The sequence below is a fragment of the Equus caballus genome, chromosome 18, assembly GCF_041296265.1.
Source record: "Equus caballus isolate H_3958 breed thoroughbred chromosome 18, TB-T2T, whole genome shotgun sequence".
Taxonomy (NCBI): domain Eukaryota; kingdom Metazoa; phylum Chordata; class Mammalia; order Perissodactyla; family Equidae; genus Equus; species Equus caballus.
In genome coordinates this window covers 3970259-4039489 of record NC_091701.1, presented here as the reverse complement: position 1 = coordinate 4039489, position 69231 = coordinate 3970259, and the positions used below count along the sequence as shown (strand labels likewise).

At 58.8% G+C, this 69231-nt stretch overlaps 2 long non-coding RNA genes across 4 annotated transcripts; both read right to left on the bottom strand.

Moving 5' to 3' along the window:
• Positions 1-18249: 18249 nt before the first annotated feature.
• On the bottom strand, positions 18250-22318 carry LOC138918842 (uncharacterized). The gene is made up of 3 exons (XR_011428673.1): positions 22170-22318; positions 20994-21281; positions 18250-19692 (listed from the first exon to the last, which is right to left on the bottom strand). It is a non-coding gene; the product is annotated as an uncharacterized lncRNA (long non-coding RNA).
• A 36685-nt stretch (positions 22319-59003) lies between these two features.
• LOC138918740 (uncharacterized) lies at positions 59004-63032 on the bottom strand. Of its 3 annotated transcripts, none has more exons than XR_011428449.1 (5): positions 62885-63032; positions 62704-62777; positions 61720-61997; positions 59716-60418; positions 59004-59595 (listed from the first exon to the last, which is right to left on the bottom strand). It is a non-coding gene; the product is annotated as an uncharacterized lncRNA (long non-coding RNA). The 3 variants fall into 3 exon arrangements; XR_011428451.1 differs by having other exon boundaries at positions 62696-62777; positions 62885-63021; XR_011428450.1 differs by lacking the exon at positions 62704-62777 and having other exon boundaries at positions 62885-63006.
• Positions 63033-69231: the final 6199 nt, after the last annotated feature.

Genomic DNA, 69231 nt, shown 5'->3' with positions numbered 1-69231 from the left:
TCGTTCTTTCCTCATGGATTTGGTTCCTGCCGGGTGCCAGGCCCTGGCTGGATGATGCCTTGTCCTTGGAGACCCTGCTCAGATTTCACCGCCTCCATGAAGCCCTTCTCAAACCACATCCCCTCCTGCAGCCCCCTCTGGCCTCACCTGGGCCCCCAGAGCTGTGCTCACTGTCTGATGGCCTCTCCAGCCTGGGAGCGCTGGGAGGGCTCTGGGACAGATACAGAAAGGGGCTCAGAAACGTGTGACGATGGCTACACCCTGACTAGACGGAAGGATTGCCCACAGGCGCACGGGGGTCCAGGTCACCCCCTCCCGTCTTCCTCCGGGAACAGGGCCCCTTCCTCACCAGGAACAGAGGGACCTTCTCTCATCCTGTGCTCATTTAGACCGTTAGCAGTCTGGATTCTTTTCTCAATTTTAATTCTTTTTAAACTTTGAGGACATGTCATGAGGGTATCCCTCGGTAATGAGAAACCTAATTATCACTTCAAGGGAGGGAACCCACCTGTTGTGTCTGAGCCAAGACCGGACAATGTGGAAAGAGCAGGATGCTGAGGAGGAGCCGGCTCAGGGGCTGGGCCTCGGGGCAGCCGGAGGAGGGCAGACAGAGAGATGGATGGAGGCACAGCTGCCGGGGCGGGGGTCAAGCCGGGAGGAGGGGGAGTCCAGGGGCCTCCACAGGTGAGGGCGGTGGCTTCCAGAGGCCCCTCTGTCACGTACAAGCCGTGTTTCTCAGGCCGCCGCACCTCCAGGCCTTAGCATGAGCTGGTCCTCCAGCAGGAGCGCCTTTCCTCTGCTCTCCAGACAGCAGTGCCCTCACCCTGCGAGACTCTGCCCTTCTGGCATCTGTTCCCCAGCCTGCCCGGCCAGTACCCCGCCCCCACCATGACACACGCAGCCCGCTCTGTGCTTAGGTCACCTGGTTGTCATCGCCTGAGGCTGGAATGTCTGCTTGTGTGAGAGACCGGCAGACCTGGCTTCTAGCTTTCTAAGTCTGTGTGACCTTGGACGGGTCCCTGGTCCCTTTGGAGGCTCAGTTTCTCTCTATAAGTGGGTCTGGCAGTGGTACCTCATGGGGGCGCTGTGCTCTCTGAGCTGCTGGAGATGGAGTGTTGGATGGGTGCCTGTTGCTGGTGCCCTTGGTGCTGACCCCGGGGCCGTGGCCCCCGCGTGCCCAGGGTTTGCGGGATCCCTGGCTGCAGTGATGCACGAGGGAGTGGGAGACGGGCAGGAGGTCAGGGTGCAGCTTTGGAGTCAGAAGACACAGCATTCCTCGGGGACACTTCCTTGAGCCCCTGGTCCCGGGCCTCGCCCACCCACCTCGTCTCAGCTGCCTTCGGGGCACTCAGTGAACCCCTGCTCTGAGGCTGCATTCCCAGTGCGTCTAACCCAGGCCGGACACTGCTGTCCTCACGTCTCGGGTGAAGAAGTGAAGCTCCATGGGGCTAACGGGAGGACCGCAAACTCAGATGCCTCCAGGGGTCAGGTCCAGAGAGGTGGGTGAGGCCCTGGGCCAGAGGCAAGCTGAGGGAGTGGCGGGGACTGTGGTGAGCTGGGAACACATGCTCCATCCAGAGAGCGGCTCCAGCTCAGCTCCAGAAGAGCGTCTCCGAGAGGGACTGTCGCAGGTGGCCAGCCGTTCCCATTTCATACCAACAAAAAGCTTGACACCTGGCGTTCGCTCTGTAGTCTTCCAGGTTTTCAGTATTAGAATGAGCTTTGAAAATCTACCTTTGCCCTGGCGCCCTGAGTTGAGATGCCCCCTTGCTTCCGGCTTGAACCCTGACTGTGCAGATATGATGGCTGGAATGGAGGCAGCCACACTGCAGTCATGAGGGAGTGACACTAACATTCTGTTAATGGTGGGATAGAGAGGGGGTGGCTTCTGGGTCACCGATGACATTGTCGGGCCACCAGACCACATCTGGACTTCCCGTCTCTCACATCGTTTTTAAACATTACACGTTAGATGTCTTTGTGGTTTAAGCCACTCTTAATAGAGTTTTCCATTATTTGAGCCAAACTCATATCTCACTGGAAGCCTGCAAGTCTCAGCTAAAACTTCTCTGTACTTAAGTAGTTCCCCAGCAGACGTGGGCCTCTGCCCCGACGCCACCCTTCACCCCTGGAAACGGCCCGTGAGCTGCGGTTCTGTCTGCCTGGCTGGCTCGTCCGCGCTTGGGCTGTGAACAGCTCTGGGCCGGCCGCTGTCCTTGCTTCTCTGCACACAGCGGGCCCTCAGACACCGCAGGGTGCTGGACCCCCAGCACGGCCAGAAGCCCCCAGCCAGCACGAAGCCTTTGGGGTCCCTTTGGCCCGAGCCCTGTGTCCGCCCCTCGGGGCCTCAACAGCCTCCTCAGCTGGTGCGAGGTCCCTGGTGGGCAGCTCTCGCCTCAGGGCCCTTGGGGGCTGAGCTTGGTGCACCGTCCGCCCGGGCCCTCCTGTGGCGGCCTCTGGAGGCCACGAGGCAAAGAAAGCAGGACCCGAGCTGCGTTCCAGGGTGACGCGGAAAGGGCAGCGAGGGACCCATCGCATTCCAGAAGGAGCGAGGTGCCCTGCGTATTCTGGAAAGACCTCCTCTGTGCAAGTGGGGAACAGGGTCCCGCAAGGCCCGAAGGAAGGAAGGGGTGTCCGGAGGGCCGGCGGGCGGCACAGGCTGTGGCCTCCCCTGTACAGGCTCCAGACACTGGGCCTGGTGGCCGCCTGAGCGTGACTCCCCCAAGCAAAGCAAGACAAAGCCGGGAGGGGAGCCGGGCGGGGCCGGGCCAAGAGCCGGCCCGCTGTGTGCACAAGCCCCCCGGGCGCCTCTGGGCAGCCCGTGCGGCCACCACGGCTCAGGCGCTCCCAGCACACGTGCCACTGGCGCCAGAGCCCCCGGCACGCGGGCAAGCCACCTCGGCCAGCTCCCCAGAGAGCAGCAGCAGCGTCTGGGCCAGCTGCCTGGTCCACACGTCCTTGCTATGGCCACTTGCCTCCCTTCTCTGAGCCTCAGTCTTGTCCTCCAAAACGAGGATTAACTTGGGTAACAGTCCATAGCAGGCCCCCAACAGATATGGCTTGAGTCCAGTTGGGCCGCAGGTTAGACTGGAGCCTTGCAGTGTTATCTGGAAGTTCTTCCTTGAAGCTAGCCTAAATCCTCCATGTTGTAGCCATGCCAGAGTGCTCCATTTGCCAGCTGAAAGGAACAGTCAGAAGCTTTATTCTTTTCCTTTTGTGTTGTGAGGAAGATTGGCCCTGAGCTAACATCTGTGCCAATTTTCCGCTATTTTCTGGGCGGGACACCTGCCACAGCATGGGCTGATGAGCGATGTGAGTGTCTGCACCTGGGGCCCAAACCTGCAAACCTGGGGCCGCTGAAGAGGAGTGCAGGAGCTTAACCAGTATGCCGCCGACCCGGCCCCAGGATTCTTTTGATAGCCTGTGACAGAAACCCAAGGGGCTTGAACTAGCAAACGAACAAAGCAGGAGACAATGATTTCTGTAACTAGGCCGTCTAAAGGCAGAGAGCTTCAGGTGAGGCTGTACCTGGGTGCTCGACGCCATCAGCAGGGATCGGCCCTCCCAGCCTCTTGGCTTGGCTGCCTGCCCTGTGTGCTGCTGTCCTGCTCAGGGGAGCTCTCCACCGTCACTCCCTGGCTGGCCTCATCACCCCTCAGCAGCCCAACAGAGAAAGAACTTCTCTTCCCCAGGATTCCAGCCCTAACTGCTTCCCGCTTCCCAGGTGGGAGATGGGGTGCCTGGCCGGGCCAAGGTGGGACCGGCTCTGAGTTCACATCAGCCCCGCCGTCGGTTCCCCTTCAGAGAACCCAGCAGAGATGGGCTAAAACTCAAGGCCCACATCCCCAGGGCCCTGGGTCCTTAGTGACACTCATAGGTAAAGGCTTGTTTCTGTGACCTGTGACCCCTTGAGCTCTAGAGCCAAATGGAATTAGCAAATTGTTCAAGTCCAGATGGGCTCCCGCTGGGCTCCCACTAAAGTCATGCTGATCCCAGGACCTTGAAGTCCTTTTACAGAGAAACTAGCGTCCAGACAATATCCAGAAACCGAGGCTGCCCAGGCCCAGCTCCTCGGCTCCCTGACGTCAGAGTGCACCTTCCCCCGTGGAGACAAACAGCCGAGGACGCTCATCTGAGAAACCCTCTGTCTCCTCGGCTGGAAGCAGCCCCAGACGCAGGCCCATGGGAAAACGCTGACCAGGAAGGCCACGGCACCCTCCCCTACCTAAAGCCCCAAATCAAAAGCTCCACCCGTTTCTTAACGGGGAGCTAGCAATTTGGGGGCCCCTGGCCCTTGCTTTGCTGCCCCTGACTGGTGAAGGAAAGCTTTCCTTTTCCCCCAAGACTCTGTTCTTGTTATTTGAACGGGCATCGGGATCAGAGACCAAACATTCAGTAAGCAAGGGTGCAGCCGCCACGCTCCTCTGCACCCGTTCTCCTGGGGAGCCTGCTCCGTGGGCTGCCCACACCCGGTGGTGTGCTCCTCACCAGGGACTCAGGGCCGCGCTGCTCCCCTCCCGCCTCCTTTCCGAGCCCCACTTCGCTCGTCTGAAAGAGGAGCAGGAGTTCCTGTGGAAAGGCAGGATTTGGGGTCCGCTCCCAGCTTCACGGCCTGCTTGTGCTGTCCCATTAGAAACATTTATTCAGTCACAAATGGCCCTGAGCACCTACTGTGTGCTCCTCTGAGTTTTCAGCGCTGGGAGTTGTCCCGGGCAGGGGGCATCGCCCAGGAGCCTTCCAAAGGAAATGGGTTCTGTCCAAAAGCTCACTTCCAGGCCCTCTCTGCCCCTCGCTGTGTGTCCTGAGGGAATTCCTCCCCGTCTCTGGGCTTCTGCTTTCTCATCTGCAAAGCCAGGCTCTGGGGAAAAGGAGGTCCTGGACCCCCTCAGCTCTGACACAGTGGGGCTTGGTCTCAGAGCGTGTCTCCAGCTGCGAGTCAGCCCGTGAGCATCTCGGACAGTGACCATGATGCTCCAGAGGCGGGCTGGGCTGAGAGGAGGCCACAGTCACACAGTTGCACATTTGAGTCCTTCCCCTTCGGGCCGTTAAGGGCACCCAGGGCAGAGGAGGACCCTGGGCTCTGAGCTCCTGTGAGCTGCCCAATGCTGCTGCTGCGACAGAAAATCTCTCCTGGCGTGTTGGTGACTCCCAAACCCGCCCACCACGGATGGTGAAATTGTGGACTCCGAAAGGGAAGCACAGAGAGGCCACACGGCGGGAGGAGAGGATGAGGCAGAGGTCCCTCGGAACCGTCCATGTCGCCTGCCTCTCCTTCCCTCCTCCTTCCCGCCCACCCCTCCCTTCTCTGTCTCAGCTGAAATTGGTCCGCACCCTGGAGGAGTGGAGACCCTGAGGCGCTGGTGGGGGAGGAGGGGTCCCTCGGAGTATGCCCAGTGGGGACCACTTCCTTTTTCTTCTGGTTGAGCCTACCTTCTCTTCATTCTTTGAACAGCTGGGGACATGAGTGAATCCCCCTGGTGGCTCTGTCACTCATTCGTCAGTTCACTCAGCACTCCTCGCCTTATTAAGCCGTGGGTTCCCTCCTTTATTCAGCTCATGCTCTTCTTTTGAACAAGATGGGAGATTTATTGGGAGAACACAGGGAGCCCCAGAACAAACAGAGAATAGGCTCACCGGTCTTCCCCAAAGAGCAGAGCCCGCGGCTGGTGAGACAGGAGAAGCCAAGCCTGCTCCCTTCCTTCCCCACCCTGGGGCCACATAGCCACCCAGGCCCCTCAGTCAATCCTCCTATCTTTTAAACCTGTTGGTGTCTCCCCACTTCCACTGCCATCACCCTCGTCTAAAGGACTGTCCTGTTTTGCGCTTGGAAAATTGAAAGGCCCTCCCAATTTTTCTCCCAATTTATTATCACTCTTGCCCGTTTCCAGTCTGTTGTCCTCCTCGCTGTGGCCAGCGTGACTTGCTGCAAATGGAGAATTTATTCAGTGGTTGTCCTTGCTTCTGGGATAGTCTGCAGAATCGTAGCGTGGTGTGGAACTGGATGATGGCTCTCCCACGCTCAGGGCCCTTGTGGTGGCTCCTCCCTCCCTGGAGGATTTGGCGGCCCTGCCCCTTGTTGCTCTCGGGCAGGGCACAGGGGCTGAGCAGCTGCAAGAACCGGCGTGGGCTTGACAACTTCTCCTCCTTCTGAGGCCACGGTGGCATTCCCGACCCAGCCTGCCCTGGCGGCCTGAGTCCAGAGGGAAGGTGCCATGCAGCAGAGCCACGTGGTGCACACATCGTGTGAGAGATGCACAGACTGATAGTAGGCCCCTGAGATCGAGATCTCATTTGTTATTAACCATAACCCAGCTGCTCCTCACTGGTGCGCGTGGTCCACGTGACCTCGCTCATTGCCCCATCTCTGCTGGAGCCATCAGTGCTCACACAAGCCTGTCCTCACTGATGCGCGTGGCCCACGAGCCCTCGCTCACTGCCCCTTCTCTCTGCTGGAGCCTTCAGTAGTTACACAACGTGCTCCTTCCCACCTGAGGACGTGGTCTGTTATTCTCTTTTGAAAGAATGAGAGGCACGTGTTTTCCAAGCACCCCAGGGGCTCAGGCCACCGCCGGGACAATCCCCGTGTTTTGCAGCTGTAGGAAATAGCTTTTACAGAAAGGGACTCACCCAAGGCCACGTGGAGAGTAGCGGCAGAGGTGGATCACAGCCCAGGTCTTCGGACCACTGGCCAGGAAGCCTTGGTCCACAGCACATCATAACGATTCGAATAATGGCTAACGGACGTCTCTGCATTCCAGACAGTTTGTACGTATTAACTCATTAGCTTCCACAACGACCTAGAGTGAAGGTACATTTTACATAGGAGGAAATGGAGGCACAGAGAGGTTAAGCACCTTGTCCCAAGTCACACAGCTGGTAAGTGGCAGAGCTAGGATTCAAACCCTGGCATTCTGGCCTGCTCCTGGGGGCTCACAGGTGGTGGGGGGAACGTGTCACATGCAGACAGACTGAGCCTGCCCAGGGCTCAGGTGGTGAGAAGGGGAGGTCAGGGAAAGCCTCACTGAGGAGATGACGTTTGATCAAAGATCTGGAGGAGGCGAGGGAGCCGTGTGGACATCAAGAGTGTTCTAAGAGGAAGGACCAGCAAGAGCAAGGGCAGGAATGGTCTTGGTGTGTGAGAGAAGATGGGGAGGCCGGTCGGCTGGAGTGGGATGGGCAGGAGGGAGCGGGGTGGCAGGAAATGAGGTCGGCTCGTCATCAGGGCCTGGCAGGGCCGGGCTTTGCCTGGAGGGTGGCCACGGAGGGTGTGGAGCAGAGGAGGATGTGAGCTGACGTGGTCAGGCTGTGGTGTGTGGAGAGCAGACTGGAGGTGCAGGCGCAGCAAGGGTCCACAGCCATTAGAGGGAGGGCTGGTGTGGTTTGGCCCAGGTTGGGGCGGGGGGCATGCGGAAGGAGCAGATTCTGGGCGGTTCTGCAGGTGGAGCCACCAGGATGGGCTGAGGGATGAGATGTGGGTGGAGAGACGGGGGGACAGGCACCTAGACACCTTGGGCCAGGCGAGTTTGTGACATCTACAGGCAGCTGGGCAGATGAGCCAGAAGGCAGGTGGACCTGCCAGGCTCGGGTCTGGGAGGGAGCTGGTCTGATTACGTGCGCTTGGTTTCCAGCCCCTGTTGATTCTTGTTGGAGGTGGAAACCCTTCTTTTGAAACAGGAGCAGAACCTTCTGGAGTTGGGCTGAGGCGAGGTGGCCGCTGGTGAGCCCTGCCTGTCCAGGCCTCTGAGATTGTCCTCAGAGCCCTCAGGGATGCTCCGAGGGCCGTGCTGAGCCCAGAGGAGGGCCTGAGCACCACCCTTCCTGGAGTTTGCCTTCCTCTGGGGGCAGGAGGGCCCTGGCATCCCGCTGCAGAGGCTGCTGGGGGCTGGTCCCCAGGAGTGACCTGGGAGTGGAGCAGCCCCTGCCTCATGCGGTGCTGGCCCAAGGGAGGAAGGGCTACCGGCACCAGAGGCTGGAGGGCCCTGGGAGCCCCGAGGCTGGCCTCTGTCCAGGGTGGGGACCCTGTGGGCCGGGAGGACCAGCGGCTCAGCCAGGTCTTGAGAGGGACATGGGACACAGAGCCAGGGGCTCTGCCCTCTTCCTGACCTGCAGCTCTTGGCCAAGGGATATTAAAGGTCCCCAGCTGGTTGCCTGGCCGAAGGGAGTGTCGCATGTCCTTTCAAGGTGACAGGCTGATGCAGGACCGAGAGGGAAAGGGAATCCCAAAGTGCTTGGAAGTTTCCCAAAGTTTGTCAGCACTAGGCAGTTCCTTCCATGTTCATCTCAGGAGGAAAAATCTCAAAATGACAGCAACTTGGCTTAAAGGGGCCTTTCAAGGAAACCCTTTGAGGTTTTTCCTGCCTCCTGAAGATGATGAGACTGTGAGGGTCCCTGGGCGGCCTCGGCCTGCAGTGCAGGGACGGTCCTACATGGTCTTGGGGTCAGAGAGAGCCGCCCTGAGAGCCGGGCAGGAGTCACTCCCGGGGCACAGATGGGGACAGTGAGCCCGGGATGCTGAGGATCTTCCCAGACACACGCCAGGAGGCAGCGAGCACACCGGCCCGCTGGACACGACGGCCCAGAGCCGCTACACAGGGACCCGGGGACACTGCGACCAGCAGGGTGACCTCGGGGGGTCGCTTTGCCTGTCTGCACAAACAGGACAGTGGCGGTCCCCACCACGCAGACTTATCGCGCCAGGACAGAATGAAGTCATCGACACCAAGGGCTCAGAACGGGCCTGGCCCCTCACCCGCTCTCAGTGAGTGCTCATCAGTAGCATGTCTGTTCTTGTCATCCTGCTCTGCTGTGCACTCCCGGCTAGAGGGCTGGGTCACTGCGGGGGAGCCCCGTGTCCATTCCTGTCGCTCCTCTGCTCCGGCTCCCACCGTGGCTCCCTGTGGCCTGGACGTTCTTTGTCAGTGCTCTCTGTTGAAGTCCCACACACGCCATCACGTTCTCCCCTCTGTCCTCACTCCACAGCCCTCTATGGAAACAGACCCACTGTGTGTTGGCCCTGCTCCAGCACCTCCTGGCCGTGGCCGCAGCTGCTCCCCAGGCCCCACCCTCCCCAGTGAACTTCAGCCTGGAGGCTGAGGCGCTGCTGGCCTCTGAGGCTCAGCTGGGAAGGAGGGAAGAAGAAAGTGTCAAACATTTCCCTCCAAAATGTCATTTGGACAGGAAGCATGTGTCCCGTCCCTCGTCCCGGCTTCTATACGCTGTGTCCTGCACACAGCGGCACTTCTCCGTGCCTGCAGTCGTGTGGGTGGGGCCTGCGTAGCCCACCCCAGGTTCTGGAGGAGGGGAGACACGTTTTGTGCTGTCATCCAGGCAGTTGTTGCCCTCAGGCCTCCTCCCAGGAGCCTCTCCGGTTGCCTCCCTGACGCTGCGGCCTGGGTCTCCTGACCCCCGCTTTGTCCCCTCCAGGAGCCTCGCACACACCAAGCCCTGAGCAAGCGGCTCTCTGCTGAACTCTGCTGACATCCGTCCCGGGACCAGGCAGCGGGCTGAGCTGTGTGGGTGCTTCCTGTGGAAGGACAAGCACCGACTAACAGAAGTGCATGCGTCCTGGGGCTGTGTCACCTGCAGGACACTCCTCACTCTGCTGACCGCACTGCCCCCCAGGAGGAGTTTCTGGACTTGCCTTAACAGAGAGGGACAGTCAGATCTCAGGGTCCTGGCGTCTCCTGATGGCTGAAGGGCCTTGGAGACAGGCCAGTCCCTTATTTGCGCTGCACGCCCTCTCCACCAGCCCAGACTCCAGGGACAGGAGCTCTGTCATTTGGGCTCCGCCGTTCCGTCCTGAGAAACCCGCAGTTCTTCAGCGGTTGTGGTGGAGAGCCATACTCCGCCCTCCCCGGGGCCCTGACTGCCCCTGCTCCCTGCCCCTTCCCCTCCTGGCTGGCTGTCTCCCTGCACACACTCTGGTTTCCCTCCCCCTGAGACCTGACCCCTTTCATTTTTTGGGCAGGTGGGAAAATTTGCTCCAGGCTGGGCTCATTGTGGAGGCTGAGAAATGCCTCAGGGGAATGAAGGCTCCAGGATTCCGGATCTCACGGATAGGGGAGTCCCCACGGCCACCCCTGGTGCCCCCGGGAGGGGAGAGGCTGGGCAGTTCCCAGCAGGTGAGCCGCCTGATGCTGGAGCATGGACTCGCCCCGACTCAGCACCACCGAGGACTCACACCGTGCAGGATCCACGGAACCTTTGGGATGCGTGATTATCATCCTAAGCTCATCCTCCCTTTCTGAAAATCCTCTGTCCAAGAGTTCGTAACTGTCACCAAGGGCACAGCAGAAGCATGTAAACAGGGCGGGCGGCTCCGGTGGGACCGTGTCTATGTTTCTGGAGGACGCTCGCTGCCTTCTGCCCGATCCAGGGCGCATTGACTGTTGTGCCACGAACATCTTTGACGAGGGAACATTTACGGAAGGAACCTTCTGGGCCTCTTCGCCCTGGAGCGGGTAGCCGCACTGCCCGTGTCATGACACGCGCTGGCCCCAGTGCCTACTGCCTCCATGGTGGCCGTCCCAGCTGGTGGGGCAGGTGGCTTGGTCGTGTGACATGGAGCGTCCTTCCTCGCTGGGCCTGCTGCAGAGGGCTCCCGGAGCCCCTCCTGTGGGGACACGAAGCTCTCTGGGGAAGCCTTTCAGCAAAGGCAGGTGATGCCGTCTGCACTCAGTGCACGCGAGTCTCATCGTGACGCGAAAGGAGGGAAGAGGGCAGCCACTCACTCGGTCATCTGCCTCTTCATTCAACAACACGCACTCTGAGCAGCCCTGACGCCTTGGGTTCCAGTTCAGTGCTGTCACCGCTTCCGAGGCCCGGGTTCATTTCCCGGTCCCAGAACCACACCAGCCGTCTGTCAGGAGCCACGCTGTGGCTGTGGCTCACACAGAACTGGAAGGACTTATGAGTACAGTGTACTACCATGCACTGGGGCTTTGGCAGGAAAGGAAAAAGGAAGATTGGAGAGACGTTAGCCCAGGGAGAATCTTTGGGGCTGTGGGGGACTTGAAGTGGCCGCCCCAAGATACGTCTCTTTGGCATGAGGGTTATTTTGGGCTGGCTCCTTTCAGACCCTGCAGACGTTGGAGAAGCTCTGAACACGAGAACTCACCCTTCGTAAGAGGCACTGATGTTTGTGAGGGCGATCCCCATCTGCAGAGGGTCTTCCTCTGTACCAGGAAGAGGGGGACGACCTTCTCTCTCTAGAAACTCCTGTCAGTGTGGAGGGCAAGCACTCACATCTGCATGACAGCCTTTCTCTTGTTCACTTGCCTTTCTGCTGACCTCCCATAGCCGCCTCCCCACGCCAAAGCCTCCTTTGTAGCTGACACTGGCATTCAAGGTGAGAGCTTCCGCCATTTTGGCGAGTGGCTCAGTTTTCCTGGGTCTCTGCCATGTGCGCTTGTTACAAAGCTTTGTCTGGTTTCCTCCTGTTATTTTGTCCCATGAGAATTTAGTACGTTGTCCAGTCAGAAGGACCCAGAGTGGGTAGAGGAAACGTCTTCCTCTCCTACACCTGCAAAAAGAAAAAGACGAGTTCCCCACTGTCTCGTGTCAAGCCCAGACACGGAGATGTGCTTATCGTTCACTTACACCTGTCTTATTCCAAAATGCCCTGTTCCTGTTCCTTCTCTGGTGTTTTCTGTTCCCGTTATGCACAGAGGTAGCTCGAGCCCAGAGTGGGTAGGATTTGTCTGACGGCACACAGCAGGGAGGGGAAGTGGGTGCAGAACTCCTTTCCCAAGCCAGGTGTGTGTGTCTGCACCCGGCCCCGGCCCTGGAGTGTGGACCTGCCCAGCCCAGGCCTCCCGGGACACGTGCAGCGACGGGTCAGTTGACTCGGGGAGGCAGGAGGCAGCATCGTCCTTGGAGGCCTTGGGATGTGCTTGGGAGGCGTCTGCTGTCGTCTGGAATCGTGCGGCCCACTCTGAGCTCAGACAACAAACGCCTGTGTCCTTCCTGGTTCCCTACCGCCTTCCACTGGTGCTCATCCTGGGGGCCTCACCTCCTGCCCTGCCACACTCCCCACTCCTCCCTACTGCCTCCCAGGGTCCAGGCCTGTGGGACCCCTGCCCTCCCCCGGCACCCCCCTCCCTGTCCCTTCACACGTCCTGTCGCCTTAGCCTGGTCCAGCCTTCCCACTGGAGGAATGCAGAATTCACTGAACAAGTGTTTATTCTGAGTCTCCTGGGCACCTGATTCCCCACTGGGCTTCGGGAGTACAGTGGCACAGGCTGAAGTTCATGAAGGGTTCATGAAGGAGGAGCACACGCTATGCAGGCCAAGGAAGAGGTGAGAATCAGGGAGGACCCGCCTGTGCAAAGGCCCTGAGGTGGCCAGGTGAAGCAGGGAAGATGTCCGTGTGAGTTCAGGATGGGGATAGTGGTCATCCTGCCCATTAACCTAGGACCAAACCCTGTCCTTTTCCACCCCAACCTACTTCCCGGGCTGACTTCGTAGTCAGAGGGCTGAAGTCTGAATCCGGGTCTGTCACTGCTTGTAGCTGTGTGACCTGGGCCAGTGGCTTCCCCTCGTGAAGCCTCAGTTCTCTCCTCTGTGCAAATAACAGGGCCACCTCGCTAGGCGTTGGAAAAGTCTAGACGAACATGGGTAATGCATGTGACACGCTCCCACGCTCAGTGCTCCATGTGCGCTGCCATTTTCTATTGTTACGACTGTTACGACTCCTTTTGTTGGAAGCTGATAAGACTTGTGGAGGCAGTGTAGGCTGGTGGGCAAAGTCACAGGCTTTGCCGTTAAACTTGGGAGTCAAGGAAGTGCTAGCTCCTCCACTTGCCTGCTGTGTGACCTTGGCCAAGTCACTTAACTTCTCTGGGCTGCATTCTCCTGATGCACAAAATGGGGAGCATAATTCTAAGAGAGCCTTCTTGTACGTGCGTGATGTGTTGGCATGAGGACAGACTGGATACGTGGAACCACCTGCCTTGGTGGCTCCAGGAGAGTGGAAATGGACAGGGGTGGAGAAGGAGAGAGCGGCCTGTGGGGGGAGACGGTGACCTTGCTCTTCGCACCTCGCTATCCCGTTTGATTTGCTCCAACGAGCGTGGATTCCGTTGCAATAAAAGCAAAGAAGCCCCAGAAAGTGGAAAAGACAAATTTTATAGAAGTACCACCGTCCTCCTTGGACGGAGTGAGGATCGAAAGCGTGAATGCTTGGAAAGCCAGTAGACGGGGCCGGGTCTGTGCTAAGCGCGCACGAGAGAGCGTCACACAGCGAGGGCTAAGGCGCGACTATTCGGCTTCATAACTGACTCGGCTTGAACTGAAAGCCTGACTCACTGCCTGTCAACCCGAGACGTGCGTCTACTTGACCAGTGAGTCCGGACTGCGCTCTCTTCACACGAGGATGCAGCCGGCCCCTCCCGCGCCCTCTGGGGGACGCCTGGTCCTCTCAGCAGGGTCCTGGTGGCCTGCTGCTGCGCCTCTGAAGGCCTCTGTGACGTTCTGATGGCAACGTATCCTGGTGTGTTTGACGTGTGCTGCTTGTTCCGAAAGGAGACGAGACCGTTCTGACAGCCATGCTTCTCCGAACGCCTCACCCTCACTCTGGCTCCTGATAAACTCACCCCAGTTTTCACTGATAGGCTGGTTATGGATTATTTGCGCAGACCTTTCTGAGTCAATGCCAGTCGTGATCATGCTATAATAATGGTAATTATCATTATAGCATTATCACCATCACCATCACTTTGAAGCAGCTCTGCAAAACCCTTCACGTCTGTCCCGTCCTCCGAGAGAAACGGGGTCCTCTCAGCCTGAGCGACAGGGCTGCCTGGAGGCCCAGGGAGGCAGGGTCACCTGTCCCAGGGAGGAAGGTGCGAAGCCCCCAGGGGGCTCTGGGCAGGGGCCAGTCCCCACACCCCCACCGCGCCCACGCAGCCCCCGTGCTCTAATTCAGAGCTGCCAGCGCTGGGCTCCTCTGCCCTGGGGCGGTTAGGGCAGGTGCATCCCTTTAGGCTGCTGACTGGGAGGCCCATGAAAGTGTAGGAAGGCCCGAGGGGTAGGGAGAGGACGTCTGGGTGGAAACTGAGTCAGGGCCAAGCAACAGAGCCTGCAGCTGTGACTTCCAGCCCGCCTCAGCCCTGACAGGTTCGAGGGCGGGACAGGGCTCCTCGGGAGGCGCGCAGGTGGGGGTGGGCTCCTGGGCCACCAGGCGGCAGGCTGAGGGTCTCCCGGAGCCGCTCCCTCTCTGCGGGCTGGGCCCCTCACTGGCCCGGGCAGAAGCAGGAGGATTTGGTTTCGTTTGGAAGATGAAGAACCCTTGAAAAACAGCCTGTGAGCGTCGAACAGAATGGGTCTCTGTCGATGTCGTTGGCATAACAAGGCTCTGAATCATCAGTCATAGGAAGAATCTGCCAGTGAGGAGGAGCAGAGGCCCGGGAGCCCCTGTGTGCAGTCCGTGGCCGCGCCCTTGGGGTTAGGCTCGGGAAGGCGAGGGAGAAGCAAGCGGGAAGCGGCCTTGGCCTCTGCCTCGGGTGTCGTTGGGAGTAGGGGCTGATCCACGCCTTGTGGGGCCTAAAGCTTAGGACTTACCCAGGCCTTCGGGCGGAGCTTTCTCAGTAAAGGAACCCGGAACTAGGTGAGGGCCCCAGACGGGGCCGTGCACTGAGGAGCCCTGTGGTTTCAGCTTCCGAACCTGCCTCTGGTGGGGCCTGGGTTTTCCTAAGCAAACCTCATCCATGTGTCTGCCCTTGACCGACAGGCTGTGTGACCTTGACCCGACCCCTCTCCTCCCATGGAGCCCAGGAGACGGTGCCTTGGAAGGCCCTGAACATGCATAAAGATAACAAGGCTGAGCATTTCTTCCTCGGGAGAGATGAAGGCTCGAGGCTGTTTAGAGATCCACGGGGCCGCTGCCCCATATGAAATGCTGCTCTGACTCAGGCGCCCGTCACGCTTCTTAACGGCTGCCTAACGTGCCTCATTTTCACTGTCGTTTCAAAGCTGATTGTGCGTCACGCAGGGATCCCGGCAACGTGGTAACCCCCCTCTTCCACTGGACCGGCGCTCCCCCTGTTGGCTGCAAGCCCCTCATGACCTGCGCTGGTCTGGCCTGAGCCGTGCGTGTGCCCACACGCGTGTGTGCGTGCACACCCTTGGGGCTTCTCTCCCTGGAGTCCTCTCCCCTCCTCAGTCTGTGCTGACACACCATCACACACGAGCATCAGCGCCTGAGCTAGCACTGTGCTTCGACGGCTTTAGTCCCCGCCCCACGGCGCCCCATCCCCATGCAAGTCAGGGCAGCGCCAGGCCTGGCCTGACCCGGGGCTCAGATTGTGTCATCAGGAGCTCCCTTAGCTCTGCTTTCCGTGTTGGCCTCACCCTTCTGTCAGGTGCCTGCGTGAGGTGCCCTGGCAGCGCCTCAGAGGGAGAGGGCTTCTCATTCATAGGAGTCCATTGCAAGTCCCAGCACGGGATGGCTGGGCCCAGGTCGCATGTCCATCCTCAGCCTGGTGACTGGATCAAAGGGTATGAAACGCACTGACTGGCCGGATCTAGGTCCTATGTTTCTCTTTGATGCCTGTGTATAGACGGTTAACTTCCCCCAAACCACACGGACTAGGAAAGGCTGGAGGGGGTCTTCTGAGGAAAAAGAGGCACTGTTGGCATAAGATGGGGAGGTAGAGGGTGGGAGCAGGCAGGACAAATAGCCACAGACGTGGACTTCCCCACGCAGGGCAGTGGAGCACCTTGGCATCTCCACTGGGGATAAGCTCACCCCACAAGTGGTGGGAAACCAGCTCAAAACCCCCGAGAACCGCATATGACATCAGGGGTAGGGAGCCTGGAACTGAGAGCCACGTGGAGACAGGGCCCGAGGCAGGCAGAGTGGAGACAAGCCCAGGGTTTCCTGCTGGCCTGGGAGGCAGAGGGCCGGGTGGAGACACAGGTGCCCAGGGGCCGTGTCAGTAGGGAGCCCGGACAGGGATGGCAAGGAGCAGGCAAGGATGCGTCAGGAGGGAGGCCTCTGGAGGAGTTCTCCCAGCAGCTGGTTAGAAATGAGCTTCTCGAGCTCCTCTCCACACCACCTGCATCAAAATCTGAATATGAATCAGACCCCACACGACCCACGTGTACCACTAGTCTGAAGGACCCATCTCTGAGCCCTCACAGTCAGGAACGATGGGACTTAAGTGACGAGGCACGTCAACATCATACCGAAGAAGGAGCAGAGCGCCGCCACCGCCAAGAGACTTCTCTGCGAAACCGAGGGTCTGGCGAGATTGCATCACCCCCATATCTTGATGGTGCAGGTCATCGAAAGTGAGGAGACACTATTCATAATCAGTGAATATGTGCGCGGAGGCGACCTGCTGGACCACCTGATGGAGCACGGCGCCCTGACGGAGGAGGAGGCGCGAGGCTGGTTCCGGCAGCTCGTCTCTGCTCTCCAGTACCGCCACCGCCGGGGCGTCATACACCGGGACCTGAAGCCAGAGAACGTGCTCCTGGACCCGGCGGGGAGCGCGAAGCTGGCCGACTTCGGCTTCTGCAGCCTGGAGCCCGGCGGGCCGCTGAGCACGTTCTGTGGCACCCCCGGCTACATGGAGCCGGAGCTCATGCGGCGGCAGCCCTACGACGGCCCCCTGGCCGACGTCTGGAGCCTCGGCGTGCTGCTAAACGCCATGCTTGCCGGGTCCCTGCCGTTCTCAGGTGAAGAATTCCACGCCATGCAGCGCAGCATGCTCCTGGGGGCTTACTCGCTGCCCAGGCTGGTGTCGCGCCAGTGCGCCCGGCTGCTCAGAGGCCTGCTGACCCTCGACCCAGAGAAGAGAAAGACCTTGGAGGAGGTGATGGGGGACCCGCGGATCAACTGTGGCCCGCCGAGGCTGAGGCCTTACAGGGAGCCGCCTGCTGACACGAGGGCCGCCTGGGGGACCTACGAGATGCCGAAGGCCCAGCAGCCATGGGGGGGTGGCCACGCCAGCCCCCCGAGCGCCCTCCCCTCCAACAAGGCCCGCAGCTGCTGTGCTTCGCCACACTGCAAGGCGTGGCGGAGGGCCTCGGAGCCCCGCGGCCAGCGCGCTGGCAGTGAGCCCGTTCTGCCTACCTGGGACCAGCAGGCTGGCCGTCAGCGGCCCAACGAGAAGCCACAGTCAGGGCCGAAGGTCGCAGAGCCTGGCGGTGCTCTGCCCAGCCTGGACACGGGCCTCGCCGCCCCCAGCCCGGCCCCCCCATGGGACCCCGGGGCCGTCCCCTCCTCCCACAGTGCCTGAACCACACGTGGAGCTCAGGAGGGAAGCTGCCGAGGAGACTCCCGGCAGGCGGGGCAGCCCCACGGGGTGACCCTGGCCTCGCCCTCTGGCCGCAGCCAGGGCCGAGGGGGCGCTGCTGGGAGGCTGCTCAAGGCACTCCGAGGTCTGTGCCGCTGCCTGACAATCAGGATCAGGTCTCGCAAGAGGAACAGTGTGTGGCCCCAGTGAGGTCCCAGCAGGTCCGGTCCCAGTGCAAAGGTCGAGCTGCCCCCGGCATTGTCCGCTCACAGGGAGCAAGTCGCAGAATCCGGAGCCGGCCCCGGGCGTGGGGCTTCGGCCAGAGGGAGAGGCCTTCTGCTGTGAGTGGGGCCCGTGCAAGAAGGACACGCGTGTGTGCAAAGATGCGGGTCAGAGGACTCGCTCCAGCAACCGGGGAGCTGTGCCAACCGCGGCGGCGCTCTCTGCAGAGATTCAACTCGGAAGGGCTTGGCCCCTCTGGGACCCTCCAAAGCATCGCGGCCAAACACTCGGGGAACCTAGAGGACGGCCTGGAGGCACCTGGGGGACACGAGGAGAGGCCACCCTCGCTGCAGCTCTGCCCCTTGGCCCCACCGGGGTGGAACCTCAGAGCCTGGACTGCTTTTCCCGGAGCACAGCTTCCCTCCCCGTCCTCTCCGTCTCTTCTTCCACGTTGAGGGGCTGACGGTCGGGTCTCGGAAAGTCCTCAGTTTTCCAAGTCTTGTAATAAACTTGCTGCTGCAGAAAGCTGTGTCGCAGATGCTCCGTTTTTGCACCCTCCTTACGCAGAGCGGGGGCTGGGCGGGCTCCAGCTTGAGACGCGTGTAGGGATGTAGCCCGAGGAGGTGATCGGAACAACTAGGTGGAGAAGTGACTCAGAATTCTTGGGGTAACGCTCCTAGCAACTAATGCGGGTCTGAAGGGACAAGGCTGGGAGCCACAGTGGAGGGCAGAAAGGCAGCGACCGTGGCTAACACTACCTGACCTTTCCAGAAGCAGCACGGGAAACTTCGAGCCTGTGGCTTTTATGACTACAAGCGAGAGGTCCAGATAGGGTAACCGAGTCCGTGAGCCACCCTTGGGGGGTCGGGGTGGCAGGGTGTGGGCCCCCGAGCGGACTCAGGTCACTTCCACGTGCAGATGGGTCTTCCGACTGTATCGCAGGACTTGGCCCTTGGCACTGGGACGATTTCTCCTTTTGATGACGGTGATGCGGAGCAGGCCCCTAAGAGCGCTGACGAGGTGTGGGCTGTTCGGACAGCTGCAGGTTCCAGGGGAGGTGACAGGAAGCCAGACATCCTGGGGCTCCAGAGGGAGGGTCAACCATCAGGGAGCTTCCGCAGGGGCTCCTCAGAAGCCTGAGGATGGCCAGGAGGCCGCTGGCTGCTGCTCGCGAGGCCGGTGGCACTGTGTGCAGTCTTTCCACGTGCTCACGAGACGGCTCGGGACGGTCCCAGCACGAGAGTGGGCAGAGATTTCCCTGCGCCCACGGAGTGCAGGGCCAGGGCCAGGAAGAGGAGGGCTGCGGACATGCTGGAAGGCTTGTTGCTCCCCGTTCGGGTCCCCCGCTGTGGTTTTCTTTACGCCAAACAGCCCAGCGTGTGGTCCTCCGGCATTGCTCTCCTGGCATCTGTCCAAGGACCCCTTCCCTTCAGGGCCAGTCCCACTGCCTCGGTGGGCTTTCGGGACCCTCTGTGACCTGTCCCCGGCAGCCCTTTGCACTCCCACCTCCTCCCTGGGCTTTACTCACACTGACTGGTTCGGTTTTCCACAAATCCTCTGCCCGTGAGGCTCCCCCTCGGTGAACCCCACATGCTGGGCGCTTGGCCAGACTCACGGGCTCCCCGAGGGGAATGAGGCGTGGATCCCGCTGGAAGAGCACAGCCCAGCTGGGAAGAGAAGGCGGGGACCCAACAGGAGGACAGTCCCCTGTGCCGGGGACAGAGGCAGGACGTGCCCAGCTCAGCACACGCTCACCCCCTGCTGGCAGTCTAAAGGGAGGTGGCACCTAGTGTGGAGGGCTGCAGGCTCTGACCGCAGCAATCGGAGGAGGCGTCCCAGACAGAAGGAGGCTGCGGTGGTGGGCACGTACAAGACAGAGGCAGGCGCGAGGCTTGGGGGGACGTGGACCAGCACCCCTTGTTTCTGGAACCACTTCCGCCGGTGCATTGTGCTCTGTGTCTCCGAACTTCGATATCCCCAGCTCAGGCCTGGAGAGCAGTCAGCTGCGATGACGGAACGCTCTGCTGATGAGGCTTTCTCCGTCTCTTCTGTGAGCTTGGGCGCTGGCTGGCTGGCCGGCGGCTGCCTCTGAGCTGCCTCGTTAGGCTAAGCTCAGTTCCACAGCAAGGGCCCTGGGTCAGTTTCTAAGGAGCAGGGGAGCAGGAGCAGGGAGCGACGTGCTCGGCCTCCGCTGGAGAAGATGCTTCTGGCTTCAGGTGCACAGTGGGCTCTGCGGGGAGAGACCGTGAGTCGGTGTGGGGCCCCACCAGGGATTTGCCAGCGCAGCTAATGAACGCCCCCGCTGGCCCGGCATCTTCAGCTGACTCCTGAATTATGAATTACTTAATGCAACTGGTCTGATGGGTCATTTTTCACAAAACAGCAACTCAGGGTGGGGAGTGGTGGGGTGGTGGGAGAAAACATTACCAGGGGTGTGGCAGACAGGTCCGGGTGGCTCCCAATGGCATCGTCCACCTCCCAGAGCAACTGAACCCCTGACTCCTGGCTGGGCATGTGGCCACCCAGGACATAGAGTTCCCAGCCGCCTCTGCAGCGGGCTGGGCATGGAACCCAGCGCTCCCTCAGGACGGGAAGGGAAGTGACTTGTGCGGCTTCCAGATATTTCCCAGGAGAGAGAAGCAGGCTCTTCTATCTGCATCTCCCTCTGTCCTGTTGCCGGGAGCACGAGCTCTGAGGCTGGAGCTCTGTCCTGACCACACGGACGAGGGCGGCTCCTCTGGGATGACAGGGCAACGGGGACAAGAGCCTCCCGGGCAGCCCTGCCAGACCAGCGCCAACCGTGTGCCTCCAGACTGAGCGCGGGAGAGGGGCCAGCTCTGAGCGTCACTCTGCCGTGGGCCTTTGTTCCAGCAGCTGGACCCTGTCCTGACCAGGATGGCCATCTTGGAGGCAACTTTCTGGGGGCTCCCTTGGGTCAGGCCGCTCCCCGGGCCACAGCTGCCTGCAGTGCTCAGCCCACCTTTCTGTGGGGTGACAGAGAAGCTCAGCTCCAACCCACTCCACTCTTGGGGCGCTGCCCTGGAAATCGAATGCGTGAAGGTCGATGCCCCCAGGAAACAAATCTGGCGCTGGTGTCCCCCAGGGCGTCCCCTTGTTCTGTCCTCCCACACTGCGCACCCCGACTCTCTCCCAAAGACACCCCTTGTTCTGAAACAGGCCGGGCTGAAACTGTCTCTCCCTGCTGATGTCCGCAGATTCTCGTCACCTGACTCAAGGAGCAGCTCTCTCACTGGATTATTGCTGGAAAGTTGAGTTAGGAACTGAGGGCTGTCTGCTAAAGTGACAAGATTAAAAGCTGAATCCGAAAAACCCACCAAACTCCAGGCTCAGTGGGCGGGCAGAGCCTGGGACTCGGTCAAGCCCTGGCCCCGAGCCCGCCGCCTGGGGAGACAGACGTTCGGGACGTCCCGGGGCTCTGGTCTTGTCCGTGGAATGCCTGATGTGCCCTCCACTCTTCTGGAGCCTCCCGTTTGATGGGGAAAGGAACTCCAGTGTGTATTCCAGGTTCACCTTGTCGAAGATGCTGTGACAGGGCGCACACATCCTTTGCTCTTCCTCTGTTCAGGCTAAGCGTCTGCAAAGGGTCTGGGAGGGCAGGTTTCACAGAGAAAGTGACAAGGGAACATGTGCGGTTCAGTAAGGCCAGCGGACCCGGAGACGATGCCATTGAGAAGATAGTTGATTACTTGCAGTTCTCCGAGGCGGAGCTCGCAGGGCCACGCAGGGCCACCCGGGAAGCCCCGGGGGTCAGGAGGCGAGACAGCAGGGCACCGCGGGCAGGAGTCTGTCCTGTGGGTTCTGCGGGGAGGAACAGCGAGGCAGGGTGAGCAGGCTCAGACGGGCTGGTCTGAATAACTCACAGGCTCCGGGGCAGGGGGCTGTCCCGCCTGTCCGGTGCCTGCCCTGGGGGACAAGGGCAGGGGGCCCGTGGCCCTGAGTGTGAGAGTCCAAGAGAGGAGGTGCTTGGGGTGTGGATGGCCCCTGGATGGGTCGGTTTGTATTTGGAATGTGGGCCCACGAAGGAGGGCTCTTCCTGGGGTGGGGGTGCGACAAGGGAGGCAGGAGGCTGAGCCGAAGGGACTTGGGACAAGGCGTGTCCCCTATGCGCACGCGGGCCAGAGGTTAAAGCCTCAGGTTTCCAGAAGCTACAAACATGGCCCAGACAAGGCTCAGCTCCGACGTCACCTCCTCAGAGGAGCCTTCCCAGCCTCCTGAGTCCACAGTGACGGCCTCCTGCCCCGCTCTCCCTCGCGTTGGCCCTTTCATTCCCCTCACTGTGTTCAGAGCCAGGCCCCCCGCTCAGCACCCACTCAGTGGGAGACGGGCAGGAGGTCAGGGTGCCCCTTCATTCAGAAGCTTTATTCTTTTCCTTTTGTGTTGTGAGGAAGATTGGCCCTGAGCTAACATCCGTGCCAATTTTCCGCTATTTTCTGGGCAGGACACCTGCCACAGCATGGGCTGATGAGCGATGTGAGTGTCTGCACCTGGGGTCCAAACCTGCAAACCTGGGGCCGCTGAAGAGGAGTGCAGGAGCTTAACCAGTATGCCGCTGACCCGGCCCCAGGATTCTTTTGATAGCCTGTGACAGAAACCCAAGGGGCTTGAACTAGCAAACGAACAAAGCAGGAGAGAACGATTTCTGTAACTAGGCCGTCTAAAGGCAGAGAGTTTCAGGTGAGGCTGTACCTGGGTGCTCGACGCCATCAGCAGGGATCGGCCCTCCCAGCCTCTTGGCTTGGCTGCCTGCCCTCTGTGCTGCTGTCCTGCTCAGGGGGAGCTCTCCACCGCCACTCCCGGGCTGGCCTCAGCACCCGTCAGCAGCCCAACAGAAAAAGAACTTCTCTTCCCCAGGATTCCAGCCCTAACTGCTCCCCATTTCCCAGGTGGGAGATGGGGTGCCTGGCCGGGCCAAGGTGGGACCGGCTCTGAGTTCACATCACCCCCGCCGTCGGTTCCCCTTTAGAGGACCCAGCAGAGATGGGCTAAAACTCAAGGCCCACATCCCCAGGGCCCTGGGTCCTTAGTGACACTCATAGGTAAAGGCTTGTTTCTGTGACCTGTGACCGCTTAAAGCTATAGAGCCAAATGGAATTAGCAAATTGTCAAAGTCCAGATGGGCTCCCGCTGGGCTCCCACTAAAGTCTTGCTGATCCCAGGACCTTGAAGTCCTTTTACAGAGGAACTAGCGTCCAGACAATATCCAGAAACCGAGGCTGCCCAGGCCCAGCTCCTCGGCTCCCTGACGTCAGAGTGCACCTTCCCCCGTGGAGACAAACAGCCGAGGACGCTCATCTGAGAAACCCTCTGTCTCCTCGGCTGGAAGCAGCCCCAGACGCAGGCCCATGGGAAAACACTGATCAGGAAGGCCACGGCACCCTCCCCTACCTAAAGCCCCAAATCAAAAGCCCCACCCGTTTCTTAACGAGGAGCTAGCAAGTTGGTGGGCCCTGGCTCTTGCTTTGCTGCCCCTGCCTGGTGAAGGAAAGCTTTCCCAAAGGGGAAGTTTCCCAAAGTTTGTTAGCACTAGGCAGTTCCTTCCATGTTCATCTCAGGAGGAAAAATCTCAAAATGCCAGCAAGTTGGCTTCAAGGGGCCTTTCCAGGAAACCCTTCGAGGTTTTTCCTGCCTCCTGAAGATGATGAGACTTTAGGGTCCCCAGGGCGGCCTTGGCCTGCAGTGCTGGGATGGTCCTACATGGCCTTGGGTTCAGAGAGAGCCTCCCTGAGAGCCGGGCAGGGGTCAGTCCCGGGGCCCAGATGGGGACACTGAGCCCAGGATGTTGAGGCCTCTGGAGGAGTTCTCCCAGCAGCTGGTTAGAAATGAGCTTCTCGAGCTCCGCTCCACACCTCCTGCATCAAAATCTGAATATGAATCAGACCCCACATGACCCACGTGCACCACTAGTCTAAAGGACCCATCTCTGAGCCCTCACAGTCAGGAACGATGGGACTTCCGTTAGATCTTGGGTTCAGACTTTCTGGAACGCAGGATGGCAGTGTGTATGAAGGAGGCTTAACAATATTCATGTTCTTCGATCCAGTATTTCCACTCCTGAGACTGTTGCTTAACGAGATCATCAGAGGCAGGGACAAAGGATGCTGCGCACAGAGACGTTCACTGCAGTGTTACTTCTACTCAGAAACTGCGGCATGTTCACAGACAGTAAAGGGTGAAGTCAAGTACGGCACGGTATACATCGACTGTTACGTGACGATTTAAAATGCCTTTTTAAAAGAACTTGCAGGGAATGGCGGGGAGTATAGTCATAAACAAGACAGACACCCTGCCTGCCCCTGGGAGCTGACATTCTCCTGGGGAAGACAGACAATGAGCGAGTGGACAGATGAGATGGTCTCAGATGGTGACAAGGACGCAGAGGGAAGAGTGGGATAATGTGGTAGAGGATCAAGGGGAGTTGGGGAGGGCTATTCAGGTGGGGGACACGGGGAGAGCCTGTCCTAGGAGCTGGCATTCAAAGTGAGATCCAACGGATGAGGGAGCCAGTGAAACGAGCAGCCCGGAGAAGACCTTCCGGGCAGGAGGAACAGGACTGACAAGATGCTGGAGCTGGGGAGCTTGGCGGTGTGAGGGATGCGATGGAGGATGTGAGACTGGAGCAGGAGAAGCCGGGAGAAGCTGGAAGCTGAGGAAGCTGGAGAAGCGAGCAGGGCCAGACCCCTCGGGTCTCGTAGGCTGTGGGTGGACTTTGGGTTTGTTCTGAGGGCTGGAGATGGGGTACATGCCACCATGAAACAAACACGGTAAAGCTCTAGTAGCTGACCCTGAGGAAATGGAGCTCTGCAGATTGCCCGACAGCAAATTCTACGCAGACATCTTAAAGAAGCTCAGTGAGGCATGAGAGAATACAGACAGACAACTAAACACACACCTTCTGAGCTAAAGAGTACAACGACTGCACTAAAAAATTCAGTGGAGGGCTTCAGCATCAGACTTGAACAAGCAGAAGAAAGAATCAAGGAACTCAAGGACAGGTTATTTGAAGTTATCTAGTCAGAGGAGCAAAAAGAAAAAGGAAGGGAAAGAATGAAGAAAGACCGTAAGACTTGCGGGACATCCTAAAGGAAACCAATATAAGAGAATGGGTGTTTCAGAAGGAGAAGAGAAAGTGAAAGGAGCAGAAAGTGTACTTCAAGACATAATAGCTGAAAACTTTACAAATCTGGGGAGAGAAATGGACATTCAGGTTCATGAAGCCCAAAAGACCCCAAATAAGTTAAACACAAACAGGGTCCACACCGAGACACGTTCCTTAAATTGTCCAAAGTCAAAGACAAACAAAGCCTTTTGAAAACAGCAAGAGAAGAGTGACTCATCACATCCAAGGGACCCCAGGAGATGATCAGCATAGTTTTCGAGAGAAACCTGGAAAGTCAGGAGAGAGTAAGATGATATGTTTAAGGTGCTAAAGGAAAAAATACCCACCAACCGAGGATGCGGTCCTTGGCAACACTGTCCTTTACAAACGAAGGAGAGAGAAAGGCTTTTCCAGAAAAGCAAAAACTGAGGGGCTTTGTTACCCCTAGACCTGCCTAAGAGAAGTACTTCCAGTTGAAAGGAAAGAAGACTACACACAACACAAAAGCTTATGAAAGTATAAATCTTATTGGTAAAGGTAATATATAGACAAGTACGAAACCAAGTAATACTGTAATGGTGGCGCATGAAATGCTTTTAACCCTGGTCTAAAAGTTAAAAGACAAAAATATTAAGAATAACTATAACTACAAAGATCTGGTAATGGAAACACCATAGAAAAGATGTGAATTGTGACATCAATAACATGCAATGTGTGCCCACGACCAGGTGTCTTCACAAGGGAATTCTACCAAACATTTATAGAGGAACTGACACCAATCCTTCTTAAACTCTTCAAAAACGTTGAAGAAGGAAGACTGCAAGCTCCTTTGTGAGGCCAGCCTTGCCGTGACACCAAGGCCACACAAAAAGTTAAAAGTAGAGCTACCAAAGGATCCAGCAATCCCACTGTGGGTACGCACCCAATGGAATTGAAATCAGGATCTCAAAGAGACGTCTACACTCCCATGTTCACGGCAGCGTTATCACGAGAGCCAAGGCATGGAAGCAAGCTGAATGTGTATCAAGTGATGAGTGGATGAAGAGAATGGGGCTTACACACACAATGGAATGTTATTCGGCCTTGAAAAAGAGGGGAAGCCTGACATTCGTCACAACTTGGGTGAATCTGGGGGACGTTATGCTCGATGAAACAAGTCAGACGTGGAAGGGCAGATACCAGAAAACCACTTCCACGAGGAATCAAATAGTCAAACGCACAAAGAAGAGAGCAGACGGTGGGTGCCGGAGGCTGAGGAAAGGGCAAGCGGAGAGGTCTCAGTCGAAGGGCACGGAGCCTCCGCGTCTCAAGGTGAGTGCATTCCAGAGCCCTACCGTGCAGCACTGTGCCTCTGGGTCATAGTGCTGGGCTGTGTACTTACGACTCTGCTCAGAGGGCCCATCTCATGTTAGGTATTCTTATCACACACACACTCACAAAACAATGACTAACAAGTGGAGGGAACTTTTGGAGGTGATGGATGTGTCTATGGCACAGATGGTGGTGCTGGTTTCACCGATGTATGCTCGTCTCCAAAGTCATCACATTGTATGTGTTAAATATATACAGCTTCTGTTTGTCAATTACACCTCAAGAATGTGGTTTAAAAAACAGTAAGAGTGGGTGGAGAGGAAACTGCCTTGGTCTAGAAGCTGCTGCAGGCCTCGTGGACGAGGCGATTGGGCCACTTTGACAATCCGTGTCAAGTGAGCAAAGCTCACACAGAGTGCTAGAAACCGTCATTTTGACTGTATAAAAAAATGGACAGAACCCAAAGTCCGGGAGGAAACATGCAAAAATATCACAGTGATGACCTCCGGGCGGTCGGATTATGTGAGATTTTTACTTGTTTTTCTTAAGCGTTCCTGTATTTTTTTCACACAAGACAAACAATAGAGGTGATTTCAAAATCTGAACGTGGGCCAGTCTCACTGACTAGTTGCAGACGACAGAACACTCTTTCTGGTTTGAGCTGAGGAGAATCTGTCCATGGGTGCTAGGACTGAGAAGCCAGGACCAGCAGGGGACCAAGCTTGGATGCCCCATGGCCAGGGACAACACTAACAATGACCTGGACAATCACTCTCCCCGCCCCAGACTGTTGCCATGGAAAGCCCACCGCCTGTGATGCTCAGGCCCAGACCCTGGAGCGTGCTGCTGTGGGACAACCAGACCCCCTGTTCCCTGCCAGCCAGGAGCCCCATCCTCCACCACCTTGGGTGGCTCACTTCCACCTTTTAAATCTCGGGCAGGCATCTGTCCAGAGGAGCTGAGGCCACTGGCAGATCCCTGGCTGCAAGGGAGTCACGGAGATGTCGATGGCAGTTTTTCCAGAGACTCCCATGGGGCCAAGCACAGAAGGAGGGGCTGGCACACTGGTGGAATGAGTCAGCCTGCAGGGTCCACCAGAGGTGTGAAATAAGAGTGACAGAAATGATCACTTGCACCCTTGACCTTCTCGAGGCCACGGGAAGGCTCAGCTATCCACTGTGTTACAAGGAGGAGAGCGAGTGGCTCTCTCTTGGTCCCGGGAGCACTGGCTCTCAGAGCGCCTCACCCTAGCTTCCACAGTGCATACTGTCCTGGCTTCCAGCTGCCAGCTCTGTCTGGCTGGGACTTTCCTTACCGCTGGAGACTCCTTGGCCCCCTGGGTGACAGGCTCAAATGTGGAAATCTGCTGTCCCCCAGGAGCACCTTCAGCCGGTACCCCAGCTGCCTCACCCCTTGAGTGGGAGAGCCCTGAGCGGCCTGCTCTGCCCCGGCTGCCAGGGCTCCCTGGTGGGCCGAGCTCCTGTTGCCCACGGTGGTGGGTGTCCAGAGTGGGGCCCCACAGTGCTGGGCAGCCCATAGGAGCCATTATTAGCCCCCGCCTCTTCCCTCTCTCACTTCCCAACCCCCCTGCCTCCACCACCCAGATAAACTCCTGCTCCAGAGTCCTCCTCTCCAGGTCTGCTTCTGGCACCGCACAAGCTGAGGCCTCCGTGGCCTAAGCATGCGCACGTGGAAAGCCTCGTCCCGGCTCTGGGTGTCCTGCTGGGACAGTCCCTGGGCCGTGAGTCAACAGGTGTGAGGCTGCTTCTGTGACCTCACACCTGCTCACTCCAGTTTGGAAGGTTGTCCCGTTCCTGGTTCTCATCCTTGTGGGCAGGAACCCAGAGGGCTCCAGGACGCTCTCAGCTGCCCGATGCGCCCCCAAAGCTGAGGCCAGGACCACGTGTGCACACAGGTGTCATCCACCCCAGGGTTCCACCCTGCCGTCTCTGCCTCTTCTCCCCATGTCATTCAGTGCTCCATCGGCCCTGCGACTGGTGATGAATCTCCATGGGATTCAAGGGCATCCTCTGAATGTGCCACCCTTGGCGTAAACGGGACTCTGCCGTGGGTCGCTGTTAGTGTGTGAGGTTGGGGCCAGCTTTGTCCTGGGTTCACAGAGCCAACTGTCCCCTGGAGCCTGCTCTGCTGGGCGCACGAGGATGCTGGCTCTGGCGCATGGGGACGCATCCTCTACTACAGATGTCAGCTGCCCTCCTTCACTGCAGGTCTGCCCCTGAGCAGTGGCTTGCCGCCTAGCGGCAGGGAGCTCACATTCTCATGTGATACCTTCAGACAGGGTGAGAGAGGCAGCTTGATTGATCAGCTGCTCTGTGCCAGGGGTGTGTCTTGTTTCCTTACAGCATCCTGTGGGCTAACTGTTACTATCATCCCCAGTGCACAGATGTGGAAACCGAGGCTCCTCCAGGTTGGGTGACTCTGAGGTCCCTTGGGGCCGGGGCTGGGGCTGGAACCGGGGAGGCCTGACTCAGGGCCTGTGCTTGTTCCCTTTCGTGTTCCCGCCTCTCAGACACGGGACGTCAGAGCAATGGGGCTCCTGGTTTGCTGCATTGCTGCACCTTGGCCATTTGTCAAGCAACCTCTGTGCTGTCGTGGCACTGGGGACCCTACTGTGAACCTACAGATCCCCTGTCCTTGCGGGGGCTTCCCTCTAACGAGGAAGGCAGAGACGGTAAGCAGCCATAAGCAAGACGGCTCCAGGGGCCCTGAATGAGGGCTGCCATGCAGGGGACGGTAGACAGGCTCTGAGGAGGGGTCTGTCTCCTGCTGGGGGATGAACGACAGCAGCCGATGTTTATCATCTGGGCTGTGTGGGCCAGGAGCCCAGGGGCAGCAGGGCTGGGCGGCTCTGACTCACGGCTGTCGAGGGGTCGGTCAGGATGTCGGCAGGGGCCGCGTTATCCCAGGCGGGGAGTCTCCCTCTCAGCTCCCGTATGTGGCTGGGGGCAGGAGGCATCGGGTCCTCCCCACGTGGGCCTCTCCACAGGGCCGCTCACAGGCCGGGAGCTGGCTTCCCCGGGGAGAGATGAAGATGGAGATCGAGGTGCACACACACACACGCACACACGTGCACACACACACGCACACGCACACACGCCCCGCCTGCTTTCCTCCCCCCGCGGCTGGGATGGAATGGAAAACAAAACGACGACAAGCACCCTCTCCCGCTGTTCCCGGCTCGCCCTTCCTCCCTGTCCGGGGCTTGCCTTCCTTCAGGCTCCCTGAGAGTGGCCTTGGAGAGCCGTCCAGGTGACAGAGAGCTGTCTGCACCTTGTCCCTGGCCCCTGGGCTATGGAGACAGCACGAGTTTCTGCCCGCAATTCCGGTCTTCTGTCATCTGCCAGCACAGGGGGTGGTGTGCTGGGCACCGATGCCCACTTGGAATTGCTGGACGGGAGTCCAGTGTCCTTCTAGAACAAGGGGCTTCCATTCAGGCCGCTGGGACACACATCGCTGGGAACTCCCTGCTTTGGGTCTCGTTTGCTGCCGGAGAGAGTGCGGGGGCTTGGGTGCTGCCGGGGTGGCCGGCGGTTCCCCTGCGACAACCGGCCTAGACGTGCAAGGAACAAAGCGGGGGCTCTCTCCCCCTTCTTAAAATAATAATCCATCACTGTGGTGGACCATTGCTCATTTTTCCATTTTCAAATTGTGACATACACACAGAAGACACACACAACATCTACGCATGCATATGCCTACGCGTGTGCATACAGTTTAAAGATTTGGCTGGTATAGACGTCTGTATTCACCTCCCACGTCAGGAAACAGGATCTTTCCAGCCGCCCAGAAGCACTCGTGTTCCTCCTGACAACAGCGACTGGTGCTTGACTTCTGTGACAGCCGTGTCCCTGCTCGGCCTCACAGTCTGGTTCCCCGGGCGGCACCCTCAGCTGAGGCGTGGCGTTTTGCCCGTTTTTCCTCATTCACGTGGACCGTGATGCGCGCCCTGTTTGGGGACTGGCTCCCTGGGCGACTCACTCGGCAGCTCGGGGTGCCCAGGGTGCGTGTGTTCCCGCGACTGTTTAGCGTCCCTTGTGTGGGTGGGCCACATGCACGCAGTGTCCCATAGAGACACGCGGGCCCATTCCAGCTCAGGGCCGAGTCCCACGCTTCACTGGCGTCTATACCTGGGAGCAGAACTTCTGGGTCCAAAGGTGCTCTGCCCTTCCTGGGCAGGCCGCTGTCTCCTCTGAAAGGGAGCGCGTGTGTGCAGGTCCCGTGCTGAGCTCAGGGAGGGGCAGCGTCCTCCAGGAGGATCAGCGGCAGACCGGCCTGTGGGGTGGGGAGGGGCCGGCTGCTCAGACAGGGATGGACGGGGAGGCCTGGCCGAGGGTGTGGAGGCCGGTCAGCGGTGCCCCTGCATGGAGACGCGTCTGCTGAGAGGGACGATGGCCGGCGTTAGCTACGCGGAACAACCTGGCGGGAGGAGGAGTGGGCAGGGGCTTTGAGGCTGGGGGCCTCTCTCAGCTCGGCCGACACAACAGAGGGCCAGAGACGGGGCCACGTGAACCACAGAAGTTCATTTTCCCACAGTGCTGGAGGCTGCAAGCCCCAGAGCAGCGTCTGGCAGGGCGGGGTTCTGGGGGACCCCTCCTCCTGGCGGGTGCCTTCTCCCCACGTCCTCACGTGGTGGAGAGAGAGCTCTCGTGTCCCTTCCTCTTGTCAGAGCACTGGTCCTACCGAGTTAGGGCCCCACCCTCATGGCCTCAGTTAGCCTTCGGCACCTCCTCACAGGCCCCGTCTCCAGACACAGCCACCTGGGGCCTAGGGCGTCAACATAGGAAGCCGGGGGGACACAAACATTCGGTCTGTAACAGGGTGTGAGGGGCATCTGCAGAACTGGAGCGTGCACGGAGCAAGGGGTGGGGGCTGCTGTGGTCCTCTGTCGTTGTGTAACCAACCAGCCCCAATGTTAGCGGTTTAAAACGGGAATCATCATTTATTGACTCAGGATTTCACAGTTTGGGCCCGGGCCTGGGGACAGCTCCTCTCCGCCCTGTGTGACATCAGCTGAGGCCTTGCTCCCAATGCCGGCAAGTTGGTGCTGGCTGACAGCTGGGAGCTGGTGAGGCTGGCGGCCTGGGGCCTTGGTCCTCCTGCGTGTGGCTACATGGGCTTCCTCTCGGCGTCCTGGTTGTTTCTAAGAGTGAGAGTGCTTCTGAGAGAGAGGTTGGGCCTGAACCCGGCAGGAGTGTCCTTCCTGCCATCAGAAAAGTCACAGTGTCGAGGTACAGCTCCTGGCCATTCACACCACAGACCTCGTCTTGGTGTTTTTTGAATAAAAATGCTATCTATGTAAGGTGCACGGCACGCTTTGGTTCACAGATGCATAGTGAAATGGTTGCTACAATACAGCTAATTAACCTGTGCCTCTCCTCACGGCATTGTCTTTTCTGGCGTGGTGGAAGCACCTGCAGTGTGTTCCTAGCGAATTTCCAGCATCTGAGACGCAAAGTTAACCGTAGTCGTCGTGCTCACATTACGTCCCCGGGCTGACTCACCCTCCTAACTGCAGTGTGAGCCCTTGACCCGGCACCCCCACCCCCCCCGCGCCTGCCCCTGTTGACCACACAGGCCTCGTCTGCTCTCGGCCGTGTGCGATGGGAAACGCCCGCCTCTTATGTTGGCCTCACCTCCTGGGCTACATATCTTCTTGTCCTTGAAGCGCACATTGCCCTGCTCTTCCCCCAAGCCAGCACCACCCCAAACAAGATGGGGCTGGAGCACGCCAAAGCTGGGAGAATCGGGGCCAGCCGTCGCAAACGCGGCACATCCCTCTTTGGCCAGGGCACGGGGCTCTCCACAGCTGGAGTTGCAGCCGAGTGTGTGCCTTTCTCTGGGGGGGGGTCCCTGGCCTTGATCAGAGGCTCTATGGGGCTCTCAGCCAGAGAAGGGGTGCCGTGATCGTGACCACGGATCTGATCGCACTCCAGCTCTGCCATGCGGCTGTGAGAGGAGGACGCCGTCTGTCCGTCCTCGCCGAGCCCACCTCCCAGAAGCCACGCTGCTTAACGTGTCTGCTCCCCACAGCCCACTCAGCGGGAGTCCAGGAGGGCAGGCTCCAAATTCACTCACTCTTGTGTTTTCCTTTCTCAACATTTTCTTGGGGAAAACTTCAGATATACACAAAAGTAGGCAAAATGGTATAATGGCCACCCTCCCCACGTGCCCAGCTTCTACATTATCAGCTCTGAGCCACTCGTGTCATCTCTCCTGCCCTCCTCCCTCCCCCTTTCATCTTATTTCTCTCAATTTTTCTATGGACTGGCACACACACTGAAAAGCGCTTGTGCCCTAAGTGTGCGCAGGGCGAGCTTTCACACTGTGAGCTCACCTGGGGAAGATTCTGGTACCCACTTCTGATGTGTGTAGAGGGAAGTGTTCCCATACCACCAAGCCGTTCCCTGACCCCTGACAATTCCCTGACACTTCGCCTCGATTCTGACCCTCTCCGCGGGGCCAGCATCCCGTTCCACGGGTCGAGGGCTCGGTCCCACCAGGCTGCCTCCACTTCAGACGCCAGTCGCCAGCCCAGGTTGTCACCTGTGCTACTGACCAGCAGGATATAAATCAGAGGTTAGCACGAGCCCCACTGTGGGCTCGATTAATTTGCTAGAGTGGCTCACAGGACTCAGGAAACCAGTTTACTCACTAGATTACTGGTTTATCACATAAGATTTCAAGATGCGAATCAACAGGCAGATGAAGATACACACGGCGAGGTCCCTGACGAAGGAGCTTCTGTCCTCGTGCAGTTCGGGGCCCGGCAGGTGGCCCGCGGAAGCATGCTAGCTCCCCCCTGGAAGCGCTCTGAACCTCTTTGGGGTTGGAGGTCTTTATGGAGGCTTCCTTAGAGAAGCAGGATTGATTAGCTCATTGGCCGTCGGTGATGGATTCGACCGCCGCCCCCTCTCCCCTCCCAGGAAATCAGGGGGTGGGAATGAAACTTCCAACTGTCAGAGGGAGGTGGGTTCCCCTGGCAGCCAGCCCTCACCTTTAGTGGCTTTAAAAGGTCACCTCATGAACATAGACCCAGTTGTGGTAGACGGGGCCGTGCAGCTCGTCTGTACAATTACTGAAAAGGCAATTTAACTCCCTTCTCATTTTGCTTTGTGTATATTCGATAGCTCTTTTCTTTGTGGTTACCGTGGAATTACACTTAACATCCTAAAGTCCTAACACTCAAATGTCAATTGATGCCAGCGTCACTTCAGTAACATAGAGAAACTGGGACCCTATAGAGCTCTCACGCTGCCTGTTTCAGTTCTTAATGTCACAGAATTCCATCAATGGCATTGTGTGTCCAAAAACACAGACTAAGAATTGGGGTTTTAATCCTTTAGTCTCTTAATGCAGAAAACAAGAAGAGGAGGTACAAGCCAAAGTTAGAATAGTTCCAGCTTTTGTAGTCGTCTCCTACTTACTTGAGCAGAGACCTTCATTTCTGCCCGAGGCGTCGAGTGCCCGTCCGCGTCCTCTCCTTCCAGCCTGAAGGACTCCCTTCCTCGGAGGTGGGTCTGGTGGACAGCGCTCTCTGAGCCGTGCTTTTCTGGGAACGTCTTGGTTGCTCCCTCATTTTGGAAGGACTGCTCTCCAGATAGAGGCTCCTGGTCGGATTCTTTTCCTTCTGCACTTTGAGTACCTCAGCCCTTGCCCTCTGGCCTCCAGGGTTTCTGGTGAGGAATCTGCTCGTGGTCTCCCTGGGGAAGTAGGAGGAAAGCTCTCTTCCTCTCAGCTCTGTGAACGTTAATGATGCCCCTTCTCAGGTCTCATGCAACAGAACGTTTTCCTATAGGACTATAACAGCCCTTCAGGGGTACGATCATTTTGAAACTAATCAGAGTTTAAGGAAAAGGAGTTGTGTATTTTTTTTTTTTAAAGATTTTCTATTTTTTCCTTTTTCTCCCCAAAGCCCCCTGGTACATAGTTGTATATTCTTCATTGTGGGTCCTTCTAGTTGTGGCATGTGGGACGCTGCCTCAGCGTGGTTTGATGAGCAGTGCCATGTCCGCGCCCAGGACTGGAAGCAACGAAACACTGGGCCGCCTGCAGCGGAGCGCGCGCACTGAACCACTCGGCCACGGGGCCAGCCCCAGGAGTTGTGCGTTTTAAGTGTAGCTATTTTGAGGTCTTAAGAGCCAAGAGTTAGTAGAGATTTTTGAATTACAGATGCAAAGGCCACTGAAAAATCCTACAGATTTTAATTTCGAATACAGTAAATATCACTCTCTAATCTCCCACATTAATGAAACTCTCTTTGGGGTCCCTGTTTTTCAGAGTAAAGGGGTCTTGAGAGCAAAAAGTGAGCCAACCGCTGTAGTTTAGCCCCAGCCATGCCTGGTCCCTTTCCTGCTCTGACCTCATAAGGAGCCCCTGTGATGGAATTTCCCAAAAGCCTGTATAAGCCTCTGCCCGGCCTAGGGCTTTGGTACTTACCCAGGAAGCTGCTCTGGTGACCTGAGGAATCTGCCACAGTTAGTTTGTTTTCTCCGTTTTTTTTTTTTTGCCCCCTGATTTTGTTCATTTTTTTTCAGTTTGCTGCTTTTTTGTTCTTTTCTTTTTGTTTTGTTAGTTTTCTTTGTTTTCCTTTTTTTATTTTTTTGGGTTTTGTTCTCCTTCTTATTTTTCCCCCTTTTAAATCTTTAATTTTTTTATTATTGATTTATTTTTATATTATATTTTTACATTATATTTTTATTATATTTATATTTTTTATATTTCAGTTTTTCCTTGTTATTTTGTCATTTTTAATTTTTCCTTGTTTTTGTTCTTCTTCGCGTTTTCTTTAAATTTTTTAGCTAGTATTGTTAGCATAGTTAGCATAGTTAGCACAGTTAGTATAGTTAGCAGTGTTGGCATAGTCAGTAGTTAGTATCTTTGGTAGCGTTCCTTTTCTTTATTAGCGTAGTTAGGAAGCATAGCTGGCCTCGTTACTTTAGTTAGCCCATATTAGCTAGCCTCCTATCGTTTTGTTTGTTCACATAGTAAGCGTAGTTAGCGTCGTTCGTTAGTGTTAGTTAGCGTAGACAGGAGCCAGCATGCTTCCTGGCCTGGCGGCCACCTCTGCTGGCAGGCAGCCCTGTCCGCGGGATTACCAGCTGCGAAGGACCCTTGGGGAGGGCTCCTTCGGCATTGTGAAGCTGGCCCTGCACGTCCCCAGCGGGACGGAGGTGGCCGTCAAGATCATACAGAAGAAGGAGCAGAGCGCCGCCACTGCCAAGAGACTCGTGTGCGAAACGCAGGGTCTGGCGCGATTACGTCACCCCCATATTTTGAGGCTGGTGGAGGTGATGGAAAGCAAGGAGACACTATTTATCATAAGTGAATACGTGCGCGGAGGCAACCTGCTGGACCACCTGATGGAGCACGGCCCCCTGACGGAGGAGGAGGCGCGAGGCTGGTTCCGGCAGCTCGTCTCTGCTCTCCAGTACTGCCACCGCCGGGGCGTCATACACCGGGACCTGAAGCCGGAGAACGTGCTCCTGGACCCGGCGGGGAGCGCGAAGCTGGCCGACTTCGGCTTCTGCAGCCTGGACCCCGGCGGGCCGCTGAGCACGTTCTGCGGCACCCCCGGCTACATGGCCCCGGAGGTCATGCGGCTGCAGCCCTACGCCGGCCCCCCGGCCGACGTCTGGAGCCTCGGCGTGCTGCTCCACGCCATGCTTGCCGGGTCCCTGCCATTCTGGGGGGAGGACTTCGACGCCATACAGCGCAGCACGCTCAGGGGGGCTTACTCGCCGCCCAGGCTGGTGTCGTGCCAGTGCGCCCAGCTGCTCAGAGGCCTGCTGACCCTCGACCCTGGGAAGAGGAAGACTTTGGAGGAGGTGATGGGGGACCCGTGGGTCAACTGGGGCCAGCCGAGGCTGAGGCCTTACAGGGAGCCGCCTGCTGACACGAGGACCGCCTGGGGGACCGACGAGATGCCCAAGGCCCAGCAGCCGCAGGGGGGTGGTCACGCCAGACCCCTGAGCTCCCTCCCCTCTAACAAGGCCCACAGCTGCCGTGCTTTGCAACACTGCAGGGCGTGGCGGAGGGCCTCGGAGCCCCGCGGCCGGCGCGCTGGCAGTGAGCCAGTTCTGCCTACCTGGCTCCGGGAGGCTGGCCGTCAGCGGCCCAGCGAGAAGCCGCAGTCAGGGCCGAAGGCCGCAGAGCCTGGCGGTGCTCTGCCCAGCCTGGACTCATGCCCCGCTGCCCCCAGCCCGGCCCCCCCAAGGGACCCCGGGGCGGTCCCCTCCTCCGACAGCGCCCGCACCACACGTGGGGCCCAGGAGGAAAGCTGCCAAGGAGACTCCCGGCAGGCGGGGCAGCCCCATGAGGTGACCCCGGCCTCGCCCTCTGGCCGCAGCCAGGGCCGAGGGGGCGCTGCCAGGAGGCTGTTCAAGGCACTCCGACGTCTGTGCTGCTGCCTGCCAATCAGGATAGGGTCTGGCAAGAGGAACAGGGTGTGGCCCCGGTGAGGTCCCAGCAGGTCCGGTCCCAACCCAAGGGTCGAGCTGCCCCCTGCATTGTCCGCGCACAGCAAGCAAGTCGCAGAATCCGGAGCCGGCCCGGGCGTGGGGCTTCGGCCAGAGGGAGACGCCTTCTGCTGTGAGTGGGGGCCGTGCAAGAAGGACACGCGTGTGTGCAAAGATGCGGGTGAGAGGCCTCGCTCCAGCGGCCAGGGGAGCTGTGCCAACCGCGGCGGCGCTCTCTGCAGAGATTCAACTCGGAAGGGACCTGGCCCCTCTGGGAGCCTCCAAAGCATCGCGTCCAAACACTCGGGGAACCTGGAGGACGGCCTGGAGGCACCTGGGGGACACGAGGAGAGGCCACCCTCACTGCAGCTCTGCCCCTTGGCCCCACCGGGGTGGAACCTCAGAGCCTGGACTGCTTTTCCCGGAGCACAGCTTCCCTCCCCGTCCTCTCCGTCTCTTCTTCCACGTTGAGGGGCTGACGGTCTGGTCTCGGAAAGTCCTCGGTTTTCCAAGTCTTGTAATAAACTTGCTGCTGCAGAAAGCTGTGTCACAGATGCTCCGTTTTGCACCCTCCTTATGCAGAGCGGGGGCTGGGCGGGCTCCAGCCTGAGACGCGTGTAGGGATGTAGCACGAGGAGATGATCAGAACAACTAGGTGGAGAAGTGACTCAGAATTCTTGGGGTAACGCTCCTAGCAACTAATGCGGGTCTGAAGGGACAAGGCTGGGAGCCACAGTGGAGGGCAGAAAGGCAGCGACCGTGGCTAACACTAGCTGACGTTTCCAGAAGCAGCACGGGAAACTTCGAGCCTGTGGCTTTTATGACTACAAGCGAGAGGTCCAGATAGGGTAACCGAGTCCGTGAGCCACCCTTGGGGGGTCGGGGTGGCAGGGTGTGGGCCCCCAAGCGGCCTCAGGTCACTTCCACGTGCAGGGGCCCTGGGCACTGGGACGATTTCTCCTTTTGATGACGGTGATGCGGAGCAGGCCCCTAAGAGCACTGACGAGGTGTGGGCTGTTCGGACAGCTGCAGGTTCCAGGGGAGGTGACAGGAAGCCAGACATCCTGGGGCTCCAGAGGGAGGGTCAACCATCAGGGAGCTTCCGCAGGGGCTCCTCAGAAGCCTGAGGATGGCCAGGAGGCCGCTGGCTGCTGCTCGCGAGGCCGGTGGCACTGTGTGCAGTCTTTCCACGTGCTCACGAGACGGCTCGGGACGGTCCCAGCACGAGAGTGGGCAGAGATTTCCCTGCGCCCACGGAGTGCAGGGCCAGGGCCAGGAAGAGGAGGGCTGTGGACATGCTGGGAGGCTTGTTGCTCCCCGTTGGGGTCCCCCGCTGTGGTTTTCCTTACGCCAAACAGCCCAGCGTGTGGTCCTCCGGCGCTGCTCTCCTGGCATCTGTCCAGGGCCCCCCTTCCCTTCAGGGCCAGTCCCACTGCCTCGGTGGGCTTTTGGGACCATTGTGACCTGCTCCCGGCAGCCCTTTGCACTCCCACCTCCTCCCTGGGCTTTACTCACACTGACTGGTTCGGTTTTCCACAAATCCTCTGCCCGTGAGGCTCCCCTCGGTGAACCCCACATGCTGGGCGCTTGGCCAGACTCACGGGCTCCCCCAGGGGAATAAGGCGTGGATCCCGCTGGAAGAGCACAGCCCAGCTGGGAAGAGAAGGCGGGGACCCAACAGGAGGACAGTCCCCTGTGGCGGGGACAGAGGCAGGACGTGCCCAGCTCAGCACACGCTCACCCCCTGCTGGCAGTCTAAAGGGAGGTGGCACCTAGTGTGGAGGGCTACAGGCTCTGACCACAGCAATCGGAGGAGGCGTCCCAGACAGAAGGAGGCTGCGGTGGTGGGCACGTACAAGACAGAGGCAGGCGCGAGGCTTGGGGGGACGTGGACCAGCACCCCTTGTTTCTGGGACCACTTCCGCTGGGTGCATTGTGCTCTGCGTCTCCGAACTTCGATATCCCCCAGCTCAGGCCTGGAGAGCAGTCAGCTGCGATGACGGAACGCTCTGCTGATGAGGCTTTCTCCGTCTCTTCTGTGAGCTTGGGCGCTGGCTGGCTGGCCGGCGGCTGCCTCTGAGCTGCCTCGTTAGGCTAAGCTCAGTTCCACAGCAAGGGCCCTGGGTCAGTTTCTAAGGAGCAGGGGAGCAGGAGCAGGGAGCGACATGCTCGGCCTCCGCTGGAGGAGATGCGGCTGGCTTCAGGTGCACAGTGGGCTCTGCGGGGAGAGACCGTGAGTCGGTGTGGGGCCCCACCAGGGATTTGCCAGCGCAGCTAATGAACGCCCCCGCTGGCCCGGGATCTTCAGCTGACTCCTGAATTATGAATTACTTAATGCAACTGGTCTGATGGACCATTTTACACAAAACAGGAACTCAGGGTGTGGAGTGGTGGGGTGGTGGGAGGAAACATTAACAAGGGTGTGGCAGACAGTTCCGGGTGGCTCCCAATGGCATCGTCCACCTCCCAGAGCAACTGAACCCCTGACTCCTAGCTGGGAATGTGGCCACCCAGGACACAGAGTTCCCAGCCTCCTCGGCAGCGGGCTGGGCATGGAACCCAGCGCTCCCTCAGGATGGGAAGGGAAGTGACTTGTGCAGCTTCCAGATATTTCCCAGGAGAGAGAAAGAGGCTCTTCTATCTGCATCTCCCTCTGTCCTGTTGCCGGGAGCACGAGCTCTGAGGCTGGAGCTCTGTCCTGACCACACGGACGAGGGCGGCTCCTCTGGGATGACAGGGCAACGGGGACAGGAGCCTCCCGGGCAGCCCTGCCAGACCAGAGCCAACCGTGTGCCTCCAGACTGAGCGCGGGAGAGGGGCCTCTCTGTGCGCCACTCTGCCGTGGGCCTTTGTTCCAGCAGCTGGACCCTGTCCTGACCAGGATGGCCATCTTGGAGGTGACTTTCTGGGGGCCTCCCTCGGGTCAGGCCGCTCCCCGGGCCACAGCTGCCTGCAGCGTTCAGCCCTCCTTTCCGTGGGGTGACAGCCAAGCTCAGCTCCAAGCCACTCCCCTCTCGTGGCTCTGCCCTGGAAATCTAATGAGTGAAGGTCGATGCCCCCAGGAAACAAATCTGGCGCTGGTGCCCCCCAGGGTGTCCGCTTGTTCTGTCCTCCCACACTGCGCACCCCCACTCTCTCCCAAAGACACCCCTTGTTGTGAAACAGGCCGGGCTGAAACTGTCTCTCCCTGCTGATGTCCGCAGATTCTTGTCACCTGACTCAGGGAGCAGCGCTCTAATTGGATTATTGCTGGAAAGTTGAGTTAGGAACTGAGGGCTGTCTGCTAAAGTGACAAGATTAAAAGCTGAATCCGAAAAACCCACCAAACTCCAGGCTCAGTGGGCAGGCAGAGCCTGGGACTCGGTCAAGCCCTGGCCCCGAGCCCACCGCCTGGGGAGACAGACATTCGGGACGTCCCGGGGCTCTGGTCTTGTCCGTGGAATGCCTGATGTGCCCTCCACTCTTCTGGAGCCTCCCGTTTGATGGGGAAAGGAACTCCAGTGTGTATTCCAGGTTCACCTTGTCGAAGATGCTGTGACAGGGCGCACACTTCCTTTGCTCTTCCTCTGTTCAGGCTAAGCGTCTGCAAAGGGTCTGGGAGGGCAGGTTTCACAGAGAAAGTGACAAGGGAACATGTGCGGTTCAGTAAGGCCAGCGGACCCGGAGACGATGCCGTTGAGAAGATAGTTGATTACTTGCAGTTCTCCGAGGCGGAGCTCGCAGGGCCACGCAGGGCCACCCGGGAAGCCCCGGGGGTCAGGAGGCGAGACAGCAGGGCACCGCGGGCAGGAGTCTGTCCTGTGGGTTCTGCGGGGAGGAACAGCGAGGCAGGGTGAGCAGGCTCAGACGGGCTGGTCTGAATAACTCACAGGCTCCGGGGCAGGGGGCTCTCCCGCCTGTCCAGTGCCTGCCCTGGGGGACAAGGGCAGGGGCCCCGTGGCCCTGAGTGTGAGATTCCAAGAGAGGAGGTGCTTGGGATGTGGATGGCCCCTGGATGGGTTGGTTTGTATTTGGAATGTGGGCCCACGAAGGAGGGTTCTTCCTGGGGTGGGGGTGCGACAAGGGAGGCAGGAGGCCGAGCCGAAGGGACTTGGGACAAGGGGTGTCCCCTATGCGCACGCGGGCCAGAGGTTAAAGCCTCAGGTTTCCAGAAGCTACAAACATGGCCCAGACAAGGCTCAGCTCCGATGTCACCTCCTCAGAGGAGCCTTCCCTGCTTCCTGTGTCCACAGTGACGGCCTCCCGCCCAGGTCTCCCTCGCGTCGGCCCTTTCATTCCCCTCACTGCGTTCAGAGCCAGGCCCCCCGCTCAGCACCCGCTCAGTGGGAGACGGGCAGCAGGTCAGGGCGCCCGTTCATTTCTTCACTCACTCGCTCGTTCTTTCCTCATGGATTTGGTTCCTGCCGGGTGCCAGGCCCTGGCTGGATGATGGCTTGTCCTTGGAGACCCTGCTCAGATTTCACCGCCTCCATGAAGCCCTTCTCAAACCACATCCCCTCCTGCAGCCCCCTCTGGCCTCACCTGGGCCCCCAGAGCTGTGCTCACTGTCTGATGGCCTCTCCAGCCTGGGAGCGCTGGGAGGGATCTGGGACAGATACAGAAAGGGGCTCAGAAACGTGTGACGATGGCTACACCCTGACTAGACGGAAGGATTGCCCACAGGCGCACGGGGGTCCAGGTCACCCCCTCCCGTCTTCCTCCGGGAACAGGGCCCCTTCCTCACCAGGAACAGAGGGACCTTCTCTCATCCTGTGCTCATTTAGACCGTTAGCAGTCTGGATTCTTTTCTCAATTTTAATTCTTTTTAAACTTTGAGGACATGTCATGAGGGTATCCCTCGGTAATGAGAAACTTAATTATCACTTCAAGGGAGGGAACCCACCTGTTGTGTCTGAGCCAAGACCGGACAATGTGGAAAGAGCAGGATGCTGAGGAGGAGCCGGCTCAGGGGCTGGGCCTCGGGGCAGCCGGAGGAGGGCAGACAGAGAGATGGATGGAGGCACAGCTGCCGGGGCGGGGGTCAAGCCGGGAGGAGGGGGAGTCCAGGGGCCTCCACAGGTGAGGGCGGTGGCTTCCAGAGGCCCCTCTGTCACGTACAAGCCGTGTTTCTCAGGCCGCCGCACCTCCAGGCCTTAGCATGAGCTGGTCCTCCAGCAGGAGCGCCTTTCCTCTGCTCTCCAGACAGCAGTGCCCTCACCCTGCGAGACTCTGCCCTTCTGGCATCTGTTCCCCAGCCTGCCCGGCCAGTACCCCGCCCCCACCATGACACACGCAGCCCGCTCTGTGCTTAGGTCACCTGGTTGTCATCGCCTGAGGCTGGGATGTCTGCTTGTGTGAGAGACCGGCAGACCTGGCTTCTAGCTTTCTAAGTCTGTGTGACCTTGGACGGGTCCCTGGTCCCTTTGGAGGCTCAGTTTCTCTCTATAAGTGGGTCTGGCAGTGGTACCTCATGGGGGCGCTGTGCTCTCTGAGCTGCTGGAGATGGAGTGTTGGATGGGTGCCTGTTGCTGGTGCCCTTGGTGCTGACCCCGGGGCCGTGGCCCCCGCGTGCCCAGGGTTTGCGGGATCCCTGGCTGCAGTGATGCACGAGGGAGTGGGAGACGGGCAGGAGGTCAGGGTGCAGCTTTGGAGTCAGAAGACACAGCATTCCTCGGGGACACTTCCCTGAGCCCCTGGTCCCTGGCCTCGCCCACCCACCTCGTCTCAGCTGCCTTCGGGGCACTCAGTGAACCCCTGCTCTGAGGCTGCATTCCCAGTGCGTCTAACCCAGGCCGGACACTGCTGTCCTCACGTCTCGGGTGAAGAAGTGAAGCTCCATGGGGCTAACGGGAGGACCGCAAACTCAGATGCCTCCAGGGGTCAGGTCCAGAGAGGTGGGTGAGGCCCTGGGCCAGAGGCAAGCTGAGGGAGTGGCGGGGACTGTGGTGAGCTGGGAACACATGCTCCATCCAGAGAGCGGCTCCAGCTCAGCTCCAGAAGAGCGTCTCCGAGAGGGACTGTCGCAGGTGGCCAGCCGTTCCCATTTCATACCAACAAAAAGCTTGACACCTGGCGTTCGGTCTGTAGTCTTCCAGGTTTTCAGTATTAGAATGAGCTTTGAAAATCTACCTTTGCCCTGGCGCCCTGAGTTGAGATGCCCCCTTGCTTCCGGCTTGAACCCTGACTGTGTAGATATGATGGCTGGAATGGAGGCAGCCACACTGCAGTCATGAGGGAGTGATACTAACATTCTTTTAATGGTGGGATAGAGAGGGGGTGGCTTCTGGGTCACCGATGACATTGTCGGGCCACCAGACCACGTCTGGACTTCCCGTCTCTCACATCGTTTATAAACATTACAAATTAGATGTCTTTGTGGTTTAAGCCACTCTTAATAGAGTTTTCCATTATTTGAGCCAAACTCATATCTCATATCTCATATCTCATATCTCACTGCAAGTCTCAGCTAAAACTTCTCTGTACTTAAGTAGTTCCCCAGCAGACGTGGGCCTCTGCCCCGACGCCACCCTTCACCCCTGGAAACGGCCCGTGAGCTGCGGTTCTGTCTGCCTGGCTGGCTCGTCCGCGCTTGGGCTGTGAACAGCTCTGGGCCGGCCGCTGTCCTTGCTTCTCTGCACACAGCGGGCCCTCAGACACCGCAGGGTGCTGGACCCCCAGCACGGCCAGAAGCCCCCAGCCAGCACGAAGCCTTTGGGGTCCCTTTGGCCCGAGCCCTGTGTCCGCCCCTCGGGGCCTCAGCAGCCTCCTCAGCTGGTGCGAGGTCCTTGGTGGGCAGCTCTCGCCTCAGGGCCCTTGGGGGCTGAGCTTGGTGCACCGTCCGCCCGGGCCCTCCTGTGGCGGCCTCTGGAGGCCACGAGGCAAAGAAAGCAGGACCCGAGCTGCGTTCCAGGGTGACGCGGAAAGGGCAGCGAGGGACCCATCGCATTCCAGAAGGAGCGAGGTGCCCTGCGTATTCTGGAAAGACCTCCTCTGTGCAAGTGGGGAACAGGGTCCCGCAAGGCCCGAAGGAAGGAAGGGGTGTCTGGAGGGCCGGCGGGCGGCACAGGCTGTGGCCTCCCCTGTACAGGCTCCAGACACTGGGCCTGGTGGTCGCCTGAGCGTGACTCCCCCAAGCAAAGCAAGACAAAGCCGGGAGGGGAGCCGGGCGGGGCCGGGCCAAGAGCCGGCCCGCTGTGTGCACAAGCCCCCCGGGCGCCTCTGGGCAGCCCGTGCGGCCACCACGGCTCAGGCACACCCAGCACACGTGCCACTGGCGCCAGAGCCCCCGGCACGCGGGCAAGCCACCTCGGCCAGCTCCCCAGAGAGCAGCAGCAGCGTCTGGGCCAGTTGCCTGGTCCACACGTCCATGCTATGGCCACTTGCCTCCCTTCTCTGAGCCTCAGTCTTGTCCTCCAAAACGAGGATTAACTTGGGTAACAGTCCATAGCAGGCCCCCAACAGATATGGCTTGAGTCCAGTTGGGCCGCAGGTTAGACTGGAGCCTTGCAGTGTTATCTGGAAGTTCTTCCTTGAAGCTAGCCTAAATCCTCCATGTTGTAGCCATGCCAGAGTGCTCCATTTGCCAGCTGAAAGGAACAGTCAGAAGCTTTATTCTTTTCCTTTTGTGTTGTGAGGAAGATTGGCCCTGAGCTAACATCTGTGCCAATTTTCCGCTATTTTCTGGGCGGGACACCTGCCACAGCATGGGCTGATGAGCGATGTGAGTGTCTGCACCTGGGGCCCAAACCTGCAAACCTGGGGCCGCTGAAGAGGAGTGCAGGAGCTTAACCAGTATGCCGCCGACCCGGCCCCAGGATTCTTTTGATAGCCTGTGACAGAAACCCAAGGGGCTTGAACTAGCAAACGAACAAAGCAGGAGACAATGATTTCTGTAACTAGGCCGTCTAAAGGCAGAGAGCTTCAGGTGAGGCTGTACCTGGGTGCTCGACGCCATCAGCAGGGATCGGCCCTCCCAGCCTCTTGGCTTGGCTGCCTGCCCTCTGTGCTGCTGTCCTGCTCATGGGAGCTCTCCACCGTCACTCCCTGGCTGGCCTCATCACCCCTCAGCAGCCCAACAGAGAAAGAACTTCTCTTCCCCAGGATTCCAGCCCTAACTGCTTCCCGCTTCCCAGGTGGGAGATGGGGTGCCTGGCCGGGCCAAGGTGGGACCGGCTCTGAGTTCACATCAGCCCCGCCGTCGGTTCCCCTTCAGAGAACCCAGCAGAGATGGGCTAAAACTCAAGGCCCACATCCCCAGGGCCCTGGGTCCTTAGTGACACTCATAGGTAAAGGCTTGTTTCTGTGACCTCTGACCCCTTGAGCTCTAGAGCCAAATGGAATTAGCAAATTGTTCAAGTCCAGATGGGCTCCCGCTGGGCTCCCACTAAAGTCATGCTGATCCCAGGACCTTGAAGTCCTTTTACAGAGAAACTAGCGTCCAGACAATATCCAGAAACCGAGGCTGCCCAGGCCCAGCTCCTCGGCTCCCTGACGTCAGAGTGCACCTTCCCCCGTGGAGACAAACAGCCGAGGACGCTCATCTGAGAAACCCTCTGTCTCCTCGGCTGGAAGCAGCCCCAGACGCAGGCCCATGGGAAAACGCTGACCAGGAAGGCCACGGCACCCTCCTCTACCTAAAGCCCCAAATCAAAAGCCCCACCCGTTTCTTAACGGGGAGCTAGCAATTTGGGGGCCCCTGGCCCTTGCTTTGCTGCCCCTGACTGGTGAAGGAAAGCTTTCCTTTTCCCCCAAGACTCTGTTCTTGTTATTTGAATGGGCATCGGGATCAGAGACCAAACATTCAGTAAGCAAGGGTGCAGCCGCCACGCTCCTCTGCACCCGTTCTCCTGGGGAGCCTGCTCCGTGGGCTGCCCACACCCGGTGGTGTGCTCCTCACCAGGGACTCAGGGCCACGCTGCTCCCCTCCCGCCTCCTTTCCGAGCCCCACTTCGCTCGTCTGAAAGAGGAGCAGGAGTTCCTGGGGAAAGGCAGGATTTGGGGTCCGCTCCCAGCTTCACGGCCTGCTTGTGCTGTCCCATTAGAAACATTTATTCAGTCACAAATGGCCCTGAGCACCTACTGTGTGCTCCTCTGAGTTTTCAGCGCTGGGAGTTGTCCCGGGCAGGGGGCATCGCCCAGGAGCCTTCCAAAGGAAATGGGTTCTGTCCAAAAGCTCACTTCCAGGCCCTCTCTGCCCCTCGCTGTGTGTCCTGAGGGAATTCCTCCCCGTCTCTGGGCTTCTGCTTTCTCATCTGCAAAGCCAGGCTCTGGGGAAAAGGAGGTCCTGGACCCCCTCAGCTCTGACACGGTGGGGCTTGGTCTCAGAGCGTGTCTCCAGCTGCGAGTCAGCCCGTGAGCATCTCGGACAGTGACCATGATGCTCCAGAGGCGGGCTGGGCTGAGCGGAGGCCACAGTCACACAGTTGCACATTTGAGTCCTTCCCCTTCGGGCCGTTAAGGGCACCCAGGGCAGAGGAGGACCCTGGGCTCTGAGCTCCTGTGAGCTGCCCAATGCTGCTGCTGCGACAGAAAATCTCTCCTGGCGTGTTGGTGACTCCCAAACCCGCCCACCACGGATGGTGAAATTGTGGACTCCGAAAGGGAAGCACAGAGAGGCAACACGGCGGGAGGAGAGGATGAGGCAGAGGTCCCTCGGAACCGTCCATGTCGCCTGCCTCTCCTTCCCTCCTCCTTCCCGCCCACCCCTCCCTTCTCTGTCTCAGCTGAAATTGGTCCGCACCCTGGAGGAGTGGAGACCCTGAGGCGTTGGTGGGGGAGGAGGGGTCCCTCGGAGTATGCCCAGTGGGGACCACTTCCTTTTTCTTCTGGTTGAGCCTACCTTCTCTTCATTCTTTGAACAGCTGGGGACATGAGTGAATCCCCCTGGTGGCTCTATCACTCATTCGTCAGTTCACTCAGCACTCCTCGCCTTATTAAGCCGTGGGTTCCCTCCTCTATTCAGCTCATGCTCTTCTTTTGAACAAGATGGGAGATTTATTGGGAGAACACAGGGAGCCCCAGAACAAACAGAGAATAGGCTCACCGGCCTTCCCCAAAGACCAGAGCCCGCGGCTGGTGAGACAGGAGAAGCCAAGCCTGCTCCCTTCCTTCCCCACCCTGGGGCCACATAGCCACCCAGGCCCCTCAGTCAATCCTCCTATCTTTTAAACCTGTTGGTGTCTCCCCACTTCCACTGCCATCACCCTCGTCTAAAGGACTGTCCTGTTTTGCGCTTGGAAAATTGAAACGCCCTCCCAATTTTTCTCCCAATTTATTATCACTCTTGCCCGTTTCCAGTCTGTTGTCCTCCTCGCTGTGGCCAGCGTGACTTGCTGCAAATGGAGAATTTATTCAGTGGTTGTCCTTGCTTCTGGGATAGTCTGCAGAATCGTAGCGTGGTGTGGAACTGGATGATGGCTCGCCCACGCTCAGGGCCCTTGTGGTGGCTCCTCCCTCCCTGGAGGATTTGGCGGCCCTGCCCCTTGTTGCTCTCGGGCAGGGCACAGGGGCTGAGCAGCTGCAAGAACCGGCGTGGGCTTGACAACTTCTCCTCCTTCTGAGGCCACGGTGGCATTCCCGACCCAGCCTGCCCTGGCGGCCTGAGTCCAGAGGGAAGGTGCCATGCAGCAGAGCCACGTGGTGCACACATTGCGTGAGAGATGCACAGACTGATAGTAGGCCCCTGAGATCGAGATCTCATTTGTTATTAACCATAACCCAGCTGCTCCTCACTGGTGCGCGTGGTCCACGTGACCTCGCTCATTGCCCCATCTCTGCTGGAGCCATCAGTGCTCACACAAGCCTGTCCTCACTGATGCGCGTGGCCCACGAGCCCTCGCTCACTGCCCCTTCTCTCTGCTGGAGCCTTCAGTAGTTACACAACGTGCTCCTTCCCACCTGAGGACGTGGTCTGTTATTCTCTTTTGAAAGAATGAGAGGCACGTGTTTTCCAAGCACCCCAGGGGCTCAGGCCACCGCCGGGACAATCCCCGTGTTTTGCAGCTGTAGGAAATAGCTTTTACAGAAAGGGACTCACCCAAGGCCACGTGGAGAGTAGCGGCAGAGGTGGATCACAGCCCAGGTCTTCGGACCACTGGCCAGGAAGCCTTGGTCCACAGCACATCATAACGATTCGAGTAATGGCTAACGGACGTCTCTGCATTCCAGACAGTTTGTACGTATTAACTCATTAGCTTCCACAACGACCTAGAGTGAAGGTACATTTTACATAGGAGGAAATGGAGGCACAGAGAGGTTAAGCACCTTGTCCCAAGTCACACAGCTGGTAAGTGGCAGAGCTAGGATTCAAACCCTGGCATTCTGGCCTGCTCCTGGGGGCTCACAGGTGGTGGGGGGAACGTGTCACATGCAGACAGACTGAGCCTGCCCAGGGCTCAGGTGGTGAGAAGGGGAGGTCAGGGAAAGCCTCACTGAGGAGATGACGTTTGATCAAAGATCTGGAGGAGGCGAGGGAGCCGTGTGGACATCAAGAGTGTTCTAAGAGGAAGGACCAGCAAGAGCAAGGGCAGGAATGGTCTTGGTGTGTGAGAGAAGATGGGGAGGCCGGTCGGCTGGAGTGGGATGGGCAGGAGGGAGCGGGGTGGCAGGAAATGAGGTCAGCTCGTCATCAGGGCCTGGCAGGGCCGGGCTTTGCCTGGAGGGTGGCCACGGAGGGTGTGGAGCAGAGGAGGATGTGAGCTGACGTGGTCAGGCTGTGGTGTGTGGAGAGCAGACTGGAGGTGCGGGCGCAGCAAGGGACCACAGGCATTAGAGGGAGGGCTGGTGTGGTTTGGCCCAGGTTGGGGCGGGGGGCATGCGGAAGGAGCAGATTCTGGGCGGTTCTGCAGGTGGAGCCACCAGGATGGGCTGAGGGATGAGATGTGGGTGGAGAGACGGGGGGACAGGCACCTAGACACCTTGGGCCAGGCGAGTTTGTGACATCTACAGGCAGCTGGGCAGATGAGCCAGAAGGCAGGTGGACCTGCCAGGCTCGGGTCTGGGAGGGAGCTGGTCTGATTACGTGCGCTTGGTTTCCAGCCCCTGTTGATTCTTGTTGGAGGTGGAAACCCTTCTTTTGAAACAGGAGCAGAACCTTCTGGAGTTGGGCTGAGGCGAGGTGGCCGCTGGTGAGCCCTGCCTGTCCAGGCCTCTGAGATTGTCCTCAGAGCCCTCAGGGATGCTCCGAGGGCCGTGCTGAGCCCAGAGGAGGGCCTGAGCACCACCCTTCCTGGAGTTTGCCTTCCTCTGGGGGCAGGAGGGCCCTGGCATCCCGCTGCAGAGGCTGCTGGGGGCTGGTCCCCAGGAGTGACCTGGGAGTGGAGCAGCCCCTGCCTCATGCGGTGCTGGCCCAAGGGAGGAAGGGCTACCGGCACCAGAGGCTGGAGGGCCCTGGGAGCCCCGAGGCTGGCCTCTGTCCAGGGTGGGGACCCTGTGGGCCGGGAGGACCAGCGGCTCAGCCAGGTCTTGAGAGGGACATGGGACACAGAGCCAGGGGCTCTGCCCTCTTCCTGACCTGCAGCTCTTGGCCAAGGGATATTAAAGGTCCCCAGCTGGTTGCCTGGCCGAAGGGAGTGTCGCATGTCCTTTCAAGGTGACAGGCTGATGCAGGACCGAGAGGGAAAGGGAATCCCAAAGTGCTTGGAAGTTTCCCAAAGTTTGTCAGCACTAGGCAGTTCCTTCCATGTTCATCTCCGGAGGAAAAATCTCAAAATGACAGCAAGTTGGCTTAAAGGGGCCTTTCAAGGAAACCCTTTGAGGTTTTTCCTGCCTCCTGAAGATGATGAGACTGTGAGGGTCCCCGGGCGGCCTCGGCCTGCAGTGCAGGGACGGTCCTACATGGTCTTGGGGTCAGAGAGAGCCGCCCTGAGAGCCGGGCAGGAGTCACTCCCGGGGCACAAATGGGGACAGTGAGCCCGGGATGCTGAGGATCTTCCCAGACACACGCCAGGAGGCAGCGAGCACACCGGCCCGCTGGACACGACGGCCCAGAGCTGCTACACAGGGACCCGGGGACACTGCGACCAGCAGGGTGACCTCGGGGGGTCGCTTTGCCTGTCTGCACAAACAGGACAGTGGCGGTCCCCACCTCGCAGACTTATCGCGCCAGGACAGAATGAAGTCATCGACACCAAGGGCTCAGAACGGGCCTGGCCCCTCACCCGCTCTCAGTGAGTGCTCATCAGTAGCATGTCTGTTCTTGTCATCCTGCTCTGCTGTGCACTCCCGGCTAGAGGGCTGGGTCACTGCGGGGGAGCCCCGTGTCCATTCCTGTCGCTCCTCTGCTCCGGCTCCCACCGTGGCTCCCTGTGGCCTGGACGTTCTTTGTCAGTGCTCTCTGTTGAAGTCCCACACACGCCATCACGTTCTCCCCTCTGTCCTCACTCCACAGCCCTCTATGGAAACAGACCCACTGTGTGCTGGCCCTGCTCCAGCACCTCCTGGCCGTGGCCGCAGCTGCTCCCCAGGCCCCACCCTCCCCGGTGAACTTCAGCCTGGAGGCTGAGGCGCTGCTGGCCTCTGAGGCTCAGCTGGGAAGGAGGGAAGAAGAAAGTGTCAAACATTTCCCTCCAAAATGTCATTTGGACAGTAAGCATGTGTCCCGTCCCTCGTCCCGGCTTCTATACGCTGTGTCCTGCACACAGCGGCACTTCTCCGTGCCTGCAGTCGTGTGGGTGGGGCCTGCGTAGCCCACCCCAGGTTCTGGAGGAGGGGAGACACGTTTTGTGCTGTCATCCAGGCAGTTGTTGCCCTCAGGCCTCCTCCCAGGAGCCTCTCCGGTTGCCTCCCTGACGCTGCGGCCTGGGTCTCTTGACCCCCGCTTTGTCCCCTCCAGGAGCCTCGCACACACCAAGCCCTGAGCAAGCGGCTCTCTGCTGAACTCTGCTGACATCCGTCCCGGGACCAGGCAGCGGGCTGAGCTGTGTGGGTGCTTCCTGTGGAAGGACAAGCACCGACTAACAGAAGTGCATGCGTCCTGGGGCTGTGTCACCTGCAGGACACTCCTCACTCTGCTGACCGCACTGCCCCCCAGGAGGAGTTTCTGGACTTGCCTTAACAGAGAGGGACAGTCAGATCTCAGGGTCCTGGCGTCTCCTGATGGCTGAAGGGCCTTGGAGACAGGCCAGTCCCTTATTTGCGCTGCACGCCCTCTCCACCAGCCCAGACTCCAGGGACAGGAGCTCTGTCATTTGGGCTCCGCCGTTCCGTCCTGAGAAACCCGCAGTTCTTCAGCGGTTGTGGTGGAGAGCCATACTCCGCCCTCCCCGGGGCCCTGACTGCCCCTGCTCCCTGCCCCTTCCCCTCCTGGCTGGCTGTCTCCCTGCACACACTCTGGTTTCCCTCCCCCTGAGACCTGACCCCTTTCATTTTTTGGGCAGGTGGGAAAATTTGCTCCAGGCTGGTCTCATTGGGGTGGCTGAGAAATGCCTCAGGGGAATGAAGGCTCCAGGATTCCGGATCTCACGGATAGGGGCGTCCCCACGGCCACCCCTGGTGCTCCCAGGAGGGGAGAGGCTGGGCAGTTCCCAGCAGGTGAGCCGCCTGATGCTGGAGCATGGACTCGCCCCGACTCAGCACCACCGAGGACTCACACCGTGCAGGATCCACGGAACCTTTGGGATGCGTGATTATCATCCTAAGCTCATCCTCCCTTTCTGAAAATCCTCTGTCCAAGAGTTCGTAACTGTCACCAAGGGCACAGCAGAAGCGTGTAAACAGGGCGGGCGGCTCCGGTGGGACCGTGTCTATGTTTCTGGAGGACGCTCGCTGCCTTCTGCCCGATCCAGGGCGCATTGACTGTTGTGCCACGAACATCTTTGACGAGGGAACATTTACGGAAGGAACCTTCTGGGCCTCTTCGCCCTGGAGCGGGTAGCCGCACTGCCCGTGTCATGACACGCGCTGGCCCCAGTGCCTACTGCCTCCATGGTGGCCGTCCCAGCTGGTGGGGCAGGTGGCTTGGTCGTGTGACATGGAGCGTCCTTCCTCGCTGGGCCTGCTGCAGAGGGCTCCCGGAGCCCCTCCTGTGGGGACACGAAGCTCTCTGGGGAAGCCTTTCAGCAAAGGCAGGAGATGCCGTCTGCACTCAGTGCACGCGAGTCTCGTCGTGACGCAAAAGGAGGGAAGAGGGCAGCCACTCACTCGGTCATCTGCCTCTTCATTCAACAACACGCACTCTGAGCAGCCCTGACGCCTTGGGTTCCAGTTCAGCGCTCTCACCGCTTCCGAGGCCCGGGTTCATTTCCCGGTCCCAGAACCACACCAGCCGTCTGTCAGGAGCCACGCTGTGGCTGTGGCTCACACAGAACTGGAAGGACTTATGAGTACAGTGTACTACCATGCACTGGGGCTTTGGGAGGAAAGGAAAAAGGAAGATTGGAGAGACGTTAGCCCAGGGAGAATCTTTGGGGCTGTGGGGGACTTGAAGTGGCCGCCCCAAGATACGTCTCTTTGGCATGAGGCTTATTTTGGGCTGGCTCCTTTCAGACCCTGCAGACGTTGGAGAAGCTCTGAACACGAGAACTCACCCTTCGTAAGAGGCACTGATGTTTGTGAGGGCGATCCCCATCTGCAGAGGGTCTTCCTCTGTACCAGGAAGAGGGGGACGACCTTCTCTCTCTAGAAACTCCTGTCAGTGTGGAGGGCAAGCACTCACATCTGCATGACAGCCTTTCTCTTGTTCACTTGCCTTTCTGCTGACCTCCCATAGCCGCCTCCCCACGCCAAAGCCTCCTTTGTAGCTGACACTGGCATTCAAGGTGAGAGCTTCCGCCATTTTGGCGAGTGGCTCAGTTTTCCTGGGTCTCTGCCATGTGCGCTTGTTACAAAGCTTTGTCTGGTTTCCTCCTGTTATTTTGTCCCATGAGAATTTAGTACGTTGTCCAGTCAGAAGGACCCAGAGTGGGTAGAGGAAACGTCTTCCTCTCCTACACCTGCAAAAAGAAAAAGACGAGTTCCCCACTGTCTCGTGTCAAGCCCAGACACGGAGATGTGCTTATCGTTCACTTACACCTGTCTTATTCCAAAATGCCCTGTTCCTGTTCCTTCTCTGGTGTTTTCTGTTCCCGTTATGCACAGAGGTAGCTCGAGCCCAGAGTGGGTAGGATTTGTCTGACGGCACACAGCAGGGAGGGGAAGTGGGTGCAGAACTCCTTTCCCAAGCCAGGTGTGTGTGTCTGCACCCGGCCCCGGCCCTGGAGTGTGGACCTGCCCAGCCCAGGCCTCCCGGGACACGTGCAGCGACGGGTCAGTTGACTCGGGGAGGCAGGAGGCAGCATCGTCCTTGGAGGCCTTGGGATGTGCTTGGGAGGCGTCTGCTGTCGTCTGGAATCGTGCGGCCCACTCTGAGCTCAGACAACAAACGCCTGTGTCCTTCCTGGTTCCCTACCGCCTTCCACTGGTGCTCATCCTGGGGGCCTCACCTCCTGCCCTGCCACACTCCCCACTCCTCCCTACTGCCTCCCAGGGTCCAGGCCTGTGGGACCCCTGCCCTCCCCCGGCACCCCCCTCCCTGTCCCTTCACACGTCCTGTCGCCTTAGCCTGGTCCAGCCTTCCCACTGGAGGAATGCAGAATTCACTGAACAAGTGTTTATTCTGAGTCTCCTGGGCACCTGATTCCCCACTGGGCTTCGGGAGTACAGTGGCACAGGCTGAAGTTCATGAAGGGTTCATGAAGGAGGAGCACACGCTATGCAGGCCAAGGAAGAGGTGAGAATCAGGGAGGACCCGCCTGTGCAAAGGCCCTGAGGTGGCCAGGTGAAGCAGGGAAGATGTCCGTGTGAGTTCAGGATGGGGATAGTGGTCATCCTGCCCATTAACCTAGGACCAAACCCTGTCCTTTTCCACCCCAACCTACTTCCCGGGCTGACTTCGTAGTCAGAGGGCTGAAGTCTGAATCCGGGTCTGTCACTGCTTGTAGCTGTGTGACCTGGGCCAGTGGCTTCCCCTCGTGAAGCCTCAGTTCTCTCCTCTGTGCAAATAACAGGGCCACCTCGCTAGGCGTTGGAAAAGTCTAGACGAACATGGGTAATGCATGTGACACGCTCCCACGCTCAGTGCTCCATGTGCGCTGCCATTTTCTATTGTTACGACTGTTACGACTCCTTTTGTTGGAAGCTGATAAGACTTGTGGAGGCAGTGTAGGCTGGTGGGCAAAGTCACAGGCTTTGCCGTTAAACTTGGGAGTCAAGGAAGTGCTAGCTCCTCCACTTGCCTGCTGTGTGACCTTGGCCAAGTCACTTAACTTCTCTGGGCTGCATTCTCCTGATGCACAAAATGGGGAGCATAATTCTAAGAGAGCCTTCTTGTACGTGCGTGATGTGTTGGCATGAGGACAGACTGGATACGTGGAACCACCTGCCTTGGTGGCTCCAGGAGAGTGGAAATGGACAGGGGTGGAGAAGGAGAGAGCGGCCTGTGGGGGGAGACGGTGACCTTGCTCTTCGCACCTCGCTATCCCGTTTGATTTGCTCCAACGAGCGTGGATTCCGTTGCAATAAAAGCAAAGAAGCCCCAGAAAGTGGAAAAGACAAATTTTATAGAAGTACCACCGTCCTCCTTGGACGGAGTGAGGATCGAAAGCGTGAATGCTTGGAAAGCCAGTAGACGGGGCCGGGTCTGTGCTAAGCGCGCACGAGAGAGCGTCACACAGCGAGGGCTAAGGCGCGACTATTCGGCTTCATAACTGACTCGGCTTGAACTGAAAGCCTGACTCACTGCCTGTCAACCCGAGACGTGCGTCTACTTGACCAGTGAGTCCGGACTGCGCTCTCTTCACACGAGGATGCAGCCGGCCCCTCCCGCGCCCTCTGGGGGACGCCTGGTCCTCTCAGCAGGGTCCTGGTGGCCTGCTGCTGCGCCTCTGAAGGCCTCTGTGACGTTCTGATGGCAACGTATCCTGGTGTGTTTGACGTGTGCTGCTTGTTCCGAAAGGAGACGAGACCGTTCTGACAGCCATGCTTCTCCGAACGCCTCACCCTCACTCTGGCTCCTGATAAACTCACCCCAGTTTTCACTGATAGGCTGGTTATGGATTATTTGCGCAGACCTTTCTGAGTCAATGCCAGTCGTGATCATGCTATAATAATGGTAATTATCATTATAGCATTATCACCATCACCATCACTTTGAAGCAGCTCTGCAAAACCCTTCACGTCTGTCCCGTCCTCCGAGAGAAACGGGGTCCTCTCAGCCTGAGCGACAGGGCTGCCTGGAGGCCCAGGGAGGCAGGGTCACCTGTCCCAGGGAGGAAGGTGCGAAGCCCCCAGGGGGCTCTGGGCAGGGGCCAGTCCCCACACCCCCACCGCGCCCACGCAGCCCCCGTGCTCTAATTCAGAGCTGCCAGCGCTGGGCTCCTCTGCCCTGGGGCGGTTAGGGCAGGTGCATCCCTTTAGGCTGCTGACTGGGAGGCCCATGAAAGTGTAGGAAGGCCCGAGGGGTAGGGAGAGGACGTCTGGGTGGAAACTGAGTCAGGGCCAAGCAACAGAGCCTGCAGCTGTGACTTCCAGCCCGCCTCAGCCCTGACAGGTTCGAGGGCGGGACAGGGCTCCTCGGGAGGCGCGCAGGTGGGGGTGGGCTCCTGGGCCACCAGGCGGCAGGCTGAGGGTCTCCCGGAGCCGCTCCCTCTCTGCGGGCTGGGCCCCTCACTGGCCCGGGCAGAAGCAGGAGGATTTGGTTTCGTTTGGAAGATGAAGAACCCTTGAAAAACAGCCTGTGAGCGTCGAACAGAATGGGTCTCTGTCGATGTCGTTGGCATAACAAGGCTCTGAATCATCAGTCATAGGAAGAATCTGCCAGTGAGGAGGAGCAGAGGCCCGGGAGCCCCTGTGTGCAGTCCGTGGCCGCGCCCTTGGGGTTAGGCTCGGGAAGGCGAGGGAGAAGCAAGCGGGAAGCGGCCTTGGCCTCTGCCTCGGGTGTCGTTGGGAGTAGGGGCTGATCCACGCCTTGTGGGGCCTAAAGCTTAGGACTTACCCAGGCCTTCGGGCGGAGCTTTCTCAGTAAAGGAACCCGGAACTAGGTGAGGGCCCCAGACGGGGCCGTGCACTGAGGAGCCCTGTGGTTTCAGCTTCCGAACCTGCCTCTGGTGGGGCCTGGGTTTTCCTAAGCAAACCTCATCCATGTGTCTGCCCTTGACCGACAGGCTGTGTGACCTTGACCCGACCCCTCTCCTCCCATGGAGCCCAGGAGACGGTGCCTTGGAAGGCCCTGAACATGCATAAAGATAACAAGGCTGAGCATTTCTTCCTCGGGAGAGATGAAGGCTCGAGGCTGTTTAGAGATCCACGGGGCCGCTGCCCCATATGAAATGCTGCTCTGACTCAGGCGCCCGTCACGCTTCTTAACGGCTGCCTAACGTGCCTCATTTTCACTGTCGTTTCAAAGCTGATTGTGCGTCACGCAGGGATCCCGGCAACGTGGTAACCCCCCTCTTCCACTGGACCGGCGCTCCCCCTGTTGGCTGCAAGCCCCTCATGACCTGCGCTGGTCTGGCCTGAGCCGTGCGTGTGCCCACACGCGTATGTGCGTGCACACCCTTGGGGCTTCTCTCCCTGGAGTCCTCTCCCCTCCTCAGTCTGTGCTGACACACCATCACACACGAGCATCAGCGCCTGAGCTAGCACTGAGCTTCGACGGCTTTAGTCCCCGCCCCACGGCGCCCCATCCCCATGCAAGTCAGGGCAGCGCCAGGCCTGGCCTGACCCGGGGCTCAGATTGTGTCATCAGGAGCTCCCTTAGCTCTGCTTTCCGTGTTGGCCTCACCCTTCTGTCAGGTGCCTGCGTGAGGTGCCCTGGCAGCGCCTCAGAGGGAGAGGGCTTCTCATTCATAGGAGTCCATTGCAAGTCCCAGCACGGGATGGCTGGGCCCAGGTCGCATGTCCATCCTCAGCCTGGTGACTGGATCAAAGGGTATGAAACGCACTGACTGGCCGGATCTAGGTCCTATGTTTCTCTTTGATGCCTGTGTATAGACGGTTAACTTCCCCCAAACCACATGGACTAGGAAAGGCTGGAGGGGGTCTTCTGAGGAAAAAGAGGCACTGTTGGCATAAGATGGGGAGGTAGAGGGTGGGAGCAGGCAGGACAAATAGCCACAGACGTGGACTTCCCCACGCAGGGCAGTGGAGCACCTTGGCATCTCCACTGGGGATAAGCTCACCCCACAAGTGGTGGGAAACCAGCTCAAAACCCCCGAGAACCACATATGACATCAGGGGTAGGGAGCCTGGAACTGAGAGCCACGTGGAGACAGGGCCCGAGGCAGGCAGAGTGGAGACAAGCCCAGGGTTTCCTGCTGGCCTGGGAGGCAGAGGGCCGGGTGGAGACACAGGTGCCCAGGGGCCGTGTCAGTAGGGAGCCCGGACAGGGATGGCAAGGAGCAGGCAAGGATGCGTCAGGAGGGAGGCCTCTGGAGGAGTTCTCCCAGCAGCTGGTTAGAAATGAGCTTCTCGAGCTCCTCTCCACACCACCTGCATCAAAATCTGAATATGAATCAGACCCCACACGACCCACGTGCACCACTAGTCTGAAGGACCCATCTCTGAGCCCTGACAGTCAGGAACGATGGGACTTAAGTGACGAGGCACGTCAACATCATACCGAAGAAGGAGCAGAGCGCCGCCACCGCCAAGAGACTTCTCTGCGAAACCGAGGGTCTGGCGAGATTGCATCACCCCCATATCTTGATGGTGCAGGTCATCGAAAGTGAGGAGACACTATTCATCATAAGTGAATACGTGCGCGGAGGCAACCTGCTGGACCACCTGATGGAGCACGGCGCCCTGACGGAGGAGGAGGCGCGAGGCTGGTTCCGGCAGCTCGTCTCTGCTCTCCAGTACCGCCACCGCCGGGGCGTCATACACCGGGACCTGAAGCCAGAGAACGTGCTCCTGGACCCGGCGGGGAGCGCGAAGCTGGCCGACTTCGGCTTCTGCAGCCTGGACCCTGGCGGGCCGCTGAGCACGTTCTGTGGCACCCCCGGCTACATGGAGCCGGAGGTCATGCGGCGGCAGCCCTACGACGGCCCCCCGGCCGACGTCTGGAGCCTCGGCGTGCTGCTCCACGCCATGCTTGCCGGGTCCCTGCCGTTCTCAGGTGAAGAATTCCACGCCATGCAGCGCAGCATGCTCCTGGGGGCTTACTCGCTGCCCAGGCTGGTGTCGCGCCAGTGCGCCCGGCTGCTCAGAGGCCTGCTGACCCTCAACCCGGAGAAGAGAAAGACCTTGGAGGAGGTGATGGGGGACCCGCGGATCAACTGTGGCCCGCCGAGGCTGAGGCCTTACAGGGAGCCGCCTGCTGACACGAGGGCCGCCTGGGGGACCTACGAGATGCCGAAGGCCCAGCAGCCATGGGGGGGTGGCCACGCCAGCCCCCCGAGCGCCCTCCCCTCCAACAAGGCCCGCAGCTGCTGTGCTTCGCCACACTGCAAGGCGTGGCGGAGGGCCTCGGAGCCCCGCGGCCAGCGCGCTGGCAGTGAGCCCGTTCTGCCTACCTGGGACCAGCAGGCTGGCCGTCAGCGGCCCAACGAGAAGCCACAGTCAGGGCCGAAGGTCGCAGAGCCTGGCGGTGCTCTGCCCAGCCTGGACACGGGCCTCGCCGCCCCCAGCCCGGCCCCCCCATGGGACCCCGGGGCCGTCCCCTCCTCCCACAGTGCCTGAACCACACGTGGGGCTCAGGAGGGAAGCTGCCGAGGAGACTCCCGGCAGGCGGGGCAGCCCCACGGGGTGACCCTGGCCTCGCCCTCTGGCCGCAGCCAGGGCCGAGGGGGCGCTGCTGGGAGGCTGCTCAAGGCACTCCGAGGTCTGTGCCGCTGCCTGACAATCAGGATCAGGTCTCGCAAGAGGAACAGTGTGTGGCCCCAGTGAGGTCCCAGCAGGTCCGGTCCCAGCGCAAAGGTCGAGCTGCCCCCGGCATTGTCCGCTCACAGGGAGCAAGTCGCAGAATCCGGAGCCGGCCCCGGGCGTGGGGCTTCGGCCAGAGGGAGACGCCTTCTGCTGTGAGTGGGGCCCGTGCAAGAAGGACACGCGTGTGTGCAAAGATGCGGGTCAGAGGACTCGCTCCAGCAACCGGGGAGCTGTGCCAACCGCGGCGGCGCTCTCTGCAGAGATTCAACTCGGAAGGGACTTGGCCCCTCTGGGACCCTCCAAAGCATCGCGGCCAAACACTCGGGGAACCTAGAGGACGGCCTGGAGGCACCTGGGGGACACGAGGAGAGGCCACCCTCGCTGCAGCTCTGCCCCTTGGCCCCACCGGGGTGGAACCTCAGAGCCTGGACTGCTTTTCCCGGAGCACAGCTTCCCTCCCCGTCCTCTCCGTCTCTTCTTCCACGTTGAGGGGCTGACGGTCGGGTCTCGGAAAGTCCTCGGTTTTCCAAGTCTTGTAATAAGCTTGCTGCTGCAGAAAGCTGTGTCGCAGATGCTCCGTTTTTGCACCCTCCTTACGCAGTGCCGGGGCTGGGCGGGCTCCAGCTTGAGACGCGTGTAGGGATGTAGCCCGAGGAGGTGATCGGAACAACTAGGTGGAGAAGTGACTCAGAATTCTTGGGGTAACGCTCCTAGCAACTAATGCGGGTCTGAAGGGACAAGGCTGGGAGCCACAGTGGAGGGCAGAAAGGCAGCGACCGTGGCTAACACTAGCTGACGTTTCCAGAAGCAGCACGGGAAACGTCGAGCCTGTGGCTTTTATGACTACAAGCGAGAGGTCCAGATAGGGTAACCGAGTCCGTGAGCCACCCTTGGGGGGTCGGGGTGGCAGGGTGTGGGCCCCCGAGCGGACTCAGGTCACTTCCACGTGCAGGGGCCCTGGGCACTGGGACGATTTCTCCTTTTGATGACGGTGATGCGGAGCAGGCCCCTAAGAGCACTGACGAGGTGTGGGCTGTTCGGACAGCTGCAGGTTCCAGGGGAGGTGACAGGAAGCCAGACATCCTGGGGCTCCAGAGGGAGGGTCAACCATCAGGGAGCTTCCGCAGGGGCTCCTCAGAAGCCTGAGGATGGCCAGGAGGCCGCTGGCTGCTGCTCGCGAGGCCGGTGGCACTGTGTGCAGTCTTTCCACGTGCTCACGAGACGGCTCGGGACGGTCCCAGCACGAGAGTGGGCAGAGATTTCCCTGCGCCCACGGAGTGCAGGGCCAGGGCCAGGAAGAGGAGGGCTGCGGACATGCTGGAAGGCTTGTTGCTCCCCGTTCGGGTCCCCCGCTGTGGTTTTCTTTACGCCAAACAGCCCAGCGTGTGGTCCTCCGGCATTGCTCTCCTGGCATCTGTCCAAGGACCCCTTCCCTTCAGGGCCAGTCCCACTGCCTCGGTGGGCTTTCGGGACCCTCTGTGACCTGTCCCCGGCATCCGTTTGCACTCCCACCTCCTCCCTGGGCTTTACTCACACTGACTGGTTCGGTTTTCCACAAATCCTCTGCCCGTGAGGCTCCCCGTCGGTGAAGCCCACATGCTGGGCGCTTGGCCAGACTCACGGGCTCCCCGAGGGGAATGAGGCGTGGATCCCGCTGGAAGAGCACAGCCCAGCTGGGAAGAGAAGGCGGGGACCCAACAGGAGGACAGTCCCCTGTGCCGGGGACAGAGGCAGGACGTGCCCAGCTCAGCACACGCTCACCCCCTGCTGGCAGTCTAAAGGGAGGTGGCACCTAGTGGGGAGGGCTGCAGGCTCTGACCGCAGCAATCGGAGGAGGCGTCCCAGACAGAAGGAGGCTGCGGTGGTGGGCACGTACAAGACAGAGGCAGGCGCGAGGCTTGGGGGGACGTGGACCAGCACCCCTTGTTTCTGGGACCACTTCCGCTGGTGCATTGTGCTCTGCGTCTCCGAACTTCGATATCCCCCAGCTCAGGCCTGGAGAGCAGTCAGCTGCGATGACGGAACGCTCTGCTGATGAGGCTTTCTCCGTCTCTTCTGTGAGCTTGGGCGCTGGCTGGCTGGCCGGCGGCTGCCTCTGAGCTGCCTCGTTAGGCTAAGCTCAGTTCCACAGCAAGGGCCCTGGGTCGGTTTCTAAGGAGCAGGGGAGCAGGAGCAGGGAGCGACGTGCTCGGCCTCCGCTGGAGAAGATGCTTCTGGCTTCAGGTGCACAGTGGGCTCTGTGGGGAGAGACCGTGAGTCGGTGTGGGGCCCCACCAGGGATTTGCCAGTGCAGCTAATGAACGCCCCCGCTGGCCCGGCATCTTCAGCTGACTCCTGAATTATGAATTACTTAATGCAACTGGTCTGATGGGTCATTTTTCACAAAACAGCAACTCAGGGTGGGGAGTGGTGGGGTGGTGGGAGAAAACATTACCAGGGGTGTGGCAGACAGGTCCGGGTGGCTCCCAATGGCATCGTCCACCTCCCAGAGCAACCGAACCCCTGACTCCTGGCTGGGCATGTGGCCACCCAGGACATAGAGTTCCCAGCCGCCTCTGCAGCGGGCTGGGCATGGAACCCAGCGCTCCCTCAGGACGGGAAGGGAAGTGACTTGTGCGGCTTCCAGATATTTCCCAGGAGAGAGAAGCAGGCTCTTCTATCTGCATCTCCCTCTGTCCTGTTGCCGGGAGCACGAGCTCTGAGGCTGGAGCTCTGTCCTGACCACACGGACGAGGGCGGCTCCTCTGGGATGACAGGGCAACGGGGACAAGAGCCTCCCGGGCAGCCCTGCCAGACCAGCGCCAACCGTGTGCCTCCAGACTGAGCGTGGGAGAGGGGCCAGCTCTGAGCGTCACTCTGCCGTGGGCCTTTGTTCCAGCAGCTGGACCCTGTCCTGACCAGGATGGCCATCTTGGAGGCAACTTTCTGGGGGCTCCCTTGGGTCAGGCCGCTCCCCGGGCCACAGCTGCCTGCAGTGCTCAGCCCACCTTTCTGTGGGGTGACAGCGAAGCGAAGCTCCAACCCACTCCACTTTTGGGGCGCTGCCCTGGAAATCGAATGCGTGAAGGTCGATGCCCCCAGGAAACAAATCTGGCGCTGGTGTCTCCCAGGGCGTCCCCTTGTTCTGTCCTCCCACACTGCGCACCCCCACTCTCTCCCAAAGACACCCCTTGTTCTGAAACAGGCCGGGCTGAAACTGTCTCTCCCTGCTGATGTCCGCAGATTCTCGTCACCTGACTCAGGGAGCAGCTCTCTCACTGGATTATTGCTGGAAAGTTGAGTTAGGAACTGAGGGCTGTCTGCTAAAGTGACAAGATTAAAAGCTGAATCCGAAAAAGCCACCAAACTCCAGGCTCAGTGGGCGGGCAGAGCCTGGGACTCGGTCAAGCCCTGGCCCTGAGCCCGCCACCTGGGGAGACAGACATTCGGGACGTCCCGGGGCTCTGGTCTTGTCCGTGGAATGCCTGATGTGCCCTCCACTCTTCTGGAGCCTCCCGTTTGATGGGGAAAGGAACTCCAGTGTGTATTCCAGGTTCACCTTGTCGAAGATGCTGTGACAGGGCGCACACATCCTTTGCTCTTCCTCTGTTCAGGCTAAGCGTCTGCAAAGGGTCTGGGAGGGCAGGTTTCACAGAGAAAGTGACAAGGGAACATGTGCGGTTCAGTAAGGCCAGCGGACCCGGAGACGATGCCATTGAGAAGATAGTTGATTACTTGCAGTTCTCCGAGGCGGAGCTCGCAGGGCCACCCGGGAAGCCCCGGGGGTCAGGAGGCGAGACAGCAGGGCACCGCGGGCAGGAGTCTGTCCTGTGGGTTCTGCGGGGAGGAACAGCGAGGCAGGGTGAGCAGGCTCAGACGGGCTGGTCTGAATAACTCACAGGCTCCGGGGCAGGGGCTGTCCCGCCTGTCCGGTGCCTGCCCTGGGGGACAAGGGCAGGGGGCCCGTGGCCCTGAGTGTGAGAGTCCAAGAGAGGAGGTGCTTGGGGTGTGGATGGCCCCTGGATGGGTCGGTTTGTATTTGGAATGTGGGCCCACGAAGGAGGGCTCTTCCTGGGGTGGGGGTGCGACAAGGGAGGCAGGAGGCTGAGCCGAAGGGACTTGGGACAAGGCGTGTCCCCTATGCGCACGCGGGACAGAGGTTAAAGCCTCAGGTTTCCAGAAGCTACAAACATGGCCCAGACAAGGCTCAGCTCCGACGTCACCTCCTCAGAGGAGCCTTCCCAGCCTCCTGAGTCCACAGTGACGGCCTCCTGCCCCGCTCTCCCTCGCGTTGGCCCTTTCATTCCCCTCACTGTGTTCAGAGCCAGGCCCCCCGCTCAGCACCCACTCAGTGGGAGACGGGCAGGAGGTCAGGGTGCCCCTTCATTCAGAAGCTTTATTCCTTTCCTTTTTTGTTGTGAGGAAGATTGGCCCTGAGCTAACATCCGTGCCAATTTTCCGCTATTTTCTATGTGGGACACCTGCCACAGCATGGGCTGATGAGCGATGTGAGTGTCTGCACCTGGGGTCCAAACCTGCAAACCTGGGGCCGCTGAAGAGGAGTGCAGGAGCTTAACCAGTATGCCGCCGACCCGGCCCCAGGATTCTTTTGATAGCCTGTGACAGAAACCCAAGGGGCTTGAACTAGCAAACGAACAAAGCAGGAGAGAACGATTTCTGTAACTAGGCCATCTAAAGGCAGAGAGTTTCAGGTGAGGCTGTACCTGGGTGCTCGACGCCATCAGCAGGATCGGCCCTCCCAGCCTCTTGGCTTGGCTGCCTGCCCTGTGTGCTGCTGTCCTGCTCAGGGGGAGCTCTCCACCGCCACTCCCGGGCTGGCCTCAGCACCCATCAGCAGCCCAACAGAAAAAGAACTTCTCTTCCCCAGGATTCCAGCCCTAACTGCTCCCCGTTTCCCAGGTGGGAGATGGGGTGCCTGGCCGGGCCAAGGTGGGACCGGCTCTGAGTTCACATCACCCCCGCCGTCGGTTCCCCTTTAGAGAACCCAGCAGAGATGGGCTAAAACTCAAGGCCCACATCCCCAGGGCCCTGGGTCCCTAGTGACACTCATAGGTAAAGGCTTGTTTCTGTGACCTCTGACCGCTTCAGCTATAGAGCCAAATGGAATTAGCAAATTGTTCAAGTCCAGATGGGCTCCCGCTGGGCTCCCACTAAAGTCATGCTGATCCCAGGACCTTGAAGTCCTTTTACAGAGGAACTAGCGTCCAGACAATATCCAGAAACCGAGGCTGCCCAGGCCCAGCTCCTCGGCTCCCTGACGTCAGAGTGCACCTTCCCCCGTGGAGACAAACAGCCGAGGACGCTCATCTGAGAAACCCTCTGTCTCCTCGGCTGGAAGCAGCCCCAGACACAGGCCCATGGGAAAACACTGATCAGGAAGGCCACGGCACCCTCCCCTACCTAAAGCCCCAAATCAAAAGCCCCACCCGTTTCTTAACGAGGAGCTAGCAAGTTGGTGGGCCCTGGCTCTTGCTTTGCTGCCCCTACCTGGTGAAGGAAAGCTTTCCCAAAGGGGAAGTTTCCCAAAGTTTGTTAGCACTAGGCAGTTCCTTCCATGTTCATCTCAGGAGGAAAAATCTCAAAATGCCAGCAAGTTGGCTTCAAGGGGCCTTTCCAGGAAACCCTTCGAGGTTTTTCCTGCCTCCTGAAGATGATGAGACTTTAGGGTCCCCAGGGCGGCCTTGGCCTGCAGTGCTGGGATGGTCCTACATGGTCTTGGGTTCAGAGAGAGCCGCCCTGAGAGCCGGGCAGGGGTCAGTCCCGGGGCCCAGATGGGGACACTGAGCCCAGGATGTTGAGGCCTCTGGAGGAGTTCTCCCAGCAGCTGGTTAGAAATGAGCTTCTCGAGCTCCGCTCCACACCTCCTGCATCAAAATCTGAATATGAATCAGACCCCACATGACCCACGTGCACCACTAGTCTAAAGGACCCATCTCTGAGCCCTCACAGTCAGGAACGATGGGACTTCCGTTAGATCTTGGGTTCAGACTTTCTGGAACGCAGGATGGCAGTGTGTATGAAGGAGGCTTAACAATATTCATGTTCTTCGATCCAGTATTTCCACTCCTGAGACTGTTGCTTGACGAGATCATCAGAGGCAGGGACAAAGGATGCTGCGCACAGAGACGTTCACTGCAGTGTTACTTCTACTCAGAAACTACGGCATGTTCACAGACAGTAAAGGGTGAAGTCAAGTACGGCACGGTATACATCGACTGTTACGTGACGATTTAAAATGCCTTTTTAAAAGAACTTGCAGGGAATGGCGGGGAGTACAGTCATAAACAAGACAGACACCCTGCCTGCCCCTGGGAGCTGACATTCTCCTGGGGAAGACAGACAATGAGCGAGTGGACAGATGAGATGGTCTCAGATGGTGACAAGGACGCAGAGGGAAGAGTGGGATAATGTGGTAGAGGATCAAGGGGAGTTGGGGAGGGCTATTGAGGTGGGGGACACGGGGAGAGCCTGTCCTAGGAGCTGGCATTCAAAGTGAGATCCAACGGATGAGGGAGCCAGTGAAACGAGCAGCCCGGAGAAGACCTTCCGGGCAGGAGGAACAGGACTGACAAGATGCTGGAGCTGGGGAGCTTGGCGGTGTGAGGGATGCGATGGAGGATGTGAGACTGGAGCAGGAGAAGCCGGGAGAAGCTGGAAGCTGAGGAAGCTGGAGAAGCGAGCAGGGCCAGACCCCTCGGGTCTCGTAGGCTGTGGGTGGACTTTGGGTTTGTTCTGAGGGCTGGAGATGGGGTACATGCCACCATGACACAAACACGGTAAAGCTCTAGTAGCTGACCCTGAGGAAATGGAGCTCTGCAGATTGCCCGACAGCAAATTCTACGCAGACATCTTAAAGAAGCTCAGTGAGGCATGAGAGAATACAGACAGACAACTAAACACACACCTTCTGAGCTAAAGAGTACAACGACTGCACTAAAAAATTCAGTGGAGGGCTTCAGCATCAGACTTGAACAAGCAGAAGAAAGAATCAAGGAACTCAAGGACAGGTTATTTGAAGTTATCTAGTCAGAGGAGCAAAAAGAAAAAGGAAGGGAAAGAATGAAGAAAGACCGTAAGACTTGCGGGACATCCTAAAGGAAACCAATATAAGAGAATGGGTGTTTCAGAAGGAGAAGAGAAAGTGAAAGGAGCAGAAAGTGTACTTCAAGACATAATAGCTGAAAACTTTACAAATCTGGGGAGAGAAATGGACATTCAGGTTCATGAAGCCCAAAAGACCCCAAATAAGTTAAACACAAACAGGGTCCACACCGAGACACGTTCCTTAAATTGTCCAAAGTCAAAGACAAACAAAGCCTTTTGAAAACAGCAAGAGAAGAGTGACTCATCACATCCAAGGGACCCCAGGAGATGATCAGCATAGTTTTCGAGAGAAACCTGGAAAGTCAGGAGAGAGTAAGATGATATGTTTAAGGTGCTAAAGGAAAAAATACCCACCAACCGAGGATGCGGTCCTTGGCAACACCGTCCTTTACAAACGAAGGAGAGAGAAAGGCTTTTCCAGAAAAGCAAAAACTGAGGGGCTTTGTTACCCCTAGACCTGCCTAAGAGAAGTACTTCCAGTTGAAAGGAAAGAAGACTACACACAACACAAAAGCTTATGAAAGTATAAATCTTATTGGTAAAGGTAATATATAGACAAGTACGAAACCAAGTAACACTGTAATGGTGGCGCATGAAATGCTTTTAACCCTGGTCTAAAAGTTAAAAGACAAAAATATTAAGAATAACTATAACTACAAAGATCTGGTAATGGAAACACCATAGAAAAGATGTGAATTGTGACATCAATAACATGCAATGTGTGCCCACGACCAGGTGTCTTCACAAGGGAATTCTACCAAACATTTATAGAGGAACTGACACCAATCCTTCTTAAACTCTTCAAAAACGTTGAAGAAGGAAGACCGTGAGCTCCTTTGTGAGGCCAGCCTTGCCGTGACACCAAGGCCACACAAAAAGTTAAAAGTAGAGCTACCAAAGGATCCAGCAATCCCACTGTGGGTACGCACCCAATGGAATTGAAATCAGGATCTCAAAGAGACGTCTACACTCCCATGTTCACGGCAGCGTTATCACGAGAGCCAAGGCATGGAAGCAAGCTGAATGTGTATCAAGTGATGAGTGGATGAAGAGAATGGGGCTTACACACACAATGGAATGTTATTCGGCCTTGAAAAAGAGGGGAAGCCTGACATTCGTCACAACTTGGGTGAATCTGGGGGACGTTATGCTCGATGAAACAAGTCAGACGTGGAAGGGCAGATACCAGAAAACCACTTCCACGAAGAATCAAATAGTCAAACGCACAAAGAAGAGAGCAGACGGTGGGTGCCAGAGGCTGAGGAAAGGGCAAGCGGAGAGGTCTCAGTCGAAGGGCACGGAGCCTCCGCGTCTCAAGGTGAGTGCGTTCCAGAGCCCTACCGTGCAGCACTGTGCCTCTGGGTCATAGTGCTGGGCTGTGTACTTACGACTCTGCTCAGAGGGCCCGTCTCATGTTAGGTATTCTTATCACACACACACTCACAAAACAATGACTAACAAGGTGGAGGGAACTTTTGGAGGTGATGGATGTGTCTATGGCACAGATGGTCGTGCTGGTTTCACCGATGTATGCTCGTCTCCAAAGTCATCACATTGTATGTGTTAAATATATACAGCTTCTGTTTGTCAATTACACCTCAAGAATGTGGTTTAAAAAACAGTAAGAGTGGGTGGAGAGGAAACTGCCTTGGTCTAGAAGCTGCTGCAGGCCTCGTGGACGAGGCGATTGGGCCACTTTGACAATCCGTGTCAAGTGAGCAAAGCTCACACAGAGTGCTAGAAACCGTCATTTTGACTGTATAAAAAAATGGACAGAACCCAAAGTCCGGGAGGAAACATGCACAATTATCACAGTGATGACCTCCGGGCGGTGGGATTACGTACGATTTTCACTTGTTTTTCTTAAGCGTTCCTGTATTTTTTTCACACAAGACAAACAATAGAGGTGATTTCAAAATCTGAACGTGGGCCAGTCTCACTGATTAGTTGCAGACGACAGAACACTCTTTCTGGTTTGAGCTGAGGAGAATCTGTCCATGGGTGCTAGGACTGAGAAGCCAGGACCAGCAGGGGACCAAGCTTGGATGCCCCATGGCCAGGGACAACACTAACAATGACCTGGACAATCACTCTCCCCGCCATGTTGCCATGGAAACCCCACCGCCTGTGATACTCAGGCCCAGACCCTGGAGCGTGCTGCTGTGGGACAACCAGACCCCCTGTTCCCTGCCCACCAGGAGCCCCATCCTCCACCACCTTGGGTGGCTCACTTCCACCTTTTAAATCTCGGGCAGGCATCTGTCCAGAGGAGCTGAGGCCACTGGCAGATCCCTGGCTGCAAGGGAGTCACGGAGATGTCGATGGCAGTTTTTCCAGAGACTCCCATGGGGCCAAGCACAGAAGGAGGGGCTGGCACACTGGTGGAATGAGTCAGCCTGCAGGGTCCACCAGAGGTGTGAAATAAGAGTGACAGAAATGATCACTTGCACCCTTGACCTTCTCGAGGCCACGGGAAGGCTCAGCTATCCACTGTGTTACAAGGAGGAGAGCGAGTGGCTCTCTCTTGGTCCCGGGAGCACTGGCTCTCAGAGCGCCTCACCCTAGCTTCCACAGTGCATACTGTCCTGGCTTCCAGCTGCCAGCTCTGTCTGGCTGGGACTTTCCTTACTGCTGGAGACTCCTTGGCCCCCTGGGTGACAGGCTCAAGTGTGGAAAACTGCTGTCCCCCAGGAGCACCTTCAGCCGGTACCCCAGCTGCCTCACCCCTTGAGTGGGAGAGCCCTGAGCGGCCTGCTCTGCCCCGGCTGCCAGGGCTCCCTGGTGGGCCGAGCTCCTGTTGCCCACGGGGGTGGGTGTCCAGAGCGGGGCCCCACAGTGCTGGGCAGCCCATAGGAGCCATTATTAGCCCCCGCCTCTTCCCTCTCTCACTTCCCAACCCCCCTGCCTCCACCACCCAGATAAACTCCTGCTCCAGAGTCCTCCTCTCCAGGTCTGCGTCTGGCGCCGCACAAGCTGAGGCCTCCGTGGCCTAAGCATGCGCACGTGGAAAGCCTTGTCCCGGCTCTGGAAGTCCTGCTGGGACAGTCCCTGGGCCGTGAGTCAACAGGTGTGAGGCTGCTTCTGTGACCTCACACCTGCTCACTCCAGTTTGGAAGGTTGTCCCGTTCTTGGTTCTCATCCTTGTGGGCAGGAACCCAGAGGGCTCCAGGACGCTCTCAGCTGCCCGATGCTCCCCCCATGCTGAGGCCAGGACCACGTGTGCACACAGGCGTCATCCACCCCAGGGTTCCACCCGGCCGTCTCTGCCTCTTCTCCCCATGTCATTCAGTGCTCCATCGGCCCTGAGACTGGTGATGAATCTCCATGGGATTCAAGGGCATCCTCTGAATGTGCCACCCTTGGCGTAAACGGGACTCTGCCGTGGGTCGCTGTTAGTGTGTGAGGTTGGGGCCAGCTTTGTCCTGGGTTCACAGAGCCAACTGTCCCCTGGAGCCTGCTCTGCTGGGCGCACGAGGATGCTGGCTCTGGCGCATGGGGACGCATCCTCTGCTACAGATGTCAGCTGCCCTCCTTCACTGCAGGTCTGCCCCTGAGCAGTGGCTTGCCGCCTAGCGGCAGGGAGCTCACATTCTCATGTGACACCTTCAGACAGGGTGAGAGAGGCAGCTTGATTGATCAGCTGCTCTGTGCCAGGGGTGTGTCTTGTTTCCTTACAGCGTCCTGTGGGCTAACTGTTACTATCATCCCCAGTGCACAGATGTGGAAACCGAGGCTCCTCCAGGTTGGGTGACTCTGAGGTCCCTTGGGGCCGGGGCTGGGGCTGGGACCGGGGAGGCCTGACTCAGGGCCCGTGCTTGTTCCCTGGCGTCTTCCCGCCTCTCAGACACGGGATGTCAGAGCAATGGGGCTCCTGGTTTGCTGCATTGCTGCACCTTGGCCATTTGTCAAGCAACCTCTGTGCTGTCGTGGCACTGGGGACCCTACT